At 45.5% G+C, this 71,538-nt stretch overlaps 3 protein-coding genes across 9 annotated transcripts in view; all 3 read left to right on the forward strand.

The window, feature by feature from the left end:
- Positions 1-10,078: 10,078 nt before the first annotated feature.
- On the forward strand, positions 10,079-21,548 carry LOC124006968 (pleckstrin homology-like domain family B member 1). The gene is made up of 6 exons (XM_046317177.1): positions 10,079-10,297; positions 11,975-12,049; positions 12,449-12,572; positions 13,282-13,464; positions 20,109-20,228; positions 21,144-21,548. Exons 1-6 carry the CDS (start codon positions 10,247-10,249, stop codon positions 21,401-21,403), a joined length of 813 nt encoding a protein of 270 aa, XP_046173133.1. The 5' UTR covers positions 10,079-10,246; the 3' UTR covers positions 21,404-21,548.
- LOC124006967 (pleckstrin homology-like domain family B member 2) lies at positions 21,412-43,481 on the forward strand. The gene is made up of 14 exons (XM_046317176.1): positions 21,412-22,191; positions 24,149-24,490; positions 26,199-26,339; positions 26,713-26,850; positions 31,132-31,398; positions 31,481-31,570; positions 33,752-33,892; positions 34,290-34,389; positions 35,842-36,037; positions 38,706-38,796; positions 38,893-39,039; positions 39,231-39,450; positions 39,720-39,805; positions 39,942-43,481. The coding sequence occupies exons 1-14, from the start codon at positions 21,553-21,555 to the stop codon at positions 40,080-40,082; spliced, it is 2,739 nt and encodes a 912-aa protein (XP_046173132.1). The 5' UTR covers positions 21,412-21,552; the 3' UTR covers positions 40,083-43,481.
- A 23,048-nt stretch (positions 43,482-66,529) lies between these two features.
- The window catches only part of LOC124007287 (palmitoyltransferase ZDHHC20-B-like), an 8,166-nt gene continuing 3,157 nt past the window's right edge, over positions 66,530-71,538 (forward strand). For 4 of the 7 annotated variants that reach the window (XM_046317737.1, XM_046317738.1, XM_046317739.1 and 1 more), the window contains exons 1-10: positions 66,530-66,764; positions 67,715-67,741; positions 67,895-67,989; positions 69,319-69,436; positions 69,534-69,603; positions 69,744-69,776; positions 70,130-70,250; positions 70,502-70,537; positions 71,147-71,279; positions 71,389-71,515. In XM_046317737.1, the coding sequence (XP_046173693.1) occupies positions 66,647-66,764; positions 67,715-67,741; positions 67,895-67,989; positions 69,319-69,436; positions 69,534-69,603; positions 69,744-69,776; positions 70,130-70,250; positions 70,502-70,537; positions 71,147-71,279; positions 71,389-71,515 (878 nt within the window). In that variant the 5' untranslated portion in view covers positions 66,530-66,646. Of the gene's footprint in view, positions 66,765-67,714; positions 67,742-67,894; positions 67,990-69,318; positions 69,437-69,533; positions 69,604-69,743; positions 69,777-70,129; positions 70,251-70,501; positions 70,538-71,145; positions 71,280-71,388; positions 71,516-71,538 lie in introns of all 7 variants that reach the window. The other 3 variants (XM_046317735.1, XM_046317741.1, XM_046317742.1) reach the window with 3 other exon arrangements.

Consider the following 71,538-nt stretch of genomic DNA (forward strand, 5'->3'; position numbering starts at 1 on the left):
TATAAAAGGGAGTCTATTATATACATTGTGTGCAAAAGGCATGAGGAGGTAGGCGAATAATAACAATTTTGCAGATTAACACTGGAGTGATAAATGATCAGATGGTCATGTACAGGTAGAGATATTGGTGTGCAAAAGAGCAGAAAAGTAAATAAATAAAAATAGTATGGGGATGAGGTAGGTAAAAATGGGTGGGCTATTTACCGATAGACTATGTACAGCTGCAGCGATCGGTTAGCTGCTCAGATAGCAGATGTTTGAAGTTGGTGAGGGAGATAAAAGTCTCCAACTTCAGTGATTTTTGCAATTCGTTCCAGTCACAGGCAGCAGAGAACTGTAACGAAAGGCGGCCAAATGAGGTGTTGGCTTTAGGGATGATCATTGAGATACACCTGCTGGAGCGCGTGCTACGGATGGGTGTTGCCATCGTGACCAGTGAACTGAGATAAGGTCGGAGCTTTACCTAGCATGGAATTTGCCATTGGCTCAATCATTGGCTCAGCTTAGCCCAAGGCAAACATTTAGATATCATTACCCCACACTGCTACAAGAATGCTCTTTCATGATACGTTTAAGACCTCATTTTGAAGCGTATAGAGACCCCCAACTGATGTATAGAACAATATTCAAATGATCTACTTTGGTTTTAGATTCAAGCATCATGAAACCTCTAACACAACACTCATTTGACCTTTAATTTGACCACTTTTTCCATGTGTTTTTTTATTTCACAGACTCCATGAAATTATGACCTCTCCCTAAATATTTGGTCAAATTATTAATTGTGTGTATGGTTTCCTAGAAACAACCGGTGGCTCAACTAACCCTTTCGCTCAACTTACCCCATTCTCCACTATGTCGTATCTATGAAAGCCATAGTTGTCATACTAAAAATGCAAGCATCACTAGATCAGTAGGACCATTACTGATATACAATGATGTGCCATGATTGGACATGTAAACTCCTTCTAGAGGGCTAGTAAATTAATGTTATCAATCTTTATTCAACACTATCAAGAACAGTGTTTTCTCTTTTGCAGCTCTCATCCAGTCAGTGAGAATAGAGATGACTGGGGAGGTGGTCTCCTGTTCATCTCAGAACATCTATCCTGCACCTCAGGTGGCATGGTCCACAGACCCATTGTCTGGTCCAGAAACACTACAGAACTCCACCATCAAAACCCCAGACTCCAAGGGTCTGTACACAGTGGAGAGCACAGTGAGGATCTTGGGTAATGTCTCTGACCACGCCTACTTCTGCTCTGTCATCTCTGCAGACAAGGCCCAGGTGTGGACAGTCTCTCTGAGGCAGCAAGGTATGAATCAACATCCTTGGATGCAGTGTTATGGTTATAAAACCAGGTCTCTCAGAAATTCACAGTGAACTAGCTGTTGTCTCCTAGATATGATCTAAAATGCATTTTTACAAAGAACTGACTGAGCTTGTATTTGAGATGCTCCTTGGAATAGGATCTAGGAAATATAGCTGTGAGCAGCAATGAACGGGGTTCACAGGATGACAGAAAGGACACAAAATCAGTTCGATAACAAAGCAAGCACTGTACATTAAATGGACACATAAAATCAGATTGGTTTAATTTGTCAATAACTCAGCCATCTTTTAACCAATACCTTAGCTGTTCTCAAAGTAAGTTAAGACGTACCATAGGCCATTTGGTGTCATTTGGTCCATGAGAAGAAGATGTTTTAAGTATTTTTAGCACATTTCTGCATAGCGTATGTGCTAATATGCATAATATGCATCTACTGGTAAAGTGTGGCCATCTTTAAATGCATCAACATTATTTTCTCAAACTATTTAGGGACTATTGTGATGAGTCCAATTACAAAATGTAAAGTCCATGAGATGAAGATTTTTTTATGATTATTTTAGGCATTAACATTACATTGTCAAAAAAGTGAATTAAGTGTCTCTTTTTTAAAGAAATCAATGACAAACTTAACATGGTTCATAATGCGAATGTCTTTAACGACCCTAAAACATTTCAAGTTGATAGGAGTGGATGTAAATGGACATGTATATGGACATGTAAATGGACATGTCAAATCTGATTCACTGATTTATCAATAACTGAGCCATCCTTTAGTTTTTCTCAAACTAAGTTAAAAGATGCACCATGGGCCTACTATATACCAAAGATGGAGGCTATGGGTCCTTGAGGGAAAGACACCTACATACTCTAGGTCAAACGGGGCAATGTATATGAGAGTTTACAACAGTACCCCTCATCAGCCAATGGGTGCTATTTTTTTTTACCAAGTTACACCATGGCCTCTTGTTTCTGTGTGCCAAATTAGAAAGAAAGTTACCAATCTACACTGAGTGTACAAAACAACCCCTTTTGCCCTCAGAACAGCCTGAATTCCTCGGGGCATGTACTCTACAAGGTGTCGAAAGCATTCAACAGGGACACTAGCCTATGTTAACTCCAGTGCTTCCCACAGTTGTGTCAAGTTGGCTGGGTGTTCTTTGGGAGGTGAACCATTCTTGATACACGTGGGAAAATGGTAAACATGAAAAACCCAGCTGTGTTGCGGTTCTTGACACACTCAAACCGGTGTGCCTTGCACATACTACCATACCCCGTTCAAAGGCACTTAAATATTTTGTCTTGCCCATTCACCCTCTGAATGGCACACATGCACAATCCATGTCTCAATTATTTCAAGGCTTAAAAATCCTTCTTTAACTTGTCTCCTCCCCTTCACTGATTGAAGTGGATTGAACATGTGACATCAATAATGGATCATAGGTTCTCACCTGGAATCCCCTGGTCAGTCTATGTCATGGAAAGAGCAGGTGATCCTAATGTTTTGTACACTCTGTGTATGCTTGACCATGACAATGATTTATTTTCAATAATAATTCAGACAATAACTATAGTTTTGATGTGAACCCCTAACTACTGGTCAGTCTGTTCTTCTAGCATCTCTAGAGAAAACCAACCTGGAGATTTAAAGGCATGTAAAATATATACCTCACAAAAGTGGATTACCAGCTTAGAATCGCTTGGTTGAATTTTATAAAGTTGTTGACAAAGAGGACACCAGTTGTGTAGTGGAGGGTAAAATCCCTTAAACACTGTTTACCCACCTTTTGTGCAAAAATGAAGTGAAAGTATAAGGAGTGCTACTTTACTCACCATGAACAACGATCATTGTTTACCCACCTTTTTTTTACCACTACATCATTGATTGACTCATGACTTGTGACATGTTTAATCCTGCAGTGGAATTGATTGGAGAGGCGGGACGAGAGCTGTCCATACCCTGCATCGCTCCACAGAACCTCCAGAACTTCTCCCTCACCTGGACCTTCACCAGAACCAATGATCCCACAGTCATCCTCAGCTACGACAGCAGAACCAGACGGACCTCCAACCTCTGGGAGGGCCGGGCTGGACTGGAGCAGGACCAGGTTCTGATGGGCAACGGATCCCTCCTTCTTCACAACCCAGAGAATCAGGAACACTCAGGAACTTACACCTGTACATTCACAGGCCTCCAGAGCAGACACATGGTACAAACCCAGGTCAACATCACAGTTACTCCAATAGGTAGGTGCACATTCATTAAATTGATATGTATATGTCCTTTATAATATTCATATAGAGTATATTACCACAAAGACACCAAGACAAGCAGATAGTTAACGAGGAATCACAATGTCTGTTTCACAGTAGAGGATGAGCAGAACAGTGAGAGGTCATGGCTGGGCACAGTAGCCTCTGTCGCCTTCTTTGTCTTCACAGTTTCTGTGGCCCTTCCAAGGTATCTAAGGCACAGAGGTAAGTGACTACAGACCTCTAAATATAATTTGTATAATTATACTATCCAAAACACATAGCTGTACACCTGATTGTATTTTCACCTATCTGTCCTGTAGGAAAGCAAACAACATATAATTGGAAAGATGGACGACCATTGCCTATAATGAGACCCTCACATGCAGGTAACCATAGCGCAGGGGCATTCAACTCTTACTGGAGCCTCCTGGTTCTCTGTTCAACCTGGTAATTAATTACCCCCACCTGGTGTCCCTGGTCAAAATCCCTGATTAGAGGGATGAATTTTAAAAAAGCAGTGGAACTGGCTTCGAGGTCCAGAGTTGGACTAGAGCACATGACCACGGAGGTCTGCGGGGTTTTCGCTCCTCCCTTTTACTTGATTGATGAAATAAGGTCACTAATTAGTAAAGAACTCCCCTCACCTGGTTGCCTATGTCTTCATTTTTTGAAAGGAAAAACCAAAAACCCGCAGACACTAGGCCCTCCATGTAATGAGTTTGACATCCCTGGACTAGAGGGTAATAACAGTCAGCTTGTTTTAAACCGTTCTTGAGGAGGATGACTGTATTTGGTATTCTTGTGTTGTAGATACAGCAATAATCATGATTGGTGCAACTTTACATCAACAAAATGGAGCAGGTCTGGATGAGACAGGAACAAAGGAACATAGACCACATAGCCAAGGACTGTACATATCTGGACCACATACACTAGATGGTGACATAACACAGCCATATACTCCAAGACCGGACGAATTGGCAAGCGATGTACCAGAGACAGCAGGACGTTGTTCACCACGATCACAGTCGCATTTGAGTGAGGAGCTAGATGGTGACACAATCGAACCACAAACACCAGGCAATGATGAACCACAGCCACACATACCAGAGAGTGATGAACCAGGAAATGGTGGCCCTGTACTTGGAAGTTATTCACAAGACTTTGATGCAACAATATCATATGCCCAAGATGAGATGCCAGGACCATGTACATCAGGAGATGGTGAAGAAGTAGTACTTCATCATCTACAGACACATGAAGAGGTCCTGTCCGACCAAACACCAGAAGAGTTGGTTCCTCTGGATCAGATGACTCTGAAAGTGGTGCACATATCCAGGACATACCAGGTAGTAACGCACCAGGACCTTACATAACAGGACGTGGCAACATGTCATAATGGACTAGCGATTGAGGGGATACTGTACTTCTCACAGTACTGGAGCAGGCAAAAGTGATCACAGCTGATGATGGACACATGGCTACATCAATATCCTCACAGAGTCAGAGTCACGCAGGCTGATGTGGCCAGACCTATAAACAATATGACTATGGCAAACTTTGGGATGTTTGGATTTCTGGTGGGGAAATTAGTGTAAATTCTGTCAAAAATACTATTTGATTAGTTAATATCGCCCTGTTTGATATTTGTAATGAGTATACTGTTATGGTAACCTATATTTTCAGACCAAGGTTTTAATGTATGTATTAAAGATAACTGGGTCAAGTTGTTGATTGCCCTGCCTCCTTGTTTGTTGCTTGGCCGTGCTCACAGGGAATGAGACTGCAGGTTACCAATTGTTAAATGAGGTCAACGCATGTTTATCCTGGCCTCACACTGTGGAGGAAACACATCCCAATGGTGACAACTGATACATGAAATGAAAGGGAATGTTTGACAAGTCAGATTGCTCTGGTCCTGGTTCCTCTGAAGGACATAATTAAGTTCCCTCATTGCTTAGTAACTGTAATGCAGATTTTTACCAGGAAATACTGTTAACTTCCTTTTACCCTATCATACATGATAATATCGGATCAAAAGTGTATCTAAGGAGAAGACAAGCAGTATGGATGAAGAACTAATGAAAATATGCTTGTGTGACCCCTGGGTCAGCAGAAAGGGGACCTTTGATGACCCTACAGAGAACTTAATTTCCTACTTTTGTTCTGACTGCACTAGCCAGTAAGTAATAAACACTGTGTGCGTGGCTCAGGGGTATAGTGATCACAGAGAAGGCTGGTGGGAGGAGCTATTGGAGGACGGGATAGTTGTAAAGGCTGGAATGGAATTAATGGAACAGAGTCAAACTCGTTGTTTCCATGTGTTTTATGTGTTTGGTACCATTCCATTGATTCCATTCCAGCCCTTCCTCCCTATAGCTCCTCTCACCAGCCTCCTCTTGAGTGATCACATGTCCTCTGTGACCATCACATGAACAGTGACAACACATGAAGTAGTAGGGAGTTTGTAGGGAGTTCTAGGGAGTTTTTCCTAGCCACTGTGCTTCTACACCTACATAGCTTGCTGTTTGGGGTTTTAGGCTGGGTTTCTGTACAGCACTTTGAGATATCAGCTGATGTTAGAAGGGCTATATAAATCAATTTGATTTGAATTTGATTAGTAGTTGGAGCGAATTACTTGAAAGTATAAGGACATTAGTGCTCATATAATCTTGGTTAACCCAGAACTAAAATCTTGCATAATTATGTCTGTCCACAAGAGATTAGTGCTCATAAAATACAGGGACAATGTGATAGAAGTGACATGAGTTGTATCTCACTTATAATTTCACAGCCACAACCACTTTCTCCTCACACTTACAAAGGCACTTAGCCAATTACATGCATCTGCATGAAAAACATGCACAAACTCATCATTGCAAAGCTACACAGTGAGTTACACTCTCTCCAACAGAGCACAGCCCAATGGATCCATTGTAGGGTTTTGCAGCTGTGACCATTTATCTTAAAATCAAGCTTCATCGACTCTGTTGCCCTTTTGACCCTACTGGGCCATGAATCCAAAAGGATGGCCAAGCTAAATTGTTCCAGGACAACAGTTATCCATGGTTGTACACTGGAATTAGGATTCATGTACATGCAAACAGTTGAGGTTACTGGGGTTTCAGGGTAAGCACAACAACAACAGCAGACTAATATTTTATAAAAGTGTTGAATACAAAGTGTTGACACTGCTGAGTAAGAATTTAAACATGAACTCAGTCATAAAAACAGCAGTTCTTTGCTGTATTCATTGACAGTCTCTCTAGTCATGGTTTTAAAAATTTGAAATCTCACAGTATCAATTTTACAGTAGCTTTATTTTATGCCTGCTACAGTGCCTTGCGAAAGTATTCGGCCCCCTTGAACTTTGCGACCTTTTGCCACATTTCAGGCTTCAAACATAAAGATATAAAACTGTATTTTTTTGTGAAGAATCGACAACAAGTGGGACACAATCATAAAGTGGAACGACATTTATTGGATATTTCAAACTTTTTTAACAAATCAAAAACTGAAAAATTGGGCATGCAAAATTATTCAGCCCCTTTACTTTCAGTACAGCAAACTCTCTCCAGAAGTTCAGTGAGGATCTCTGAATGATCCAATGTTGACCTAAATGACTAATGATGATAAATACAATCCACCTGTGTGTAATCAAGTCTCCGTATAAATGCACCTGCACTGTGATAGTCTCAGAGGTCCGTTTAAAAGAGCATCATGAAGAACAAGGAACACACCAGGTAGGTCCGAGATACTGTTGTGAAGAAGTTTAAAGCCGGATTTGGATACAAAAAGATTTCCCAAGCTTTAAACATCCCAAGGAGCACTGTGCAAGCGATAATATTGAAATGGAAGGAGTATCAGACCACTGCAAATCTACCAAGACCTGGCCGTCCCTCTAAACTTTTAGCTCATACAAGGAAAAGACTGATCAGAGATGCAGCCAAGAGGCCCATGATCACTCTGGATGAACTGCAGAGATCTATAGCTGAGGTGGGACACTCTGTCCATAGGACAACAATCAGCTGTATATTGCACAAATCTGGCCTTTATGGAAGAGTGGCAAGAAGAAAGCCATTTCTTAAAGATATCCATAAAAAGTGTCGTTTAAAGTTTGCCACAAGCCACCTGGGAGACACACCAAACATGTGGAAGAAGGTGCTCTGGTCAGATGAAACCAAAATGTAACTTTTTGGCAACAATGCAAAACGTTATGTTTGGCATAAAAGCAACACAGCTCATCACCCTGAACACACCATCCCCACTGTCAAACATGGTGGTGGCAGCATGATGGTTTGGGCCTGCTTTTCTTCAGCAGGGACAGGGAAGATGGTTAAAATTGATGGGAAGATGGATGGAGCCAAATACAGGACCATTCTGGAAGGAAACCTGATGGAGTCTGCAAAAGACCTGAGACTGGGACGGAGATTTGTCTTCCAACAAGACAATGATCCAAAACATAAAGCTAAATCTACAATGGAATGGTTCAAAAATAAACATATCCAGGTGTTAGAATGGCCAAGTCAAAGTCCAGACCTGAATCCAATCGAGAATCTGTGGAAAGAACTGAAAACTGCTGTTCACAAATGCTCTCCATCCAACCTCACTGAGCTCGAGCTGTTTTGCAAGGAGGAATGGGAAAAAATGTCAGTCTCTCGATGTGCAAAACTGATAGAGACATACCCCAAGCGACTTACAGCTGTAATCGCAGCAAAAGGTGGCGCTACAAAGTATTAACTTAAGGGGGCTGAATAATTTTGCACGCCCAATTTTTCAGTTTTTGATTTGTTAAAAAAGTTTGAAATATCCAATAAATGTCGTTCCCCTTCATGATTGTGTCCCACTTGTTGTTGATTCTTCACAAAAAAATACAGTTTTATATCTTTGTTTGAAGCCTGAAATGTGGCAAAAGTTCACAAAGTTCAAGGGGGCCGAATACTTTCACAAGGCACTGTATGTTACTGCAGTCTCGGGCATCTGAGCACTCTGATTGGCCAGCACTGGCATAGCACAGTTGATTTTCTCTCCAGGCCCACCGGAAAGGCAGAGTTTGTACCTTCAGACACATGAAATGGCAACAGTGTGCCTACCCGGCGCGCAGGGCAGCTGAATTGGCTGCACCTACCACCAACAGCCCAAGACTAATAAAAAGAATAGGAACACAAGGCTTATCGTTGGGTTTTTACAGAAATGTTTGGCTATCGACTAGACATGCCTTAACTTAAGATTAACTTGTGGACACCATTTTTATTTCTCTGTGTGCATTATGAAGGAAGTTAGTGGTCGTTTCGCAAGACAATGCTAACTAGGCTTAGCGCAATGACTGGACGTCTACATGTACGGTAACATTTACATTCAAAATATATATTGTGGGAGCAGTTGCGATTTTAATATGTAAATCTTGGTGGGGCAAAATGTTAGATGCATCCCAGCAAAGCCACCACTCAACACAACACTAAACAATACATTCATTGCACAATAAAGGTGAAAAAACGTGCTCACAAACTGTTACACAAGCCTAAATAAAGCTGTTCCAACAGCAATATATAATATGCATATTATTGATACCATTTGAAAGGAAACACTTTGAAGTCTGTGGAAATGTGAAATGAATGTAGGAGAATATAACACATTAGATCTGGATAATACAAAGAAAAAAAACATGCATTTTCAAAAAACATTTTTGTTCCATCATCTTTGAAATGCAAGAGAAAGGCCAATATATGACTTAGGAATCTAGGCACAATTTAGGTTTTGGCCACTAGCTGGCAGCATTTTATGTGCAAAGTTTTAGACTGAGCCAATGAACTATTGCATTTCTATTTAAAATGTTGTATCAAATCTGCCCAATTTTCAAGTTCATAAATGCACTCTCCTCAAACAATAGCATCCTATTATTTCACTGTAATAGCTACTGTAAACTGGACAGTGCAGTTAGATTAACAAGAATTGAAGCTTTCTGCCCATATCAGATATGTCTATGTCCTGGAAAATGTTATTGTACATACAACCTCATGCTAATCCCATTAGCGCATGTTAGCTCAACCGTCCCGCTTTGTCTGCTATGCAGATATAGACGTACAGAAGGAGGGTAATTCCTACATTTTCAATCCAAATATTTTGTATAAAGAAAAACATTATATTGTTAGATTATAGGAGTAACTCTGGTAGGCCTGAAGCAGTCCTCCTCACCTCAAGGCCAACTGTCATAGTCAGTTGCAGCGCTGGGGTGCACTGCCTTTATATCACTGGCCTGCTGTAGCTAAAGCTTAATAATAGCCACACCATACCAAACCTTCACAAACGTTTCTAAACTTTATTAGGGTATTATCAAAGTAAATCAAGCCATTGTTTATAGGGAAAATAGGAGCAGAAGAGCGAATGTAAACCAGGGAAAAAAACTCTCTACCCTCCCCTCAGGGTCTTTAGGGGGGGTTTCCTGTTTACAAAAATATGTATCCTTCCGTCCAGAAGAGATGACAATCCGCAAGTTTCATTCCACCAATAATGCTACAGTCTTCTTTTGGACTTGTGAATATTCTGTCGAGAGTCGAGACCTTAATGGCACCGAAGAACCCCCCCCCCCATCCCCCCAACGAACAGTGTCTCGCACTGTAAAGAGATGTCCTCCTCGTAATTAGATTCATTTGCCATTCATGTCCATTTCGGGAGTTATAACTGAAGCTTGCAGTTCGACTTCAACAATGGTATGTTTTTTTCCTACAATGTTACAAGTGGTCTGACTAGCTTGAAGCTCTAACTGATTTAAAAGAAAATTGCTTCCTACACTGTTAGTTATTTTCTCATTTTGAAACAGTCTCTGATAGTAGGCTTGCAGACGTTGTAATCCTGAACACTGCGGGTAACAATGGCTACATTATTATCCTCTCAATAATGTGACTTGCAGCAGCAGATACAAATGTATCAAAAACCCAAATTCCTTGACATTTTATGATCTGGCCCCAGATGAGAGCTGTTACTACGATTCCATTGGAGGAGAGATGTGAGACACAACACTCTGATGGCGTTTACACTGTAAACACAACTCTATGTCCGTGGTCATTAGGACAGGAATGACTTTGAATACATGTAGAGGATGTAACGTTTTATCAATTGATTAATGCTATATAGATCAGGAGTTCACTCTTGAACTCTTGAAGGGAAATGGTGGTAGATGTAGTGATATATAGTGACCGTTTGCCCGGTTCTGTCACTCCCTTCGTGAGCTCATGATGGACTTTCAGACGATAGCCCACTATTAAGATTCACTCTGGACCATGACCTGGTTCCCAGAGCCTAAACACAGCATGGGTGTTTTGACATGCAATAACACAGCTGAGTGAACACACAATCTGTTTCTGCTTAGATGGGTTTTTAACAGAGTAATGCTGAGACTCACTTTAAAATGAATGCCAAACAAAAACCAATGGTTGCAAAGTAATCAAACCATACAACTCAAAGTAGGATTACACAAGGATTACTTTTAACAATTTCCACAGAACATTAAAAAATAAGTTTGGTAACAGAATGACGTTTGTGCTGTTTGTGCTCCACTGTTCTTCAAGTAAATGTGTTTTTAGTGTTTAAAAAAATATATGAGTCTCGACATCGCTCTGTTACTGTGGAAATGCCCAAGTCCCAACTGCCCCTGAAGTTAGGAAATAATATGATGGTGTTACCAGTGACCTCATACAGGATGTGAGCTTTCAATGAGAGGAAGTGCATGAGTTTTCACAACTCCTGGGACACAAGGACATACCTAGAAACTAGCAGGAGACTGGAGCAGTGGGATTATCACTTCACATTACTTTCAGCTCTAATCAATTTCCACTGAATTGTTGTGATTTGTCAGAGTTTAATAACTTGTCCTCACTCCTCAATTTCCACTGAATTGTTGTGATTTGTCAGAGTTTAATAACTTGAAACTCCTCAATTTCCGAGGTTACTTGTTTTTTCTCTACTTTTACTGACTCTCTGTTTCTCTATTATTATATTTAGATTCAATCTTTTCAGCAATTCTCTCACTTTCTCTTTCTGTAGTTTCTGTCTCATCCCCCTCTCTCAAAATCCCCTGAATCTGTTCCTAATTTTCTCTCCTAAACCACTCCCATTCCTTTTCCCCACCACATTCTCCATCCTCATGTAAGGCCATCTCCCTCTGGAACTTCCTATGACATCCATCTGTTCTCAGAGAGTTGTTGTGTGTGTGTGTGTGTGTGTGTGTGTGTGTGTGTGTGTGTGTGTGTGTGTGTGTGTGTGTGTGTGTGTGTGTGTGTGTGTGTGTGTGTGTGTGTGTGTGTGTGTGTGTGTGTGTGTGTGTGTGTGTGTGTGTGTGTGTGTGTCTGGGTCTACTCTTGGGCTTACATCGTTCTGTTGGTTTATAGGACTCAGACACAAGCAGCTGTACAGAGAGCCAGTCCCAGGCAGAGTCTGATCAGCAAGTTCTAGCTACACCCATGGTGAGTACACACATGCACACACACACACACACACACACACACACACACACACACACACACACACACACACACACACACACACACACACACACACACACACACACACACACACACACACACACACACACACACACACACACACACACCAGTGGAGGCTGTTAAGGGGAGGAAGGCTCATAATAATGGCTGGAACTGAGCAAATGGAATGGCATCAAGCACATGGAAACCATGTGTTTGATGTATTTGATACCCTTCCACCTATTCCACTCCAGCCATTACCACGAGCCCGTCCTCCCCAATAAGGTGCCACCAACCTCTTGTGACACACACACACTCTCTATTTTGTTAAAGCTCACAGCACTACTCCAGGACCCTACCTCACTCTCCCTTTCCCCACAGAGGCCACCAATCAACCTGATAGAGACTGGAGGAAGCCTGAAGGTACAGACGACCACACCTCACCTGGTTGGCCTGGGCAGTGGTCGGCTCAGTGTTGCCATCACACTTATGCCCCTAAATGAAGGTATGCACACTACACTACACTACACACACACACACACACACACACACACACACACACACACACACACACACACACACACACACACACACACACACACACACACACACACACACACACACACACACACACACACACACACACACACACACACACACACACACACACACACACACACACACAGATAAATAACCTAGAAGCATTTATGTAAATCAAGTCCAGTTCATGTCTAGAGAACACACACACAGTTCTGTAGACTTCCTGTACTTCCCAGAAGGGAAGCACTGAACTGCAAGCACTCTGGTGTGAGTGTGTCTCTTGGCTGCTAAAACCCAGGATGATTTGACTTAGCAATGCTGTGTGAATGTCCTAATATCAGTGCATAGTCACATGCCTTTTAAATCAACCAGTGTTAAATGTAGAGGGGTTATGATCAGCACTACTGTATGCATGAAAGAAAGGGGAAAGGCGTTACTTAGTTAGTTGCACAACTGAACGCATTCAACCAAAATGTATCTTCCCGCATTTAACCCAAACCCTCTACAGCAGATTTTTCCACCTTGCCGGCTCTGGGATTCCAACCAGTGACCTTTTGGTTACTGGCCCGACGCTCTTAGCCGCTAGGCTACCTGCCGTGCGTTGATGTTTCATATGGGGTGCTATGTGCTACAGAGACAGTAGCTTTCAATGACGAGACTTTTCTGTGTTTCAGGTGTGACCCGAATTGGCCGAGAGGATGCGTCCGTACCCCAAGACATCACTATTGAGGGCCTGGGTATAGAGGCAGAGCATTGTCGTATTATAAACAGAGGAGGAGTCATCACCCTTCACCCTTCCGGAAACCTGTGCTCACTTGATGGAGTCCATGTCTCAAAGCCAACATTGCTGACACAAGGTAATACCGCAAAGTAATACACATACTCCCATATGCACATGCATACCCACACACACACTTGTCATCAACATATTAAACATATTCAATGGTTCAAATGCAAACATACAGATGGATACAAGTGTCAGATTGAGGTGAAGTAGAAAATATTTTCAACTCCTCTGGTCTTGTCTAAGGATGTAGTCTCCTGTAGTGTTAGGACAACAAACTGTGAGAATTAATGATTTCTTGTCACCGGTCAGTTACCCATCAGGCCATGCTGTTGACATACAGTAGGCCCGCCCTATTGAGATTGGGTGAGGTGCTTAGTGGGGTGAGACTTCACATATGCTGTAACTCTGCGCGGTCGACGTCACCGGTCTTTTAGCCATCGCTAATCCACTTTTCATTTTCCATTTGTTTTGTCTTTGTTTTCTACACACGTGGTTTCTATTCCCAAATTACATGTTCATTATTTAACCCTCTGTTTCCCACATGTTAGTGTGCGTGTTTATTGATTGTTCATGGCGGTACTTGTCGACTAGTTATGTTTGCCGGGTTACGTATTTACGGCCGTTATTTTCGAGTGACCGGTATTTTTCCGCACTTTGAGTATTGTCTGTATACTGGTGCTGTCGTGGAATTAAATACCTTGTACACTCATTTCTTCTCTCCTGCGCCTGATTCACTGCACCAGTTAACCACCACCTGACAGGAATGAAGAAATATAAAAATATTAGGACGAGCAATGTCAGAGTCCAAAGTATACATCCATATATGTAGTGTTTACAGTAGAAGGGGTAGTAGTCATTAGAGTTTCTGTGCTCGAGGTTCGTAGACACACAAACACACAAATGCTTCAAAGATGCAGCAAAGATACTAAACATGGTACAGTACGTGTCTGGTATTCACTCCCCTCCTTCACACGCAGTGTACGAAATAACATTACACATCGACTGGATCACCACTCATCATCTCTGCATCATTGGCGTGTAAGACATAAAATTGTTTGGTGTGTTTAATACTGTGTGTGTGTGTGTGTGTGTGTGTGTGTGTGTGTGTGTGTGTGTGTGTGTGTGTGTGTGTGTGTGTGTGTGTGTGTGTGTGTGTGTGTGTGTGTGTGTGTGTGTGTGTGTGTGTGTGTATGTGTGTGTGTGTGTGCACATATGTGTGTGTGTGTGTGTGTGTGTGTGTGTGTGTGTGTGTGTGTGTGTGTGTGTGTGTGTGTGTGTGTGTGTGTGTGTGTGTGTGTGTGTGTGTGTGTGTGTGTGTGTGTGTGTGTGTGTGTGTGTGTGTGCTCACGCACTAGAGTCTGTGTGAGTCAGAGTGTGTGTTGAGAGAGATTTTCAACAAGGACTAAAGGGCAGCATCTGGAAGTAATCAGCAGCCCCTCCCCATGATGTAACAGCAGTTGTGAGTGTGATGGAGAGCAGAGCCTGAAGGGTTTCAGCAGTGGGCCCCTGCCTTCCACTGCCTAATTTTCACTTGTACAAATACACCCCAAACACACAGACCGTACACACACACACACACACACACACACACACACACACACACACACACACACACACACACACACACACACACACACACACACACACACACACACACACACACACACACACACACACACACACACACACACACACACACACACACACACACACACTATCCCACGGTCCACACTCTGAGAGATGACAGTCGTGAATTTGTTAGTTCATCAGTCACTGTCACTGCTTCTTTGTACCAGTTTAATATGAGTTATATTATAATTATTATTATATTATTATAATGTCAGCCATATGTATTAGTGTTTGTAGTGTTACCAGGACCATTGTAGTAGCTCTACCTGGTTTCTGTTGTTTGTAATGCCCTAAGGGAAAACATACAGTGGTCTACATTATTTAGGTGTGAAAGAAACAAGGAAAAGCACTGATTCGAGACTTGAGTGATGTGCATAATGTGCTGATGATTTTGTTTTAGACATTACTCTTTGGACTACTTTCTCAGCTTGGGTCGATTAGGGACAGTTCTAAATGTACTGTGGGAAAGAGGGGGGGGTGGGGTTGTATCAAAAAATATGTTTTGCTTTGGGGAGGGTTGTGTGTTTTTTTTATTGGGCACAAGAGAGGGTAGTGCAATTTTTCCCTGGTTTACATTCGTGATAGTGAAGGTTGTACTGTATAATTTCTTCCATCCTAGCAAATATCTGCTTGCTGGCACTTCCCCTATATCAAGGTGTTTTGGTATTTCCCTTATGAACTACGCTTTTCCCTGCTAACTTTTACTATACCACAAGTCAGTATAGTCTACCAGTCTGTCTGTCCTGTCCTCTATCCACCATTCATAGTGTCAATGGAGGTAAATAGTAGTGGAGTCTTTTTTTGTAGGCACGAACTCCACTATGGTTCATTGTACAAAGCTTATGGGGGAAATTAATGGCGTTTTGTAGGGTTTTTGTATCGTCTGTAGCAAACGCAGGATTAGGAAATCTTTTACATTGTGTTCTTTGATATAATCTTAATCAGCTAACGTCACTTTTTGCTAATTTTGAAGTATTTGTAATAATAAAAACATACATTACAGAAAGGCTTCACAATTCATAAAGGTCATGTTAATAATTGCATTATTGTTTTCAAGTGAGTAAAAAACTATACTCTGCATTTAGATCATTTGCGGGTCTACTCTCGACAGTTTATAAGGCCTAGAAAGACACCGTCTGGCTGTTTTTTTAAGGATGATCCTGAGATGTGCTGTCTGTTGCAGATCATCCTTCTCCCAAGTCGTCCAATAATATTGTGGCCACGTGGGCACCTGACAGGCCCAGTTATTCAGGAAGGTTTAAAGCGCACTCTGCCTCTCCAAATCCGAGCGGCTATTCCTCACGCACCTACAACCTAACGCTTCAATACAGCCTAAATATTTGTCATTTAACTTTTTAAAGGTATTACATTGTATATATATGGCATAAACACAACCACACACGATGTTTTAATCTGATTAGGCTAATCTCCTGTAGGCGTGAGCACATTCATCCTAAATATAATTCCATCATTCTCAAAATGGCTTTACATTAACCAGGTTTACATCCAACCCTTGTATGCGAGTAAAGTAGTCCTACATGTCGGATAAAACATGTCACGACATCATGGCAAAGCATACCATTTATTAGGCTAGATTAAATCAAGTATGATTAACTTCACATGGGTAGTGAATGTGCACAATGATGAGCTTGATGCTCCTTTCAATAAATAACGAGGGTCTTATTCTGGTGACCTGATGATCTATGCTTTGCTGGCATTTGACAAATAAAAATAATCTCACACTTTTGTCCATAATAAATCCTCATCATGCAGCATATACCCGTACTGTATCTGCGAGCTGTTGGCTAGAGCGCATGCGCCAATAGGTTACCAGACTGTGCACCTATTTAAAATTTAAAAAATTCGGTGCATGGGAATTTAACCGGATTTTTTATGTGCACTAAGTATTTACACACAATGGAAATACGTCCCGGACTTTATTATGCAATCCTGGTCACTTTTACAAATATTTGTACTGAGTATTTAAACTGTATGTCTTTTTTTTTACTGACAAATCAAATCAATCAGTTAATCAATCCAAACTGTGCACCAAAACAACAGAAAGTTCAACAACATTATGAGATTGTCAATCCAAGCCTTTGATACTGTGTAGGCCTACAAGGTAGGAAGATATGTATTTTTTGGGGGCGGGGGCAAAGTCGATATCCACGTTTGTAAATTCGAACTGCCTAGTTAAAAAAGGTTACATTAAAAAAAAATGTAACTGTCCCTTAGGGTTGGGGTTACAGCATCAAACGTCACCCGCCCCCATCACCCCCGTCCCACCAAATCCCCCACCTCTCCCCAATTTGGCGCGTCTGCGACCACCCAAATCAGCCAACCAGACTTGCGCAGTCCCCGGGTCTGGGGCTCCGTCTGAGAATGGGGAGGAGTGTCTGAGGACTCGTCAAGGTAGCAGAGGGAAGCGCCTCTGTCCCTTTGTCATGCTAATCCAAGGCAGAGGAGTTCCGTCCATCACCAACGCTCAACAGTTTGAATGGGACAGCACACAAAGGTTAGTTGTCGTCCTCGAAACAAAAACATCTCAGACGTTTTCAAAAGTTGCTCCAGAGAACATGCGTGTCTGTTTCACCATTCTCCCTCCTCATCCTGCAGGATAATAACTTTTTTTAACCAGTCAGTAATTTTTCGCGAACTCCAGTTTGGATTCATTGTTCAATTGTAGGCTATCTGTGGTTTTATTTGGTTATGTCCAGTTTGTCAAAAAGTTGCGCGCAAAATAGTCAATGTTCTTATTTTATTTTAAAGCCATTGAAATACTCGAAGTGCATTTTGTAGGATATGCCGCACACCTTTTAGGGCACTGTTTAAACTTTAGCGGGTTTAAAGGGTCTCGTGAGTGGCTTAGCGGTCTAAGGCACTGCATCTCAGTGTTAGAGGCGTCACTGGTTTGATTCCAGGCTGTATCATCATCCGGCTGTGATTTGGAGTCCCATAAGGTTGCGCACAATTGGCCCTGCGACGTCAGGGGTAGGCCGTCATTGTAAATCAGATTTTGTTCTTAACTGTCTTGCCTTTATTTAATTAACAAAGGTTAATTAAATAAATCAAAATATAGCTGTATTGACAAGAGTGCGCTTTTCTTAATACTTTTCAAATGGCTGCACCGTTTCGCCGAAGTGGTTTGATACTCCCTGCAAGTTTTCCCCGAAGTGGTTTGGTACTCATTGCACGTTTCCCCGAAGTGGGTTGGTACTCCTTGGGGAAAAATAAACAATAATAGCAATAGTCCTACTTATTTATAAGAATTATGTAAATTGATCACTCTTGTTTTTTTATGTGATTGGGAAGTAGCATAGCGGCAAGAAGAGGTCAAGCGGCCTGCGCATTGGTCCCTAATCAGAAGTCGAGCGGCCTGTGCATTGGTCCCTAATCAGAAGTCGAGCGGCCTGTGCATTGGTCCCGAATCAGAAGTCAAGCGGTACATGCATTGTTGGTCCCTAATCAGAAGTCGAGCGGCCTGCGCATTGGTCCCGAATCAGAAGTCAAGCGGTACATGCATTGTTGGTCCCTAATCAGAAGTCGAGCGGCCTGCGCATTGGTCCCGAATCAGAAGTCAAGCGGTACATGCATTGTTGGTCCCTAATCAGAAGTCGAGCGGCCTGTGCATTGGTCCCGAATCAGAAGTCAAGCGGTACATGCATTGTTGGTCCCTAATCAGAAGTCGAGCGGCCTGCGCATTGGTCCGTAATTTTTACATCTTTGCTCCAAAATAACCATGTCATTAGCGGTCATTATGTGGTTACTTAATTAGACAAAAAGGGATAGGCTACTATTCTCAGAAGGGGCTGTAGTAGACAGATTATTAATAGAGGATTAAGTTGTTGCGAAAATGTTTTATTAGAACAACTTATTACAGGTCTAATCAGTTAGTAATATACAGCCTACTATATAATTTCACAAAGTAACCGTAGTTCCAGTGGAAGGCTAGTCATATAACACACACACACACACACACACACACACACACACACACACACACACACACACACACACACACACACACACACACACACACACACACACACACACACACACACACACACACACACACACACACACACACACACACACACACACACACACATTGAGTGGAACCCAAAACAAATCCTCTGTCTGGTATTTGCTCTGCCTTGCTGCCCTGCTGTCTGTGTGATACTTTAACCCCCCCCCCCCTACACACTTCTCATATGAGGGGGAAAGCTGTTTCAGGTGGCCAGAGCAGGGTGAACTAACTAATGCTGATGGATTGTATGTAGCTGACTGTGTAAAAGGATACCCCACTTCCTGAAGAACCATCAGCCTGGCGGAGCAGGAAACCTTGGATTATCAGACCCAGAAGACTCCGGCCCTGAAGTGTGTGTGTGTGTGTGTGTGTGTGTGTGTGTGTGTGTGTGTGTGTGTGTGTGTGTGTGTGTGTGTGTGTGTGTGTGTGTGTGTGTGTGTGTGTGTGTGTGTGTGTGTGTGTGTGTGTGTGTGTGTGTGTGCGCGTTTGGGGGGAGGGAGTTGTACACCTCTGTCATAGCCCCAGTCACACAGAGAGTAAATATTGCTGAAATCATCTCAGTGTAGAAGACAGCCCGGATCAATGACATAGATAAAAGAGAAATGGAATATTGATTCAGGGACACAGAGCAGCCTTCTCAGTCGTCATTTATTTGTCCACAAAAGTGAGGAGAATTTTGTTTCCATCTCAGATACCATTAATATTGGAGGCTGAATTCTTTTCCTAGGATCTGTTTTCCTACTCTGTACGGTTTCCTCATTTAGCTCCTCGGCTCCAGACAGTATGGTTTAGAGAACAGAGGCTATCTGTAATGTTCTCCATATGCTGCCTGGACTGAGGCATCGTGACAATGTCTTACACTACTGTCCTCTGCATTAAACAATGTGTTTTACTTGGACGTCGATGTAATTGGAGAAAACTCAGTAAAGCCCTTTACTCCAAGGTAGAAACATTCTGTTGTGTGTGTGTGTGTGGCTGTGTTCAAAATACTCTACAAAGTGCTCTGTTGAATGTGTGTGTATTTGTGAGAGAGTCAGTTCTGACTGTTGTTTATCCAGGATTCACACTCTGTCTGGGTAAATCCTACTTCTTCCGCTTTAACCACCCTGAGGAGGCCAGACGTATGAAGAGCATGCTGCCCCAGAAGAGTCCTGTCGCCACTATGGGCTACAGCTCAGGTAGGGACCGATCTCTCTCTCGCACAACCCTGAAGACTACACTCTTACCGCTATTTCTCTACATTTCCCAATCCTACTGCTATTCTCCCCTGTCTATCCCTTTTCCCCTGCATGAGGAACCTCCAGAAGTGCCACGGTGTTACTGTGATGGCTGTGTGGTAAGGAAGTGGTTCTCAGAGTTCAGAATGTATTCGTTCTCTCTCTATCGCTCTATCTGTATCTTTGTCTGCTGGGGGCAAGGGTCATGCTCTGGCTCTGCTTGACTCTACTCTGCTTTACTCAAGTCTGACGGTTATACTCTTCAGCTAAGCGATTATGTACACAGCCAAAGACCTTGGGTCAAACTGCCCATGTAAGGTATAAATTAATGGAAGTCCACCCCATTCTCCCCTGTCCGGTGTGAGTTTATCCACTGAGAGAACAAATGACAGCATGTCAGCACAGATAAACAGAGCCTGAGGTCAGCCAGCCCAGGTGGTCTCTAGGCAGAAACCCTGCACTGCATACTGGGCCGCGGGTGCCGGGTCAGTGGGAGGAAGGGGCGTGCTGACAGAGGTGATTCCTCAGGGTCCAGGCTCTCCCTCAGTGCCAGAAGTACAAAGGCATTCTGGCCCGTCTCACTCCGCCAGCATTCTTCCATTTTTAGAAGAAGCTTTCCTTACCCACAGACTATGTTTGTTTTGGGCCCAGAAGCGTCTGAGGGATGTTCTTCGCTGGTTTCTCCCTCCTTAGTCAGCATACTACAGGGGCTGATCACTGTTTAGTTATTAGATCCCACTCATGCTGGTTGCCTCAGTCTCATTCAGCTTATAGGTGTTAGGCTTGAGTATAGGGTGTGTTTTACTGTGCTCCAAGACAGGATCATATATACACATTAATGAGAGTTTGGTTTCTATGCATCTGATGTTTCCACAGAATGTGTAAAGACTGAGCACAGCAATGGTGGCTCAGTGGGTGGCACCATGATGAGAGGCTCCCGATCGAAGGCGGAGCTGCAGGACCTGATGGAGACTCTGCAGCGCCGGAAGAGTGCTCTAGAGGCTAGCCTGAGGGCCAGTGCAGAATCTACCCGTACCTACCTCAGCCTGCCCCCTCCCAGCCCCCTGTCCCCCACGCCCCCCCAGGAGTGCAGAGCGCCCCCCCTCCTCCAGAGGCCTCCCCTACATAACCAGTAGTAGCATGCCCCCCCTCCCCTCGCCAGGGTGAGCGTCCTCTCAGCCCCAAACCGCCATACACCCGCTCACGCCACCAATCACAGGACAGCCTGCTCCTCTCTAGCTCCTCTGACAGGCATTGCCCAAATGTAGCCAGTTCTCTCCTATCCATGTGGAATGGTTCCTCTTCCTATGGGGAGCCTGCACACAGTCCTCCTCAGGGCCACAGTGGGGCGGCCAGCATGCCCTCCAGCCCTCGCCTAGGTCGCAGGTTCTATGCCCAGGGCCGGAACGGGGACAATGGTATGGACTCTGCGCCACGTCAGAGGAAGTACTCTACAGGGTCACTCAACGGCCTGGGCTCTACCCACAGCCGCTCTCTACCCCGCCTCCACCGGTCGGCAGACTCCACAGCCCTGTCCCTGCCCCCACGCCGCTCCATGGGCTCCCACAGAGGGGAGAAGGGTTCTGTGTCCCTGTCCTCCAAAACGAGGAGCAGCCTGTCTCCTCTGGAGCGGCCGCCAGACGTAACAGTGCTAGCAACAGCCAGCGTACCGGGTACTCCCCGCAGGGCCAGCCTGGCCTCTCTGGCCTCGCTGGGCTGTGAACTGGAGCATGGGGGCCTGCGGGGCTCCTCACCCTGCCTGGACCTGGGCTTGGGGGAGAGGAGGCAGTCCTTTGGGAAGGGTGGGCTGGGGCTGAGATCAAGAAGAGGCAGCATCAGCTCTCTGAATGGGAAGGAGGAGCTTACAGACTACCACAAGCACCAGAGAGACGAGAGGCTCAGAGAACAGGAGGTGCAGAGACTGGTGAGATAAACACAGCCTTAGATCAATCATTTTACTTGTTGTCTAATGCACTCTATTCATTATTATTAAACCTTTTTTATTATGATGTCATTATTATTATTATTATCCTGCCTTTATTCTTCAGTCTAGAGTCTACTACTCAGCCGGCTCTGATTGTGTGACTTCGACACCTGGTTTCATTCTGCTAGTTTGTCTGGGCCCGTCTCTTTACTAGGGACTGTTATGAATACATGAAAGTGCTTATAGTGCTTTGATTTCAGCTTTTATTTCTTGAGAAGGCTAATTGGATGTTCTGGCTAGTTGTCATCATGTTTCATTGACTGAACACACTCTCACACTCCTGCTGTAAAGAGATGGAACACACGGAGCGGTGCGCCATGAACCAGTTGGTCAGACTGTTGGTCAGACTGTTGGTCAGACTGTTGGTCAGACTGTTGGTCAGACTGTTGGTCAGACTGGTTAAGACTCATTTGAACTTTGTGTTCCTCAGAAAATCACTTGATTACATTTGAAATGTGGTTTCTCTGGTTTTATTGTGTTTATAGTAGTTTATAGGTTGTTTGATTGGGCTTTTGGGTGATGACATGATCCCATTGTGTTGACAGAAGACTGTAAATAAATGAAAGTACCCATCTATGAAACAATTGGATCCCAATAACACAGTCTGAGTCTACCGAGTAGTACATTGGCAATAATATGTGACTGTGTTAACCACTGGTCCTCTACCTGTAATGTGTGACTGTGTTAATCACTGGTCCTCTCTCTGTAATGTGTGACTGTGTTAATCACTGGTCCTCTCCCTGTAATGTGTGACTGTGTTAACCACTGGTCCTCTACCTGTAATGTGTGACTGTGTTAATCACTGGTCCTCTCCCTGTAATGTGTGACTGTGTTAACAACTAGTCCTCTCTCTGTAATGTGTGACTGTGTTAATCACTGGTCCTCTCCCTGTAATGTGTGACTGTGTTAATCACTGGTCCTCTCCCTGTAATGTGTGACTGTGTTAATTACTGGTCCTCTCCCTGTAATGTGTGACTGTGTTAACCACTGGTCCTCTACCTGTAATGTGTGACTGTGTTAATCACTGGTCCTCTCCCTGTAATGTCTGACTGTGTTAATCACTGGTCCTCTCCCTGTAATGTGTGACTGTGTTAACAACTAGTCCTCTCTCTGTAATGTGTGACTGTGTTAATCACTGGTCCTCTCCCTGTAATGTGTGACTGTGTTAATCACTGGTCCTCTCCCTGTAATGTGTGACTGTGTTAATCACTGGTCCTCTCCCTGTAATGTGTGACTGTGTTAACAACTAGTCCTCTCCCTGTAATGTGTGACTGTGTTAACCACTGGTCTTCTCCCTGTAATGTGTGACTGTGTTAACAACTGGTCCTCTCCCTGTAATGTGTGACTGTGTTAACCACGGGTCCTCTCCCTGTTATGTGTGACTGTGTTAATCACTGGTCCTCTCCCTGTAATGTGTGACTGTGTTAACAACTGGTCCTCTTCCTGTAATGTGTGACTGTGTTAACAACTGGTCCTCTCCCTGTAATGTGTGACTGTGTTAATCACTGGTCCTCTCCCTGTAATGTGTGACTGTGTTAACCACTGGTCCTCTCCCTGTAATGTGTGACTGTGTTAACTGGTCCTCTCCCTGTAATGTGTGACTGTGTTAACCACAGGCCCTCTCCCTGTAATGTGTGACTGTGTTAATCACTGGTCCTCTCCCTGTAATGTGTGACTGTGTTAACCACTGGTCCTCTCCCTGTAATGTGTGACTGTGTTAATTACTGGTCCTCTCCCTGTAATGTGTGACTGTGTTAATCACTGGTCCTCTTCCTGTAATGTGTGACTGTGTTAACAACTGGTCCTCTCCCTGTAACGTGTGACTGTGTTAATCACTGGTCCTCTCCCTGTAATGTGTGACTGTGTTAACCACAGGCCCTCTCCCTGTAATGTTTAGGAGCACCAGCGGCTGGAGACCATCCTGAGCCTGTGTACTGAGCTGGTCCAGGACCAGGGCGGCTCGGCCATCTCCGACCTGCAGAAGATCAACAAGGAGCTGGAGAAGCTGCAGGAGTCTGATGATGAGTCAGTGTTCTCCAACTCCCCCGGCAGCGTCATTGGCACCGCCTCGGAGAACGGCTTTGGCACCAAAGCCCGGGAGTACCAGCTGGCTGAGGTGCGGCAGGTCCGCCAGCGCCGCCACAGTGGGCACAGAGAAGCCAGGGATGCCAGGGCCCAGTCACCTGCTGTCAGCCTGCGCAGCATTGTCCCCTCACCCTCCCCTCACCTCAGAGCCAGGGTAAGTCCTGGTGACATGTCTAACATTGTCTTGAGACCCGAGGTCTTTCATCTCTAACCCTTTCAACATCAAACAAGCACACCATTTTAGACAGCCAAACATGTGGGTGCACACATACTCACAGTAGAACATGAGGGGAAAAGTATGAAATGAAAGAAGGATTTCCCCTTGCCCAAGGGCTTGTTGTTGATAATTACAGGGTTAGGGGGGGATTTATCAAAGCATCTGCATGACACAGTAACTCATTCCGACATAGCTGTGTGTGTTCACCCGTGACAGATTTGGTGTGAATGTAGAGGAAACTATGCAGCGCAGTGAGGGTTGAGGTATCAGTGTTGTTAAAAATATATGGAATTCTTACACACAGAGTACACCTCCAACAGTGCCCCAGTATGTCACGAGGAGCTCAGTCTCTCTGCACCTAACCCCAGTCTCAGTCCCAGAGCCACTGTTACACTTCTAGAGGGGCTGTAAAACTGTGGCATTTTCCACTCTAGATCAGTAATGACTTAATGGTGTGTTTAGTTTTAATGGAGGAGTTCTCTGGGGAATACAGTTACAGCCACTCAGACTTTCTGAGAGGAAGGGGAACAGGAAATGACTTTATCCTCAGTAGAATAACTGTGCTCACTCGTGTGCTGTGTGTAAGATGTTTTGTTAATAATAAAGTACTTATAATACCCGGTACATACTTTGTAGCTGATATGAATATTTATACCATTACAACAGATACTCATACAAGCTTTGTGTATTTGGAAAATAAAATATGTTGGGGCCTACTTTACTACTTTCATCTGGTACCCGACTACAAGATGAGTATTATATTTCATTCCATGTAGAGAATACATTTCCACTATAATTTGTTACAGCTATGTCAGAGTCCCATTAAGTACATTCGTTATTCAACCTTCCAATCCAATCTCTTCTTCCATTTCATATTCCCAAATCCTGGCAGGGGAACAGTGGAGCAGCCAGTCAGATACTTGCCTCTGAAACAGCCAATTAATCCCAGGACTGCTGCCTGCCTGCCACGTGAGGCTCTGACTGCTCTTCAGCAGGACTCCTGAAGGCTTCTAACTGGAGGTGGAGCAGGCAGCAGATATGATAGAGGTTGTGATGTGTCAGATACAGTGTGTGCCCGGATGTGTGTGTATTAGATCAGGGGCTGATGACAGGAGCCGATGTTGACTCTCTGGTGGCAGCAGGGCTCTCTTACTGATAGGAGATCACTGAGCCTTGTGCAGTAGACGCCTTGTGAGACAGTAGAGTATTAACACAGTCCCTGTTCTCCCGAGGGACCTGAATCTCCGCTGCATTGCAGACACATGGAAGGGGCATTACTCCCACTCATTATCGCTGACAGCAATCTGAGGCAGCTCCATCTAACCAATGTACTATTAGCTACAAATCAGAAGGTTGTTAAGAAAACATAAAAACATGTACCATAGCTTTAAATGAGGGGTGATCCTGTAGTGGACATGACATCATCACAGTGTTGACAGTAACACACATTGTGAGTAGATAGCGGGAGGTTTAGGCTGGTTTTCTGTAAAACACTCTGTAACAACTGCTGATGTAAAAAATAGCTTTATACAATACATTTGATTGGTTGATTGATTGATTGCTTGATAGTCTATATTGGTTGATTGATTGATTGATTGATAGTTTGTAGGCCCATGGACTGATGATGGCTCTGTAATATCACCAGGGGCAGGCTACGGAGGACGTGCACCTGAAACAGGAAGTAACACGTATCGAGGAAGAGAGGATCCAGGTGCTGAACAACATAGAGGAGTTGGAGCAGAAGATCAAAGACCTGGACAACCAGATGGAGGAATCCATCCGAGAGGTATGCAGCACAACACAGTACCACACAACACAACATAGCACTACAGAGCACAGCATGGGAGAGTGAATGGAGGGAGCTTCACCCATGCTGTGTGTTATGTGTGTGTGTCAGTGGGTGTTGACATGTGTGTGTTTATGAGTTGGGATACTTTGTGGAGTTAGGAAATGAGTGTTTACAGTGGCTGGGTAATGACAGTAGTGGGGGAGGGGGGATAGTTTTGGTCCATCTGTGTCTGGCTTTGGGGAGCTAACAATACTGATTTTAAGCTGTGTGTGTGTGTGTGTGTGTGTGTGTGTGTGTGTGTGTGTGTGTGTGTGTGTGTGTGTGTGTGTGTGTGTGTGTGTGTGTGTGTGTGTGTGTGTGTGTGGTGCAGATGGAGGTGGAGCGGGCTCTGCTGGAGGGAGAGCAGGACTCTGAGATGGCCCTGCTACATAGGGAGAAGGAGGTACTGGACCAACTCAATGAGAAGATTGGCAGCATTGACAAGACTGTCCTCACAGACAAGTCCCAGGTAACAGCAGCAGACATGTTGTCCATCTCTGTGAGTTGGATGCCATTGCTTTCAGACACAGGGAATGTGAGGTGGAGAGGGGGAGGGAGAGACACACGGTCAGGGTATGTGTGGGAGTTGGGGTTTCAGTGGTGAGGAATCTTCAGTCCAGCCCACGGGTCTGAATACAGTAGGGCAGGCCTTCTTTTCTGCTGCCTCCTTGGTTCCTCCTTTACCTTCACTAACACTCTCTTTCCTTGCTGTCTTTGCTGTGTTGTGGGTGTCAGTGTGTTCTTATGAGCATGCATGTGTGTGCTCTTGTATACGTGTGTGCTTGTGTGTCCCCACTGCTGTGCAGCACAAAGCCCTGCTCGATGTTGAGGGTTAAGGTAGAGTGGTTGGAGGAGCTTGTCTCTGACCAGAGGACCCAGCTGGACACCTGTCCCGAGGCGCTAACTTCTAACTGGTCCCTCATGCTCATCAGTTAGTATGGCTGCCTTTCTTCCACTAAAGTGCTTCTGCTTCCCTCTCTGGCTGCCCCTCTTCCGCCTCTCTGGCTGCCCCTCTTCCGCCTCTCTGGCTGCCCCTCCTCCTCCTCTCTGGCTGCCCCTCCTCCTCCTCCTCCTCCTCCTCCTCCTCTCTGGCTGCCCCTCCTCCTCCTCCTCTCTGGCTGCCCCTCCTCCTCCTCCTCTCTGGCTGCCCCTCCTCCTCCTCCTCTCTGGCTGCCCCTCCTCCTCCTCCTCTCTGGCTGCCCCTCCTCCTCTCTGGCTGCCCCTCCTCCTCCTCCTCTCTGGCTGCCCCTCCTCCTCCTCCTCCTCCTCCTCCTCTGGCTGCCCCTTCTCCTCCTCCTCCTCCTCCTCCTCTCTGGCTGCCCCTCCTCCTTCTCCTCTCTGGCTGCTCCTCCTCCTCCTCTCTGGCTGCTCCTGCTCCTCCTCCTCCTCTCTGGCTGCTCCTCCTCCTCCTCCTCCTCTCTGGATGCCCCTCCTCCCCCTCCTCCTCTCTGGACGCCCCTCCTCCTCCTCCTCCTCTCTGGACGCCCCTCCTCCCTCCTCCTCCTCTCTGGACGCCCCTCCTCCTCCTCCTCTGGACGCCCCCTCCTCCTCCTCCTCCTCTCTGGACGCCCCTCCTCCTACTCCTCCTCCTCCTCTCTGGCTGCCCCTCCTCCTACTCCTCCTCCTCCTCTCTGGCTGCCCCTCCTCCTACTCCTCCTCTCTCCTCCTCTCTGGCTGCCCCTCCTCCTCCTCCTCCTCCTCTCTGGCTAATCCTCCTCCTCCTCCTCCTCCTCTCTGGCTAATCCTCCTCCTCCTCCTCTCTGGCTAACCCTCCTCCTCCTCCTCTCTGGCTAACCCTCCTCCTCCTCCTCCTCTCTGGCTAACCCTCCTCCTCCTCCTCCTCTCTGGCTAACCCTCCTCCTCCTCCTCCTCTCTGGCTAACCCTCCTCCTCCTCCTCCTCTCTCCTCCTCTCTGGCTAACCCTCCTCCTCCTCCTCCTCTCTGGCTAACCCTCCTCCTCCTCCTCCTCTCTGGCTAACCCTCCTCCTCCTCCTCCTCTCTGGCTAACCCTCCTCCTCCTCCTCCTCTCTGGCTAACCCTCCTCCTCCTCCTCCTCTCTGGCTAACCCTCCTCCTCCTCCTCCTCCTCTCCTCCTCCTCTCTGGCTAACCCTCCTCCTCCTCCTCCTCTCTGGCTAACCCTCCTCCTCCTCCTCCTCTCTGGCTAACCCTCCTCCTCCTCCTCCTCTCTGGCTAACCCTCCTCCTCCTCCTCCTCTCTGGCTAACCCTCCTCCTCCTCCTCCTCTCTGGCTAACCCTCCTCCTCCTCCTCTCTGGCTAACCCTCCTCCTCCTCCTCTCTGGCTAACCCTCCTCCTCCTCCTCTCTGGCTAACCCTCCTCCTCCTCCTCTCTGGCTAACCCTCCTCCTCCTCCTCTCTGGCTAACCCTCCTCCTCCTCCTCTCTGGCTAACCCTCCTCCTCCTCCTCTCTGGCTAACCCTCCTCCTCCTCTCCTCTCTGGCTAACCCTCCTCCTCCTCCTCTCTGGCTAACCCTCCTCCTCCTCTCTGGCTAACCCTCCTCCTCCTCTCTGGCTGCCCCTCCTCCTGCCCCTCCTCCTCCTCCTCTCTGGATGCCCCTCCTCCTCCTCCTCCTCTCTGGCTAACCCTCCTCCTCTCTGGCTAACCCTCCTCCTCCTCCTCTCTGGCTAACCCTCTCCTCCTCCTCTCTGGCTAACCCTCTCCTCCTCCTCTCTGGCTAACCCTCCTCCTGCCCCTCCTCCTCCTCCTCCTCTCTGGCTGCCCCTCCTCCTAACTTCCCCCCTACTCCTTGTAATCACCATGGGTTTTCCTTTCTGTTCTGTTTCTGTGGTGCACATAGAGTCCTCCTCTTTGGCCCTTCTCTTCCTTTTATAGATGTCCTCATATTCTCCCTGTCTCACTCAGACAGCTCCCTTCTTGTCCCTGGTTTCACTTGATGGCCTTTCTGTTATGGTTCAGACAGATAGTCAAATCAAATCAAATGTTATTGGTCACATACACATTTTTTGCAGATATTATTGTGAGTGTAGCAAAATGCTTGTGTTCCTAGCTCCAACAGTGCAGTGGTATCTAAAAATGCACAATAATACACACAAATTTAAAAGTAAATTAATCAAATTAAGAAATATATTTGGATGAGCAATGTCGGAGTGGCATTGACTAAAATACAGTACAAAAGCTAGTGACTAGTGTTCCATTATTAAAGTGGCCAGTGATTCCATGGTTATGTATATAGGGCAGCAGCCTCTATGGTGCAGGGCTGAGTAACCAGGTGGTAACCTGGCTAGTGATGGCTATTTTACAGTCTGATGGCATTGAGATAGAAGCTGTATTTCAGTCTCTCAGTCCCAGCTTTGATACACCTGTACTGACCTACGGATGATAGCGAAGTGAACAGGCCGTGGCTCAGGTGGTTGATGTGCTTGATGATCTTTTTGGCCTTCCTGTGGCATCGTGTCCTGGAGGGCAGGCAGTGTGCCCCTGGTGATGCGTTGGGCAGACCGCACCACCCCCGTCAGGAAGTCCAGGACCCACTTGCACAGGGTGGGGTTCAGACCCTATTAGGGTGGTAAGCAAATTGAAGTGGGTTTAGTGTGTCAGGTAAGGTAGAGGTGATATGATCCTTACCTAGCCTCTCAAAACACTTCATGATGACAGAAGTGAGTGATAGTCATTTAGTTAAGTTACCTTTGCTTTCTTGGGTACAGGAAGAATCGTGGACATCTTGAAGCAAGTGGGTACAGCAGACTGGGATAGGGAGAGATTGAATATGTCCGTAAACACTCCAGCCATCTGGTCTGCGCATGCTCTGAGGACGTGGCTAGGGATGCCGTCTGGCCCGGCAGTCTTCCGAGGGTTAATGTTGGCCAGGGAGAAGGAGAGCCCACAGTCCTCGGTAGCGGGCCGTGTCAGTGGCACTGTGTTCTCCTCAAAGCGAGCAAAGAAGCTGTTTAGCTTGTCCGGGAGCAAGACGTTGGTGTCTGCGATGTGGCTGGTTTTCCCTTTGTAATCCGTGATTCTCTGTCGACCCTGCCACGTCCGTCTTGTGTCTGAGCCGTTGAATTGGGACACTTTTTCTCTGGACTGACGTTTTGAATGTTTGATTGCCTTACAGGGGGAATAACTACACTGTTTGTATTCTAACATATTCCCAGTCACCTTGCCATGGTTAAATGCGGTTGTTCACACTTCCAGTTTAGCGTGAATGCTGCCATCTATCCACGGTTTCTGGTTTGGGTAGGTTTTAATAGTCACAGTGGGAATAACATCCTCTATACACTTTCTGATTAACTCAGTCACCATGTCCATGTAATCGCCAATGTTATTCTCAGAGGCTACCTGGAACATATTCCAGTCCGTGTGATCAAACCAATCTTGAAGCATGGATTCCAATTGGTCAGACCAGCAGCAAATATAACTTAGCGCGGGTGCTTCCTGTTTGAGTTTCTGCCTACAGGAAGGGAAGAGCAAAATGGAGTTGTGATCTGATCACTGAAGGGAGGGTGGGGGAAGGCCTTGTAGGCATTTCGAAAGGGGGAGTAGCAGTGGTCCCATCCAAGAATGGAAAGAGCAGTGGCATGAAGTATGTGCAAAGGAGATTGTAGGTTGTTGTTAGCTAGCTAAGGAATTTTATTGGCATTACAGGATAATGGGAGCTCATTATTATGGTCTATTTGTCTGTCTGCTAGTTTGAATCCTCCACACAAGGACCCGCCCAAAGCCAGTGCATTCTGAACCTTAAATGGTGTGTGTGTGTGTCTGCTGTTCGTCAGGATGTTGAGGTGCTGGTGGTGGAGAGGAAGCGTAATGAGGACCTGGAGTTCCAGCAGCTGGAAAGAGCGAGTGGTCAGGACGAGGGGAAGGAGGGTCAGACCCAGCAACTACTCAGAGAGATAGCAGATTACCAGCGTAGTACTGTCACACGCAAGGAGAGACTCCTGACCCTGAAGAAGCAGTCTACACAGATTACTCAGCAGTCTCAGCGAGAGAAGGACAGCTTCCTAAAAGAGAAGAACAACCTGCTCCTGATGCTTCAGAGGGTAAGAAGGTTTTTGTGTACTGGTTATGTTTTGTATCTGTATATCTTGACCGTTGTTTGACTGACAGTCTGTGTGTCTCTAGGAGAGGGAGAACCTGGCTTCTCTGGAGAGGAAGTATGCTGAACTGACTGGAGGGCAGGCCTTCCCAAACAACCCTGTTGCCATGAAGGAGGTATGATGTACTATACACTACTAACAGTGCATATGTCTGGCCAGCAGATGGCAGCGGTCTCTTCTAAGAGCCTCACAGTGCATGACTGAAATGCTTGACGGGTTCCTTTCTGAAAAACCTCCCATTTTCTATGAATAGAAGTCCTGTATCGTTTCCATGTTTCTTTTTATTTTGCATTCAAAAAATGTTTTATGCATTCTATTCCAACATACAGGTACTGCAGGGATTGTTATTGAAAGATAAGACACATAAACAAAGGCAACAAATACATACAAGAAAAAACAACAACAAAACATTTAAAATAAACAAAAAATGCCACTAGCAAGACACACCACACCCCGAGTGGGTTGGGTTGTGTACATACTTTGAAGGAATCAGTTAATATATACATGTAGAGTCCATAAAGAGTAAGGGATAATTGATCAGACACAATCTCTAGTCCCACTGAATCTCCATGTTCACAGTTAGTAATGACCACATGTCCACAAATGTATCTTGCTTTAATCTTAATCTAAATGTTATTTTTTTTGTATATTGTTCTTATAATTGCCACTCTTGCCATTATTCAATTGCCATTCTTCCTGGGACCATCTTAATGCAGAGCTTTTTTTTTTAGCTGCAATGAAAAGTATTTGTAACAAATATCATTTGGATCCAAGAATGGCTAACCTGGGATCTGTGGGTTCTGAAAGAAACAACTTTTTCCCACTGAATTCCCCTCCATGAATTTGCATTGGTAACTTTATGAGCTTCAGAGAATATATCTAACCAAGGCTCTTCACTTATCTCGATGAAGTTCACCTTACCAATTTTGTCTAAGAATCAATGTGTTATCTTGTTTCATGGAGGATAAAGCACTGTATAAGTTAGTTGTCTGGCTAAGTTTTGTTCTATGGCCGTGGGGGTGCATTGTAACCTTATCCAGATTTGGTGTTTGGATAGAAAGCTTCGTACTTGTAGATACCTGAAGAAGTCTGACCTTGGTATATTAAACTCAAAGCTCAGCCTTTCAAATGATTTTTGAGTATCCTTTTCGTGTCATTGATGGACGTATTGAAGTTTCAAATGTGCCAAGTTTCTAAAACCTGTGTCTGATCGTCGTGGCTTAAAACCCTTCATATGTACAATGGGTGAAAACACTGAGATTCCTGTAGTAAGGTTGAAAACTCGCTTGGTCTCTTTCCGTTCTTTTTATGTGGTTCCTGCCCATTTCCCACAACTCACTCAATATATTTTCCTCTGTGAATGGGAGTACGGGCAGAGGGACCAAAGTAAAGACTGACTTTTCTATTTCCAGACATCTGTACCTGCAGCTTCAGACATACTGTCATGGCCCTAAATTGGGTTGCAAGCCAGTAGTGTTTCAGATTGGGGAGTTTACATCCTCCCTGTTTTTTTGTGTGTGGTTTTTTTTTTGTACTTTATATCTGACCCTGGGATGTCGTCCCTACCAGATACATCTGGAGATGAGTTTGTCTAATAGCACAAACAGATTTTGGTTGTCAAATTGGAAGTGTTTGAAAAGGGAACAATAATCTAGGTAATACGTTCATTCTTATTGATTCTACCCTTCCCAATAGGGTGAGGGGCAACACAGACCAGCAGTCCAGATCTCCTTTGATTCTATCTATCAGCTTGGTGTAGTTGGCTTTGTATAAGTTATCCAGATCAGCAGCTATAGTTTTTCCTAGATATGTGGTAGCTTCATTTGACAACTTAAAAGAGAACAATGTTTTTATATAGCAGGTGATATGTGTATTAAAGGCCAGTGCTCCGTTTTATTAACATTCATATTGTGGAGTAACCGCCACATTGATTCTGGAGTAACCGCCACATTGATTCTGGAGTAACCGCCACATTGATTCTGGAGTAACCGCCACATTGATTCTGGAGTAACCGCCACATTGATTCTGGAGTAACCGCCACATTGATTCTGGAGTAACCGCCACATTGATTCTGGAGTAACCGCCACATTGATTCTGGAGTAACCGCCACATTGATTCTGGAGTAACCGCCACATTGATTGATTTAAGACGTTCTATTAGCTTTGGGACAGACTTCACAGGGTCAGACATAGCAGACCTATACTACAACATCGTCAGCGTACAATGATATTTCATGTGTTTCATCCACAACCTTTATTCCTTTAACATGTTGATGTATCTGTTCTGGTCTGTGCAGCACTTCCGCTTTCTAGAGGAGAGGAGGCGGGGCAGTAAGGAGAACACCTCCCACCTCAATGACACTCTGCCACGTAAGAAGAGCCAGCAGGCCCTCAGTCACTACAGCAGCTCCACCCTGGGCCGCAGCCTGTCCCCTAAGGTGAGCATGGAGGACCAACCTCCCCTCCCTGGTCCGCAGCCTGTCCCCTAAGGTGAGCATGCAGGACCAACCTCCCCTCCCTGGTCCGCAGCCTGTCCCCTATGGTGAGCATAAGCGACCAACCTCTTCCTGGGGGCAGCCTGTCCCCTAAGGTGAGCATTTGGGGAACCAGATAAACCTCTCCTCCTTGGGGCGTACTGTGCAGAGGACAACCACAGGGGTTAGATCAGCAGTGCACAACTCTAGTCCGTCAGGACCTTCATTTCTCTAATTTAATCATTAATTGATAATGCCATTGAATCCCAGAGTCCCCGCATCTGATTACTGGAGCATTGGGTTAGAGAGACACTTACCAGGTCATCTCACTCTCTGTTATGTCTGTCTGTCTACTCTGCAGTCCCACCTGCCTCTTTCCCAGAGCTCCAGCTGTGGTAGTATCATCCCCCGGGGCCTCTCTATCTCTCCCAGAGTTCTGGAAACTCGACGCCTGCTCAAGGGTGAGCAAAACCAGTTTTTTGTTTTGTGAACTTGTGTGCATGTCTGGGCATACTTCAATTTGTATTTTGTTTTTATGATGCCTCTAATGACCTATTGTCTAGAAGTTCAATATTGTGTTGTCCGTAGCTTATGGCTGCCTACACCATAACCCCACCACCACCATGGGGCACTCTGTTCACAACGTTGACATCAGCAAACTACTCACCCACACGACGCCATACATTCTGTCTGCCAATTGCCCACTACAGTTGAAACCGGGATTAATCCGGGAAGAGCACACTTCTCCAGTGTGCCAGTGGCCATCATAGGTGAGCATTTTCCCACTGAAGTTAGTTACGACGCCGAACTGCAGTCAGGTCAAGACCCTGGTGAGGATGACGAGCACGCAGATGAGCTTCCCTGAGACGGTTTCTGACAGTTTGTGCAGAAATTCTTCGCTTGTGCAAACCTACAGTTTCATCAGCTGTCCTGGTGGCTGGTTTAAGATGATCCCGCAAGTGAAGAAACCAAATGTGAGGGTCCTGGGCTGACATGGTTGCACATGGTCTGTAGTTATCGGGCCAAATTCTCTAAAATGACATCGGAGGTGGCTCATGGTAGAGACATGAACGTTACATTCCTTCAGTCAGCATGCCAATTGCACTCTCCCTCAAATCTTGAGACATCTGTGGCATTGTGTTGTGTGACAACTGCACATTTTAGAGTGGCCAGCACAAGATGCACCTGTGTAATGATCATGCTGTTTCATGATATGCCACACCTGTCAGGTGGATGGATTATCTTGGCAATGGAGAAATACTAACAGGGATGTAAACACATTTGTGCACAACATTTTAGAGAAATAAGCTTTTTGTACATATGGAACATTTCTGGGATCTTTTATTTCAACTCATGAAACATGGGACCAACACTTAACATGTTGCGTTTAAATTTTTGTTCAGGTTTGTAACACCATCTCATTATCTCTCTGTCTCTCTCTCTAGCTTTTCTCTAATCATTCATGGATTCCCTGCCTCTCTCCGTACCTGCTGCCTGTTTCTCACGGCATGTTAGCTACATTCTGCAGAGATAGACATTCATAGCTTTTCATTTCTTGAGTGGTCACTATTGCATGTCAATCTGTTAGTTAACATGAACTGCCACAGGGCATCTTTCCCCCGGTGTCCATTAGCATCGGCCTGAGCAGGAAAGACATGTTCAGCTATACTCTGATAGTATCTCAAGCAGAAGTAACTAGAGCCTTTGGGAACAGGTGTGAGGGGGTTGAATGACCATGCCCATTTCAGTGTTGGAGGGGAATATACTATTTGTGCATCTGCAATGCCCTCTGACCAACTGCAAATAAGTTGGGACAGTTAACCAGCAACAAACATTTTAAAATGTTTAATCTAATCTGATAAAATGCTTAATAAAGAGTATGTCTGTATGTGTGTTCATCTGTCTCTCAGCAGGCAATAGCCACCTGTACATGAGTGAGAACAGACAGAGACTGGTTGACCTGTGTAGCAGGACCGTGTCTGAGTCCAATGTCTTCCTGGACCCCTTCCACTACGCAGACAATGGCCATGGCTTTGACACACGCAGTATGGACAGCTCGGACAGCATGGAGACCAGCATCTCTGCCTGCTCCCCAGACAACATCTCCAGGTGATAGAGAGAACTGTAGGACCATTGTTCAAGTAGCACAATGATTCAAGAAGGCCCACTGTGAAGCTGAGTGAAGCGTTCAGGCGTGAAGCTGAGTGAAGCGTTCAGGCGTGAAGCTGAGTGAAGCGTTCAGGCGTGAAGCTGAGTGAAGCGTTCAGGCGTGAAGCTGAGTGAAGCGTTCAGGCGTGAAGCGATCAGGTGTGAAGGGATCAGGCGTGAAGCTGTGTGAAGCGATCAGGTGTGAAGCTGAGTGAAGCGTTCAGGCGTGAAGCGATCAGGTGTGAAGGGATCAGGCGTGAAGCTGAGTGAAGCGATCAGGCGTGAAGGTATCAGGCGTGAAGCTGAGTGAAGCGTTCAGGCGTAAAGTGATCAGGCGTGAAGCTGAGTGAAGCGTTCAGGCATGAAGCGATCAGGCGTGAAGCTGAGTGAAGCGTTCAGGCATGAAGCGATCAGGCGTGAAGCTGAGTGAAGCGTTCAGGCGTGAAGCTGAGTGAAGCGTTCAGGCGTGAAGCTGAGTGAAGCGTTCAGGCGTGAAGCTGAGTGAAGCGATCAGGCGTGAAGCTGAGTGAAGCGATCAGGCGTGAAGCTGAGTGAAGCGATCAGGCGTGAAGCTGAGTGAAGCGTTCAGGCGTGAAGCTGAGTGAAGCGTTCAGGCGTGAAGCTGAGTGAAGCGTTCTGGCGTGAAGCTGAGTGAAGCGTTCTGGCGTGAAGCTGAGTGAAGCGATCAGGCGTGAAGCTGAGTGAAGCGATCAGGCGTGAAGCTGAGTGAAGCGATCAGGCGTGAAGCTGAGTGAAGCGATCAGGCGTGAAGCTGAGTGAAGCGATCAGGCGTGAAGCTGAGTGAAGCGATCAGGCGTGAAGCTGAGTGAAGCGTTCAGGCATGAAGCGATCAGGCGTGAAGCTGAGTAAAGCGTTCAGGCGTGAAGCGATCAGGTGTGAAGCGTTCAGGCGTGAAGCTGAGTGAAGCGTTCAGGCGTGAAGCTGAGTGAAGCGATCAGGCGTGAAGCTGAGTGAAGCGTTCAGGCATGAAGCGATCAGGTGTGAAGCGTTCAGGCGTGAAGCTGAGTGAAGCGTTCAGGCATGAGCGATCAGGTGTGAAGCGTTCAGGCGTGAAGCTGAGTGAAGCGATCAGGCGTGAAGCTGAGTGAAGCGATCAGGCGTGAAGCTGAGTGGGCGATCAGGCGTGAGCTGAGGGAGGCATGGGATCAGGCGTGAAGCTGAGTGCGTTCAGGCGTGAAGTGATCAGGTGTACGTTCAGGCGTGAAGCTGAGTGGTTTCAGGCGTGAAGCTGAGTGAAGCCAGGCGTGAAGCTGAGTGAAGCGTTCAGGCATGAAGCGATCAGGTGTGACTGTTACTGAGTGAAGCGTTCAGGCATGAGCGATCAGGTGTGAAGCGTTCAGGCGTGAAGCTGAGTGAAGTAAAGTTCAGGCATGAAGTTGTTCAGGCATGAAGCGATCAGGTGTGAAGCGTTCAGGCGTGAAGCTGAGTGAAGCGTTCAGGCATGAAGCGATCAGGTGTGAAGCGTTCAGGCGTGAAGCTGAGTGAAACATGCAGGAGTGAGGCAGGGTGAGAGCCCCAGTTGGTGGGCTGACCAGCAGGGACTGGGATGGCTGAGGCTGGTGCAGAAGTGTCAGGTTACACACAGCTGTGGTTTCAGTGAAGGGGCCCAGCCACAGCGGAGATCCAGCCCATCAGTACTGTTACTGTGTCGCTGGGATAGTGCCAAGAGGCTGAATCTGATGTGAGTAAAGAGCTTGGTTGTTGGTGCTTGGTTGTCTGTTGTAGAGAAGAGGCTGTGTTTGTTTAAACCAAACGTATCCTTTTTGGATCCTTTGTTGTTACAACGTGTGTGTTATTGTTTTTAATAAAGTACTAGTACTTTGTCAACCATGTTCTTGTCAGAAATAATCAGTTAGATGAAATCAGTTGGACCCTCAGACGAAGTTGACTATGCTCGTTGGTTATGCTTAACAGACACATGGTTCTGCAGACTCTTTTCCATTAGATCTCATGCTCTTCCAAGTGAAACTGTTAGATTCATTCTAAATCTTCAGGATATCCTGTTACAATGGGAAAACCAATGTTTATTTATATATCTCTGCATGTGTCGGCAGGTAGCCTATAAAGAAACACATTTATCAAATCCTCACTCTGAATTGACCAAGATGGACCAGAACATTTACTTGTGGGATCAGAACATTTTATTTTGTTAGTGAGGATGCTGAACGTGTCTTGGGCATATGTTGTCCAGCTGTCTCACACCCAGTTTTATAACCAGAAGAAGTGTTTTTTAATAAGCAGAAGAGATGTGTTTTCTACTTGACTGATTCTGTACACCTCGGATCACCCAGAAAGTTAAAATTGGTTAACTGTGTGAGAGTTAAATAAAGGTTACATTTAAAAAACAAACAAAAAATGTGTGAGTGTGATCTTGGTCAGTCCATGCAGTATATACAGGATGGAAAAATATGAGAGCAAATGTATGGTCTATACATTGTACAGAATGTGATGGTATGACTGGTGCAGAGGTGCAGTGTTTGTTAACTTTATAGTAAGGGCCCTGGTCTGGAATTGAACTCACACTAAATAGGTTCCAGGATGGACAGTCCTATCTCTGGTGGGCGTGTGTACTCTCCTTGCTTTGTTTATGAAACCTTTCTTTCCACAGTGCCAGCACATCCAACGTAGGAAAGATTAAGGAGATGGAACGCTTGTTACGAGAAGCCCAGGCTGACAAGCATCGACTCCTTGAGCACAAGGTAATGAAGCCTTCATAACTAAAACCATCTCTTACCGTTCTTTGTGTGTGTGTGTGTGTTGACCATGCTGTAACTTTCTGTGTGTGGCGTGCATAGGAGCGTGAGATGGAGGTGCGTAAGCAGGCCCTGGAGGAGGAGCGGAGGAGGAGGGAGGACCTGGAGAAGAGACTGCAGGAGGAGACCAGCAGGAGGCAGAAAATGATCGAGAGGGAGGTGAAGTTACGCGAGAAACAGAGGGCACAGGTGAGAGATCCAGAAAGGGATGGGCCAAGATTCATAGTACTAATCATTTCAGATGCATGGTAATTGAATTAGGCCATATCTTTAAAATACTTCAAAGCAACTATGACATTTGAAAGAAAAATGTCTATCAGATCTTTAGCTTTCAGACATGGGCTCAACACAGACCAGACACCTCTGACCCCTGTCCCCAGGCCCGGCCGCTGACACGCTACCTCCCTCAGAGGAAGGATGACTTTGACCTCCATGGTCACATCGAGGCAGCTGGACACAACCCAGACAACTGCTACCACCTGGCCATCACAAATAAAACCTGCAGAGGGTTCCTGGTCAAGATGGGTGGTAAGATCAAGACCTGGAAAAAACGCTGGTTTGTCTTCGACCGGAACCGCAAGACCCTGGCCTACTACGCAGGTACCTTCTACTATCTCCCCCTCTCTTTCTCTCTCCTTCTTCGACTTCTGACATTCTCTCTCTCTTCCCTCTCTCTCTCTCCTCTCTCTCTCTCTCTCTGTCTGTTGCAGCTGTAAATGGTAGCTTAAACAGAGCCTGCAAGAAAAGCAGCGATGACATCATCATCAAGCTATGCTGTTTTACTCTGGAAGAGCTTTGATTCAAGTGGTTTTTGTTTCACCTCCCATAAACATGGTCAGTCCAGTGCTACAGTGTGTGCTCTCTTACAGACAAACATGAGGTCAAGATGAAAGGGGTCATATACTTCCAAGCTATAGAAGAGGTTTACTATGACCATTTAAAGAATGCACACAAGGTATGTGACAAATGGTATACACATTTAAAGTATTGAAGTATCTGTATTTTATGCTAAGAAACACATTTTTTGAAACTATAGTGACATTGCTTTTGTTTTTGCTCTGTCTTTTTCCCCCACCCTCCCTCCCTTCCAGAGCCCCAACCCATGTCTGACGTTTAGTGTGAAGACCCATGACAGGGTGTACTACATGGTGTCTCCCTCCCCTGAGGCTATGCGCATCTGGATGGACGTCATCGTTACAGGGGCGGAGGGATACATGCAATTCATGGTCTAAACCAGTGGCGGCTGGTGATTGGCTGAATGCCCGGGACGCGAGGTGGTTGGAGTTGTCAACAAAGCAGCATGACATATGATGCCAAGTTTTCGAGCTACTGGTAGTTTATTTGAGAAGATTATATAAAGCGATCTGTGCATTTGAACAACCGCATAAATGACCACTGCTGCACATGCTGCCACTGTTTTGAACAGATTAGATTATACTATTTAGAATGAGAAGCAGGTCACGAACGAACAAGAACGTAACAAGCATGCAGATGCAGTAAGTGAAAACACATTATCTAACTGGGGTAATATAGCTAATATACTGTCACAAAGCATGATGCGCTAGCCAGTTCATTCTGAATATTTTCCATATTTCCCGAGTTGGATATTTAGAAGATCCCAGATCCCCAATGAGAAAGTTCTAGCTAGTATATCCCTCTGTCTTTCAACACTTGTTGGATGTAGATGTCAGGTCCCAGGCTCCAATGACTGCTATGTTTATTTATTTACAAGTTAATTACAATTAGATTGTTGCTTTGGCGCCATCTGTACCTGATAGAGCACACATCTGTACCTGATCTGGCGCAAGAGAGCATGCATTTGAGTGCCCCAGGACAGTCCATTAACTTTGTACTGTTATAATTTATGCTAAGAAATCCTGCGATTTCATTGGGGCAGTTCTCCCTCATAGCAAATAGCTGGCAAAACAATATAAGCAATGTTTGCATGGCATATGCACCCGCGAGGGACAGAGTAGTAAGTAACTGAACAGCTGGCTTTTTTTATTTTTAAATAGGAACATGTACACATTTACTGCACTTTTATGAGCATTTAAAACATAATTCATGAATTATATAATATATACTGTATATTTTTTTTATACAAATATTTTTGTTGACCAATCATAATTGGGGCACTGCTACTGGTCTAAACAACCCCCCCATCCTGACCACAGACTCTCAGATGACTAACAAACAGGGAATATACTCTCCTCCAGTCCCATCGGTGCCTCAAAGACAAAACAAGTTGACTGGTCAGGTTAGAGAACCTCTGTGACCCTTCTGGTTATTCGCTTTGTAACCACTTTTATGTCCGTCTTACTTCAGTGAGCCCAGCTCTCTCCTCCTCTTCCAGATTCTGCTGATGTAATGGTCATCTGATACTTCTCAGTCTAGCAGGGAAGGACTTCCTCTGGAGGAGTGTGTGCCCAGTGCCGCTTGTTCATTCGGAAAGGACTTACTCAGACGATTCTGATACTTATCGCTTTATGTTTGGAGAGGAGCCTTTTGGCACCTTAACATGATATTTCAGGACTGTTAATGACCCAGAGTCTATGTCTGAGGTGTATTATGTAGTCGGGCTCACAGTGTACTAGAGATTACTGCCCATTCAGGACAAGATACTACTCTTCCATTGTGGCGTAGTGAGATTACACATCGAATCCTTTAAAGTAGTATATATTATTCAGTAGAATCATAGGATTGAGGCTGCCATTGGATATATTATTATAATACATGCCATTTCACAGACGCTTTTATCCAAAGTGATTTACTGTCATGCATGCATGTATTTTACGTACGGGTAGTCTGGGAATCAACCCCATTACCCTGGCGTTGCAAGGCCCATGCACTACCAATTGAGCTAACGCCTCTACTTCTCTGGGTTGAGAAGAGGACCAGGGCCTGGTTTCCCAAAAGCATCTTAAGGCTCAATGGTTCTAAAGATGAATTTAGCCTTAAGATGCATTTGGGAAACCGGGACCAGATTGATTTAAGGAACACAAGCTGTCCCATCCTTTTCATCATCCAAATTGAGCTGGCTGTTGATTGGTCAACCAAAGCTCTCCCTCTGTTTTCCTTCCAGCTGGACAGTCTCTTTTTTCCCTCAAACACTCCCTCTTTCTCCGGGGCCAAACCCTCCTGAGACTGTCTAGCATCTGCACAGACTGAGAGGACAATATGTCCCTCCAGTGGAAAACCCAAGGTGATGCACACCACCGATGTGTGTCCTTTGTATCCTGCTGTTGCTTAGGAACGTGGAGATAACAGGGGAAACCCTGAAACATCAGGGACTTGAAGGATTTGAAAGTACCTCTCTCAGCATTATGTACCAAAGACGTACCATGTCTGTATTTAATATAGAAATCATGGAAATGGAACCTTGAGGCTCCACAAAGGGCTACTTACCAGGTGTGGAAGGCATTGACTGTGTGTGTGTGTGCCATACAGCTAAAATAAGTTAGCAAAAACATTCCAGGGCACTTCCAGTACTAGTTCAAATTAAATGTTTTAATGGAGCGTGGCATTGAGTTGTGTTTTATGACATGTAGAGTAGTATCATGCTGCCAGTGGATGGGTGCAGCTCCCTACCCGATCAATGGGCTCATTCATTTCTGAAAGATTGAGAAGCGTTGCGTCGTGCCTAAGAACAGCCCTTAGCCGTAGTATATTGGCCATATTTCACAAACCCAGAGGAGCTTATTGCTATTATACACTGGTTACAAACGTAATTAGAGCAGAAAAATTTAACGTTTTGTCATACCCGTGGTATACGGTCTGATGTACCATGGCTTTCGGCCAATCAGAATTCAGGGCTCAAACCACCCAGTTTATAATTTGAGTTATTACACAGTCGCTATAAAACCTGTGCAGTACTTGGATATACTTATTACTTTTTGGGTCACAAATAATGGCACATTAATTTATATTAGTTTAATTTTCTTTGTTTTTTAACAAATATATTCATATTTGTCAGTGGTATGTGCATGTTGAACATACAAATCAGCTATTTGTGTGAAACCAAAGAGCAATGCAATCTGCAGTATTCTAGGGAGATTATATGAAGTCATGGAAAAAAGAAAATGCGATTCTACTTATTTGACCCAGGTATTTTAGCTGATATATTTGTAATTATGACAATGTTCTGATAATTGTAAGATGTAATGATACTGAATTGGCTCCCTCATTCACCATGAAGTCACAGGTAGAACGTAGTAGCAAGGTCCCTGACTGTCAACGAGGTGACTGCGGGAGTGTTATGAAGTGGTGCGTGATGAAGAGGTGACTGCGGGAGTGCACACGAGACCAATTAACTTCTCTGACAGTGTTGAGGAGGTGACCGCAGGTTAGCTCACAGGGAATCTTTCACCGCGTTATGAAGAGGTGACTGACAAGCTGTCTGTGACCAGTTGTCCTTTAAAGGAGGAGCCCCTATGTGCTCAGTCTGTGTGACTACACAATACAGACACACTTTTCAGGTATTTTCCATGTATAAGTTACCAAGGAGACAACTCAACATAACTGCAACACTTTTTTGATGCATTTTAAATATATATTTTGCATTTTTATATGAACAGTGTTATTGTTAATCCTGCATGTTTTTTAAACAAATGTAAGAATAAATCATATATGTTTACTAATTTGTTTCATGTTACTGTTGTTATTCCATTATATTTATACTTTGTCAAGTATTGTATTGAGCGTGTTGCTCTAACAAGGAGCGGAAGTAACACTGAGATCCAACTGCTACAAAGGGAGGCTTACTGGTTATCCTATCAAAAAACACTGACCCCTAGTGGTCTGAATGTTGACTTCGAACACTTCTCTCTTATATGAACAAGTCTTATACGTTGATATATTCTTTCTACAGCTTATTAGCGTACACTTAATATGTTCCCCATGTTGATGCTTATTATGCATTAAGGTTGAACCAACAAATATGAAATGAACTAGGAAACAATTAAATATGTGAAATTGAATTTAACAATAATGTATGTTGATGCTAATATTATGTACAATATTCAATTATGTTTTCATATGATAACAATAGCCAAATATATGTAATATGACATGAACTATTATTTTTAACATTTTCACTCAATCGATTCTAATTAACGTAATAATTATTGGTTGCACTAATTGCACTGTTTGTCTACATAACCTGGTTCAAGCATTCTTGACGGCACTCTGAAGGAGGCGGAGTGATTCCGAGACACTGGTGATTTACCCAATAAACGACTGGGAGTTGATAGATGGAGTGTGCAACTCTCCTTATTTTTAGAGTTTATAGTTTATTCACCGGTAGTCAGCACCTCCACATAAAATCATTTTTCTGAGTGTTGTGCCAGCTCATGTTTTTTTATTCAAATATTGTAACAAGGAAAATCTTCAACATGTATGGACCATAATCATGTTTTGTTGTATTTCATAGATTGTAGTGTAGCCAGTGAGTTATTAAGGTGTTTTATGAAATGCAAAGTGTTCTGCTGCCTTCACACTAGCTAACTGTCTTCACTTGTGAACTAGTGACCTAATTTGCAAACTCCTACATGGCTCAGAGTTTCCATCTGGTGCACACTAATTATTTCTGCTTATCCACATACAGATGATACATTAGAGAATTGGTTGCTTTTTTCACACTTGTGTGTGTGTTTTGGTGGAGATGAACGCTGTGTTTTGGTGGAGATGAACGCTGTGTTTTGGTGGAGACTAACTCTGTGTTTTGGTGGAGATGAACGCTGTGTTTTGGTGGAGACTAACTCTGTGTTTCTTCACAGCACAAACTGGATTAAGAGGCAATATCCATGTTTTACATTTCATATCAACATAATAACCACAATAAAATGGATTATTTCAAATTTGCAGGTACACTTATGATAGCATTATGCAAATCATGAGTGAATGAGGAAATATTTAGAATTATACATCCAAGCATGGTATGATACATATTATTACAGACATCATCCTATTTGTGTGTTCACATGTTGGGGCCCTTATACATACAGTACCTGTCAAAAGTTTGGACACACCTACTCATTCAAGGGTTTTTCTTTACTTTGACTATTTTCTACATTGTATAATAATAATGAAGACATCAAAACTATGAAATAACCCATATGGAATCCTGTAATAACCAAAAAAGTTTTAATCAAATCAAATGTATTTTATTTAGAATTCAAGGCACGCTTAACCAGCATGGCTAACCACAGCATCCTGCAGCGATACGCCATCCCATCTGGTTTGCGCTTAGTGGGACTATCATTTGTTTTTCAACAGGACAATGACCCAACATCCTCCAGGCTGTGTAAGGGCTATTTGACCAAGAAGGAGAATGATGGAGTGCTGCATCAAATGACCTGAACCCAATTGAGATGGTTTGGGATGAGTCGGACCGCAGAGTGAAGGAAAAGCAGCCAACGAGCGTTCAGCATATGTGGGAACTCCTTCAAGACTGTTGGAAAAGCATTCCAGGTGAAGCTCTTATCTCAAAAATTAAGCTCTTATCTCAAAATATAGACACTTCTTTTTGGTTACACATGATTCCATATGTGTTATTTCATAGTGTTGATGTTATCACTATTATTCTACAATGTAGAAAATAGTAAAAAATCAAGAGAAACCCTGGAATGAGTACGTGTGCCCAAACTTTTGACTGGTACTGTCCATCTAGACCACTCCTCCTTACTCTCACAACCCTTTCATTGGTTGACCTAGTGGGGTTGGCATGGAGATACTGTAAATTGAGCATGCTAAATTAGCTTCAAAAGGAGTACATCCTTTCTCTCGGGGCAGACGCAGACGAGCACACACATACACAAACTGTTCTTTGAATTGCTCAAGTGCATTGTGGGGATGGTAAATTGTGTAACATCTGGGGCAGGAGGGTGGTTTAGTTGGTAGAACTACATTGACTAGCTGGTTGAGAATGTAATGAGTCAGCTTTATGTTCCTGTACAGCCGGACAGAATCAGCATGTCTTATACCATACTAAAATACATAGTTTATCATCTAAGTATTCAACATTTAAGCAACATGACAGTAAAACTATGGTAAATAGCAGGCAACAAAGGTTATTGTTCAGTGCATTGTTTACATGTATGTGCTCGGATAGAGACGTATGCACCGTATTGTATAAGCACAACAAGGAATACATCCATCTGCTTCCTGTGTAATTCTCATGGAAAATGTCATCTCCAATTTCAGGAAGCCTTATAATACATGCATAATGAGCGTATCACTGACATTGTAAACCCTCTCTCACCTTTGGTAATGGCTTCCATCTGTCCCAGTGTCATGTATACATACAGTGACTGAAGAGAGAGAGAAACACTACTACAGAGACTCAAGTTAAAGAGACTCAAACTACAGAGACTCAAACCACAGAGACTCAAACTACAGAGACTCAAATTGATCTGTGCTCATTATAATCCCAGATTTTTCTTTGCCCCCATCATAATTTCCAGTGAAAATCCATAATTATCTGTCATGAATGCCTCTATTGTCTCTGTTGCTGATCTCTGACCTCCCTGCTCGACCTAGCTAACACTCTACAGGCTACTCCTTTCTGCCTTACACCATCTCGCTACCAAGCAACCTGCAAGTGTAGACATTCCATGTTCCTATCTATCACATACTCCACTTCATATTATCCTGAACAACTCCACTCGACCCTTTGAAACAACTGTTACTTACACCTAATTCTGTCCCACCCAGCCTCTCTCGTGTCCTGCTTGCCTCATAGATAGATAGAGCCTGGGGAGGATATTGTTCTATTTTCGCAGGGAGAGATGTTTTCACAGTCCTGATGTCTAATTCAGTATCTCATGCTTTTCCTGTGAAACGGCAACTGATCTCTTCTCTGCTCAGGTTCTCTGGCTTTACATAGTGAACAGAGCTGTGTTTGTGCAGCCTGCCTTGTGCTTCATCTATAATTATAAACTGGGTGGTTCGAGCCGTGAATGCTGATTGGCTGACAGCCGCGGGTATGACAAAACATTTATTTTTACTGCTCTAATTACGTTGGTAATCAGTTTATAATAGCAACAAGGCAAATTTGGCCAATATACCACGGCTAAGGGCTGCGTCATGCCTAAGAACAGCCCTTAGCCGTGGTATATTGGTCAAATAAAACACCCTCTCCGGCCTTATTGCTTAAATACCCATCCTTTATTTCTCTCTCATTTTCCTAAAAGACTAGCCGCTGATCACCAGGTCAGTGGGTTTGGAGCATGGCAGAACGCTGCTCTGCCGAGATTGGACCATCCCAGTGCACAGTCATCATTATAATGCCTACATGATATGGTAGCGGGCCAGGAGGTTAATTAAAGGACTGGAAGACTGCCTCTTTCCCATGTTGTCCTCTCTTCGTCCCTCCCCTCCTCTGTTCTAATGGTGTCAGGCCTAACATAATGCCACTGCAGTAGAGACAGTTTTGGGGTGGAATGGTTTGTCACCAGACCATTGATCCCTACCCTCACTGCTGATACTGTCTCTTACTCATGCATACTGTATGAACATACACATACTATTGATTCTCAGGACCCACATTGACATATCCCTCCATGCTGCCTCTACATCCTCAGGACCCACATAGACTTATCCCTCCATGCTGCCTCTACATCCTCAGGACCCACATTGACTTATCCCTCCATGCTGCCTCTACATCCTCAGGACCCACATAGACGTATCCCTCCATGCTGCCTCTACATCCTCAGGACCCACATAGACTTATCCCTCCATGCTGCCTCTACATCCTCAGGACCCACATAGACGTATCCCTCCATGCTGCCTCTACATCCTCAGGACCCACATAGACTTATCCCTCCATGCTGCCTCTACATCCTCAGGACCCACATAGACATATCCCTCCATGCTGCCTCTACATCCTCAGGACCCACATAGACTTATCCCTCCATACTGCCTCTACATCCTCAGGACCCACATTGACTTATCCCTCCATGCTGTCTCTACATCCTCAGGACCCACATAGACTTATCCCTCCATGCTGCCTCTACATCCTCAGGACCCACATAGACTTATCCCTCCATGCTGCCTCTACATCCTCAGGACCCATATAGACTTATCCCTCCATGATGCTTCTACATCCTCAGGACCCACATAGACTTATCCGTCCATGATGCTTCTACATCCTAAGATGCATCCACACATGAAATGAAGTTACACAATGTGTCATTTATCTCAGCTTAAGATAGGAATAGCAATTCCTTAGGTATGTAATGTGAGAGATAGACACCGAGGGTTGAAGAGTGTGTATGCAAATCCTTATGCCATCTGTTAAAATAAAGCTGACACATTTATCTCCATCAGCTAACTGCATCGTTTGTGCACATATCCCTACGCTATCTATTCAGATGAAGAAGCTTCAGACGCTGTGCTGTTGTTATACAAATACTGCATCAAAGTCACACGTTACTGAAAACAGTAGTTGTGAAATGGATCCTTGACATCACACTCAGAGATATCTAGGGTCATTTTAGGATGATTACGTACAGTGTACTCACATTGTTTTATTGATTAAATAGGAAACATAGATCATGTATAAACACAAATATTGTCCTCATCTGAGCATGACTACCGCTATTTTTATTTATACTTATTTTACCAGGTAATTTGACTGAGAACACATGATCATTTACAGCAACGACCTGGGGAATAGGTATAGATTGGTGGGATTGGTAAAGGGATGCACCCTTCCAACATCTGAAGCGTTCAGCATCTACTCAGTGTAACTCAAACTCCACAGGGTCCGTTATACAGGCTTACCCCCTGTCCAAACCTTCCATAGGGGCCGTCCCATCCATAATGAACTCCATCCAGAGCAACAGTCTTTCCCAAAGTACACAGTGTGATTGATTGTTATTTTTGAGCAGGCAGCAGCTCGGCAGGGTCTGTACAGTTCCACACATTGTAAATAAAAAAACATGGAGAAAAGTAGGAAGAGTCATCTGGCTCATATTGCTGTACATCCAGAGATGTTACAGGATACTGGTTTGTTTGTTGCGTTTCTTCAGAGGTGTGGACCCTCTTGGCACGAAGGCTACAGTATCACTTATCAAAAGAAAAAGCAAACAGGATTTTTAGACAGTAAATCTAAAAAAAGAGGGAGTAACAAAAGATAAAAAGTATTGTAGAAAAAGTAGATTTTTCACTCTGATAGTCAGTAGGAAAAAAGCACCCTTAAGAATATCTCTCTCTTCCATGTGTTGTTGCTTCTGACCTTGGTATGCTACCGTACCGTGTCCCCTTTAATGATACATCCCAAACAAACGTTGTTGTGACCGTCCTCCTCAACCACCCTTTTACCCCAGGTTGAGATTAGCCCTGAACCTTGGCCGAATGCATCTGTCAAGTTGGCACAATACAAGGGAGCCATGGTCATTACTCCGGTTCCCAGGGGAGATGTGTTGTTGTTCTTCAGCCTCAGCCTCCGTGTTAGTGTTGCTCTGAAGCTGTTGTTGGTGTGGATAAGTAAAGAGACTTCAGCGATGTGGGATTTGGGATTTGGGATTTGAGAAAGTCATGAGAAAGTCATGAAGATGAACCAGAGCAAAACAATTATTGGACTGTCTTTGTAAATATACAGGGCAAAGGGTGCCCATGTGATAATGTTAAAATAATGATTATGAGTGAAAGCAACCATTTGGATGTTTAAGTTTGAAGCAGTCTCTTAGCATTATTTTCTGATTTGAGTGCTGGCAGCTGTGGTGGCTGTGAGCTTATTGCCGATCCTGCGGACAGGAACCTTGGACAAAGGTATCTTGGAGCGCGGGAGCTCCTTAGCTCCTTGGGGGACAGGGATATTGCACTGGACTCCCAGCTTGACAGGTATCTTGGAGTCACGTGGTATACCCCTGTAGACTGTGGGTTGCCGGAGCTGGCGACTCTCCTCCGGGCTATGTTTTACAGGGGACAGGCTGGCCTCGACTTCAGCTTCAGCAGAGGAGTTACTAATTGTGTCCTTGCTGACTTCGTGCTGTAAGCTGGGGCGTTGACTCCCCTCTTCCAGCCCTGTAATAGGTGGGTCCCAGCACCCCTTGTGGTCAGTGGGCTGACTCTCACGGAGTGGCAACTTGCCCATCCTGCCTCCACCACAGACAGGGATCTTACTGAGCCCTGCTGCCCTCACTGGGCGCGTCTTCTTCTCTGTGGGGGGGCCCTGGGGGACCATGTGTATTTCATTCTGTGTAACATGACTTTTCTCTTCTCTCTTGGGTGAATTTTTCCAGGCACCCCGCACATCCATGCCGTTTGGACTCGTCATGTCCTCTCCTCTATTCAGAGAGGCCTTGCGCTCACAACCCTTCACCTGAGCAGAGGCAAGGGGTGTATCCTGCAGAGGGAGAGGGGTGAGAACAGGAGAGGGCATAGAGGAAGGGACTGGGGCAGGGGAAGAGACAGGGGTTGTCTTAGACATAGGGACTGGAGTTGTGTTAGGGGCAGGGGTAGGGAAAGGAGGAGTCTTAGACATAGGGACTGGAGTTGTGTTAGGGGCAGGGGGAGCCTTTGAGTCAGCTAGAATTGAAGAGGGGGTTTGTACAGGAGCAGAGCTAGTGACTGAGGCTGGCACTGGAACTGGGATAAAGGGAATTTTAAATGCTGAGCTCAGGACAGCAATAGGATAAAAGGATGTTAGGGAAGGAGGTGTGGTAATGGAATCCAGACATGGGGCAGAACTAATTTTAGGTGGTGGGGTAAAGGTAAAAGTGGCTGGGGTGGTTACAGGAGCTGGCTTGGATGAGGTTACTACTGGAGCTGGCTTGGATGAGGTTACTACTGGAGCAGGAGGGGATGAGATTAATACTGGAGCAGGAGGGGATGAGGTTACTACTGGAGCAGGTGGGAATGAGGTTACTACAGGAGCAGGTGGGAATGAGGTTACTACAGGAGCAGGTGGGGATGAGGTTACTACTGGAGCAGGTGGGAATGAGGTTACTACAGGAGCAGGAGGTGGGGATGAGGTTACCACTGGAGCAGGAGGTGGGGATGAGATTACTACAGGGGGTGGAAGTGGAGATGATGTTACTACAGGTGCTGGAGGTGGGGATGAGGTTACCATTGGAGCAGGAGGTGGGGATGAGGTTACTACAGGTGCTGGAGGTGGGGATGATGTTACTACTGGAGCAGAAGGTGGGGATGATGTTACTACAGGTGCTGGAGGTGGGGATGAGGTTACCATTGGAGCAGGAGGTGGGGATGACGTTACTACTGGAGCAGGTTTGAAAGTAGAGGTAGCAGTGATGCCAATAGGGGTAGGGCTTGGGGTGGATTTTGTTGATGGTGGAGGGGAGGTTTTTGTTTTGGGGCTTGATTTGGTGGTAGGGCTAGTGATAGTTGTGGGCATAGTTGAGGGTTTGGTTGTCACAATAGGGTTAGGTTCAGGTTTTATCGACCAGCTGGTAGGTTCAGGTTTGGTAGTAGGGGCAGAGGAAGGGGTAAGCATTGGGATAGGGGTTGTACTAGCTGAATTAGCAGCAGTAGGAGCAGGGGTTGGTATAGGGGAAGGGGCAGAGGAAGGGGTAAGCATTGGGATAGGGGTTGTACTAGCTGAATTAGCAGCAGTAGGAGCAGGGGTTGGTATAGGGGAAGGGGCAGATTTGGCTGAAAGAGTAGTTGAGGTACTCTCTCCAGCCACAGCTCCCTTGGTCCCAGGTCCGGTTCCGACAGTGGTGCTGGCTTTGCCCCACTCTGCCTCCACTTCAGCAGTGATGTCTCCACATCCGGACAGCGAGTCGAAGCTTATCAGAGAGGAGATGTCTGCAAGCAGCGACCTCAGACGATCCACAGCAGGATCCAACGGTGGTGGGTCAATGGTGGGCAGAGGCGATGCTACATCCTCATTAGATCCAGTGACACTGCATGTAGCCGCTGAGAGAGCCGTTGTCTCTGGTGGGATAGAGGCTGAGCTCTCCTGCACTGTGGGGCTCTTGGAAGAAACAGGGGACCCTTGTCCAGACTCAGGTTCTGGGACATCCAGGCTGTGAGGTGCAGGTCTGGGTGTCAAAGTCATGTCCTCCTTGATGATCTCCATGCTGTTTGTACAGGACGACATGAGGAGAGGGCTCGGAGGGGTATCGGCCTCGTCGCTGGCCTCCTCTCGCTGATTCCATCCCATACTGCCGAAGAGACCTTTCAAGCCGCGACGCTGACGTATGGTTGGCTGAGACTCTGTACGGAACCTGCGGTCTACTCCTCCTTGTCGGCTGCGCTGCAGCTTCATCAGGAAGCTGAGTGATTTGGCGGAGGTGATGGAGGAGATGGAGGGAAGCTCGGCAGAAGGGATGGGGGGATTTCCATCATCACCCAGGGGCTCCGCCTCTGGTTCCTGCTCCTCTCTCTGACTCACCTCTGGTTCTTGCTCCTTCTCCGGCTCCTTGTCCTTCTCCAGCTCCGACTCTGCTGCCACAGAGCCCTTTAATCCGTCCACTGTCTTGCTCCTGGCGATAGGTGACTTGTTGTTCCCCTCGCCTTTGCCACGTATGGAAAAGATGCTGCCTGGCTTGCGCTTCCCAAACAGCTTGAAGGCTTTTCTGATTTTTCCAGGAGGCTGGGGATCGCATGGCGAGGGTTCGCTACTCTCCGACTGTACATCCATTTTGAATCTCTATATTCCTGTCTGCTGTTATCTTCCTACTTCGTGCTCTATTTCTATCACCCACCTATTGCTAACTGAACATTTACCATTATTTTCTCGTACCTTACGCTTTTTCCCGTCGCTGCAGACTGGCTGTGCTTCAATTGCTTGCAGTATGTTTCTCTCTCCTCTCTCTATCCCTCCCTTTGCCTATCTCTCCCCTCCAGCTCTTTCTCCACTATTTCACCCTCACATGCCCCTCCCATCTCCCTATCCCCTCTTTTTCTCTGGCTGCTCCTGCAGGTCTCCATGGCAACTGAGGGGCTGAGCAGCTTTCGTCAGTGATGGAGCAGAGCCAGAGGCTTTCATCATCCCACCCCAGACACCACTCTCATCTTTCTTACTCTTTCTATATTGCTGATAACCCCCCCCTCTCTCTCTATCTCTCTGTCTATTTTTGTTTACAACTCTGTCTGAGTTTCATGTCCCCGGTGTTGTTACGTATGCATTTGACCTGTTTTATGTTGATGTGTGTATGTCTCTGTCTTTGCCTGTAAATGCAGCGTGTCATTCCTGACTTGTTAGGGCTATATTTATTCATTGATTTTAAGAGTGCATGTGGCATGAGTTTGCCTGTAAATGCTCCCTCCCAACACAAATCCTCATTGCCTTGACCTCTCCAACAACTTCAACAAAAATCAAGATCAGGGAGGATGACAAACAAGCCTTTCGTATTAATTACATAAATCCAATTGAATAAAACATGGTTCCATTCCTGACAGATTCATGTCCCACTTATAGGATTTGTGTAAATCTGGAAAGTTAGGATTTGAAGGGAATGTGGAATTTGAGAGCTATTAATGTCATGTTTGTCATTTATTATCATGTCTTGTCCCTGTGCTCCCCATTCTATTCGTTTCCCTCTGCTGGTCTTATTTGGTTCTTTCCCTCCTTCTATCCCTCTCTCTCCCCCTCCCTCTCTCACTCTCTCGCTCTCTCTTCTCTCTATCGTTCCGTTCCTGCTCCCAGCTGTTCCTATTCCCCTAATCATCATTTAGTCTTCCCACACCTGTTCCCGATCCTTTCCCCTGATTAGAGTCCCTATTTATTCCTTTGTGTTCCGTTCCTGTCCCGTCGGTTCTGTTTAGTATTCACCATGCTGTGATTGCGTTTCGCCCTGTCCTGTCGTGTTTTTGCTGTGATTGTGTATCGCCCTGTCCTGTCGTGTTTTTTGCCTTCATCAGATGCTGCGTGTGAGCAGGTGTCTCTGTCAACTACGGCCTGCGCCTACCCGGCGACCTGCAGTCTGTGGCCGCTTCTCCAGTTATTCCCCTCTACAGACTAGAGGATTTCTGTTATTCCCTGTTTGGACTTAAATAAACTCTGTTTCTGTTAAGTCGCTTTTGGGTCCTCTTTCACCTGCATGACAGAAGGAACCGACCAAGGAATGGACCCAGCGACTTCAGACGCTCGTTACACTGCCGTCGAGATCCAAGGAGCCATGCTCGGCAGACACGAGCAGGAATTGTCTGCTGCTCGCCATGCCGTGGAGAACCTGGCCGCTCAGGTTTCCGACCTCTCTGGACAGTTCCAGAGTCTACGTCTCGTGCCACCTGTTACTTCCTGGCCTGCCGAGCCTCCAGAACCTAGGGTTAATAACCCACCTTGCTACTCCGGGCAGCCCACTGAGTGCCGCTCCTTTCTCACGCAGTGTGAGATTGTGTTCTCTCTCCAACCCAACACATACTCTAGAGAGAGAGCTCGGGTTGCTTACGTCATTTCACTTCTTACTGGCCGGGCTCGAGAATGGGGCACAGCTATCTGGGAGGCAAGGGCTGATTGCTCTAACAAGTTCCAGAACTTTAAAGAGGAGATGATTCGGGTTTTTGACCGTTCAGTTTTTGGTAGGGAGGCTTCTAGGGCCCTGGCTTCCTTATGCCAAGGTGAACGGTCCATAACGGATTATTCTATTGAGTTTCGCACTCTTGCTGCCTCTAGTGAGTGGAACGAGCCGAGCGCTGCTCGCTCGTTTTCTGGAGGGACTCCACGCAGTGGTTAAGGATGAGATTCTCTCCCGGGAGGTTCCTTCAGATGTGGACTCTTTGATTGCTCTCGCCATCCGCATAGAACGACGGGTAGATCTTCGTCACCGGGCTCGTGGAAGAGAGCTCGCATCAACGGTGTTTCCCTGCTCCGCATCGCAACCATCTCCCTCCTCTGGCTCAGAGTCTGAGCCCATGCAGCTGGGAGGGATTCGCATCTCGACTAAGGAGAGGGAACGGAGGATCACCAACCGCCTGTGCCTCTATTGCGGAGTTGCTGGACATTTTGTTAATTCATGTCCAGTAAAAGCCAGAGCTCATCTGTAAGCGGAGGGCTACAGGTGAGCGCAACTACTCAAGTCTCTCCATCAAAATCCTGTACTACTTTGTCGGTCCATCTACGCTGGACCGGTTCGGGTGCTACATGTAGTGCCTTGATAGACTCTGGGGCTGAGGGTTGTTTCATGGACGAAGCATGGGTTCGGAAACATGACATTCCTTTCAGAGAGTTAGATAAGCCTACGCCCATGTTCGCCTTAGATGGTAGTCATCTTCCCAGTATCAGATTTGAGACACTACCTTTAACCCTCACAGTATCTGGTAACCACAGTGAGACTATTTCTTTTTTGATTTTTCGTTCACCGTTTACACCTGTTGTTTTGGGTCATCCCTGGCTAGTATGTCATAATCCTTCTATTAATTGGTCTAGTAATTCTATCCTATCCTGGAACGTTTCTTGTCATGTGAAGTGTTTAATGTCTGCCATCCCTCCCGTTTCTTCTGTCCCTACTTCTCAGGAGGAACCTGGCGATTTGACAGGAGTGCCGGAGGAATATCATGATCTGCGCACGGTCTTCAGTCGGTCCCGAGCCAACTCCCTTCCTCCTCACCGGTCGTATGATTGTAGTATTGATCTCCTTCCGGGGACCACTCCTCCTCGAGGTAGACTATACTCTCTGTCGGCTCCCGAACGTAAGGCTCTCGAGGATTATTTGTCTGTGTCTCTTGACGCCGGTACCATAGTGCCTTCTTCTTCTCCGGCCGGGGCGGGGTTCTTTTTTGTTAAGAAGAAGGACGGTTCTCTGCGCCCCTGCGTGGATTATCGAGGGCTGAATGACATAACGGTTAAGAATCGTTATCCGCTTCCCCTTATGTCATCAGCCTTCGAGATTCTGCAGGGAGCCAGGTGCTTTACTAAGTTGGACCTTCGTAACGCTTACCATCTCGTGCGCATCAGAGAGGGGGACGAGTGGAAAACGGCGTTTAACACTCCGTTAGGGCATTTTGAGTACCGGGTTCTGCCGTTCGGTCTCGCCAATGCGCCAGCTGTTTTTCAGGCATTAGTTAATGATGTTCTGAGAGACATGCTGAACATTTTTGTTTTTGTCTATCTTGACGATATCCTGATTTTTTCTCCGTCACTCGAGATTCATGTTCAGCACGTTCGACATTCTACAGCGCCTTTTAGAGAATTGTCTCTACGTAAAGGCTGAGAAGTGCTCTTTTCATGTCTCCTCCGTTACTTTTCTCGGTTCCGTTATTTCCGCTGAAGGCATTCAGATGGATTCCGCTAAGGTCCAAGCTGTCAGTGATTGGCCCGTTCCAAGGTCACGTGTCGAGTTGCAGCGCTTTTTAGGTTTCGCTAATTTCTATCGGCGTTTCATTCGTAATTTCGGTCAAGTTGCTGCCCCTCTCACAGCTCTTACTTCTGTCAAGACGTGTTTTAAGTGGTCCGGTTCCGCCCAGGGAGCTTTTGATCTTCTAAAAGAACGTTTTACGTCCGCTCCTATCCTCGTTACTCCTGACGTCACTAGACAATTCATTGTCGAGGTTGACGCTTCAGAGGTAGGCGTGGGAGCCATTCTATCCCAGCGCTTCCAGTCTGACGATAAGGTTCATCCTTGCGCTTATTTTTCTCATCGCCTGTCGCCATCTGAGCGCAACTATGATGTGGGTAACCGTGAACTGCTCGCCATCCGCTAGCCCTAGGCGAATGGCGACAGTGGTTGGAGGGGGCGACCGTTCCTTTTGTCGTTTGGACAGACCATAAGAACCTTGAGTACATCCGTTCTGCCAAACGACTTAATGCCCGTCAAGCTCGTTGGGCGTTGTTTTTCGCTCGTTTCGAGTTTGTGATTTCTTACCGTCCGGGTAGCAAGAACACCAAGCCTGATGCCTTATCCCGTCTGTTTAGTTCTTCTGTGGCTTCTACTGATCCCGAGGGATTCTTCCTTATGGGCGTGTTGTCGGGTTAACAGTCTGGGGAATTGAAAGACAGGTTAAGCAAGCACTCACGCACACTGCGTCGCCGCGCGCTTGTCCTAGTAACCTCCTTTTCGTTCCTGTTTCCACTCGTCTGGCTGTTCTTCAGTGGGCTCACTCTGCCAAGTTAGCTGGTCATCCCGGTGTTCGAGGCACTCTGCGTCTATTCGCCAGCGCTTTTGGTGGCCGACTCAGGAGCGTGACACGCGCCGTTTCGTGGCTGCTTGTTCGGACTGCGCGCAGACTAAGTCGGGTAACTCTCCTCCTGCCGGTCGTCTCAGACCGCTCCCCATTCCTTCTCGACCATGGTCTCACATTGCCTTAGACTTCATTACCGGTCTGCCTTTGTCTGCGGGGAAGACTGTGATTCTGACGGTTGTCGATAGGTTCTCTAAGGCGGCACATTTCATTCCCCTCGCTAAGCTTCCTTCCGCTAAGGAGACGGCACAAATCATTATTGAGAATGTATTCAGAATTCATGGCCTCCCGTTAGACGCCGTTTCAGACAGAGGCCCGCAATTCACGTCACAGTTTTGGAGGGAGTTCTGTCGTTTGATTGGTGCGTCCGTCAGTCTCTCTTCCGGGTTTCATCCCCAGTCTAACGGTCAAGCAGAGAGGGCCAATCAGACGATTGGTCGCATACTGCAGCCTTTCTTTCAGAAACCCTGCGTCTTGGGCAGAACAGCTCCCTGGGCAGAATACGCTCATTTTCGTCTGCTACCGGGTTATCTCCGTTTCAGAGTAGTCTGGGTTACCAGCCTCCTCTGTTCTCATCCCAGCTTGCCGAGTCCAGCGTTCCCTCCGCTCAAGCGTTTGTCCAACGTTGTGAGCGCACCTGGAGGAGGGTGAGGTCTGCACTTTGCCGTTACAGGGCACAGACGGTGAGAGCCGCCAATAGACGCAGGATTAAGAGTCCAAGGTATTGTTGCGGCCAGAGTGTGGCTTTCCACTCGCAACCTTCCTCTTACGACAGCTTCTCGTAAGTTGACTCCGCGGTTCATTGGTCCGTTCCGTGTCTCCCAGGTCGTCAATCCTGTGCTGTGCGATGTGCGACATCTTCGTCGCGTCCATCCTGTCTTCCATGTCTCCTGTGTTAAGCCCTTTCTTCGCACCCCGTTCGTCTTCCCTCCCCCTCCCGTCCTTGTCGAGACGCACCTATTTACAAGGTACATAAGATCATGGACATGCGTTCTCGGGGACGGGGTCACCAATACTTAGTGGATTGGGAGGGTTACGGTCCTGAGGAGAGGAGTTGGGTTCCGTCTCGGGACGTGCTGGACCGTTCACTCATCGATGATTTCCTCCGTTGCCGCCAGGATTCCTCCTCGAGTGCGCCAGGAGGCGCTGAGTGGGGGGTACTGTCATGTTTGTCATTTATTATCATGTCTTGTCCCTGTGCTCCCCATTCTATTCGTTTCCCTCTGCTGGTCTTATTTGGTTCTTTCCTCCTTCTATCCCTCTCTCTCCCCCTCCCTCTCTCACTCTCTCGCTCTCTCTTCTCTCTATCGTTCCGTTCCTGCTCCCAGCTGTTCCTATTCCCCTAATCATCATTTAGTCTTCCCACACCTGTTCCCGATCCTTTCCCCTGATTAGAGTCCCTATTTATTCCTTTGTGTTCCGTTCCTGTCCCGTCGGTTCCTTGTTTAGTATTCACCATGCTGTGATTGCGTTTCGCCCTGTCCTGTCGTGTTTTTGCTGTGATTGTGTATCGCCCTGTCCTGTCGTGTTTTTTGCCTTCATCAGATGCTGCGTGTGAGCAGGTGTCTCTGTCAACTACGGCCTGCGCCTACCCGAAGCGACCTGCAGTCTGTGGCCGCTTCTCCAGTTATTCCCCTCTACAGACTAGAGGATTTCTGTTATTCCCTGTTTGGACTTAAATAAACTCTGTTTCTGTTAAGTCGCTTTTGGGTCCTCTTTCACCTGCATGACAATTAAAGCTCTAATGTACTTATGTTGCACATTATTGCTGAATAACATAGAGCTCTGTCTGGGCTGAGCATGTAGTCTCTGAGAGGATCTTTCCTTCTATATCGCCTGGAAGCAGAGAACTAATTTTCTCTCACTCTCTCACACAAATGAACATACACACACACACACACACACACACGCGCGCACATACATCTTCTAATGGAATTCATTATGCACTCCACTCAGAGAGCTTGTTGCCATCCTATCCAACACAGTTTCTTGAGTGTGATTCCACCCTCTTCCATCTTCATTATCTCGCCTAATTTTTGCGTCATTCCTCAATTTCTGTTTTTACATGCCTCTCTTCTCCACTCCTTCCCATTTGAGTAATTCAGCAGACACTCTTATCCACAGCGACTTACAGTTAGTGCATTCATCTTATTAAGATAGCTAATTGAGACAACCACATATCAGTCATAGTAAGTACACTTTTCCTCATTAAAGAAGTTATCAGTATAGTTATAGCTAGTAACAAAAGACGAGTGCAAAGATTTTACTCCATCACTCTTCCCTGTCTCCATCTTCCACATCCACCTCTCTACCCCGGTCTCCATCTTTCACATCCACTTCTCTAGCCTGGTCTCCATCTTTCACATCCAACTCTCTATCCTGGTCTCCATCTTTCACATCCACCTCTCTATCCTGGTCTCCATCTTTCACATCCACCTCTCTATCCTGGTCTCCATCTTTCACATCCACCTATCTAGCCTGGTCTCCATCTTTCACATCCACCTCTCTATCCTGGTCTCCATCTTTCACATCCAACTCTCCAACCTGGTCTCCATCTTTCACATCCACCTCTCTAACCTGGTCTCCATCTTTCACATCCACATCTCTAACCCGGTCTCCATCTTTCACATCCACCTCTCTATCCTGGTCTCCATCCTTCACATCCACCCCTCTATCCTGGTCTCCATCTTTCACATCCACCTCTCTATCCTGGTCTCCATCTTTCACATCCACCTCTCTATCCTGGTCTCCATCTTTCACATCCACCTCTCTAACCTGGTCTCCATCTTTCACATCCACCTCTCTAACCTGTCTCCATCTTTCACATCCACCTCTCTAACCTGGTCTCCATCTTTCACACCTTTCTCTCTTCTCTTTTCTGCTTCATTCATTCAGACTTCAAGTACTACTTTCACCAGAACACTTTAGTATCAGGATAAGATAAGACCCAGATGCAGACAGTCTCGAAGTAACAATGTTTATTACAGCAACAGGAGCAAAGGTAAAAGACGGCAGGCAGGCTCAGGGTAAGGTCAGACAGAGGTCGATAATCAAGATACATGGTGCAAATGTACAGGACGGCAGGCAGGGGCAAGCAGAGTGGTCAGGCGGGTGGGCTCAGGGTCAGGACAGGCAAGGGTCAAAAACCAGGAGGACGAGAAAAGAGAGACTGGGGGAAAGCAGGAGCTGATACAAAAATACTGGTTGACTTGACAAACAAGACGAACTGGCAACAGACAAACAGAGAACACAGGTATAAATACACAGGGTGTATTTGGTGCTGCCATGGTGCTGTATCCCCGGATGAAGCGAGGATAGAAGTTGGCGAACCCCAGGAAACGTTCCAGCTGCAACCTGGACGAAGGCTGGGGTCAATCCACCACAGGCCTCACCTTCCCAGGATCCATCTGGAAACTACCAGCTGAGAAGATGTACCCCCAGAAAGAGGATGGTGGAGCGATGGAACTCGCACTTCTCTGCCTTAACAAACAGCTGGTTCTCCAGGAGGCGTTGAAGAACCTGTCGAACATGGAGCACATCTTCTTGGGGGGAGTGGGAGAAGACGAGGATGTCATGAATGTAGATGAAGATGAACCGGAGAGAGGCTGAGTGGGGATGTTCAGCTCAGAAGCCAGAGTAGCATCCAAAAAACTCTCCGTCCCAGAGTCAATGCCGAAAAGATTTAGACTGGTTTCCCCACAGCAGAATGGCATGGACAGGGGTGCGAGCAAGAGAAGAAGGAGTACTCACTCCTACTAATGAGCCTGATCTCTCTAAAGGACAAGAGGACACAGAATTACCAAGAGTCCTTTGACTCTTTGTGTCAATCCTGTATTGCCGTTCCGCTGGAAATAGCCCAGCTCTACCTAGTTGCATAGGCTTGGGAAGCGTTGACACAGCCGTCTTCGGCGACTCTCGGGCAAGGTCAGGAAGCCTCGGGTTCTCTTGGAAATGGGATCGTCGGGGACTTCCGGGATGACTCGGATGCAAGGTGGAATCCCTGGACGTGTGAGCGAATTCACCCATCGATTCTGATGGTCAAAGCGATGAGGGAATCGAGATACGTAGGTAACTCCCGAACAACAAGCTTGTCCTTGACCTCCCCCGAGACGCCTTGCAGGAACATATCTAACAGTGCTTCCTGGTTCCAAGCACTCTCCGCTGCCAACGTGCGGAAATCCACACATAGTCGGCCACACTGCAGGAGTCCTGCCGAAGCTGAATTAGCTTCCGAGCAGTTTCTCTTCCGGAGAACGGGGTGTAAAAAACCTTCAACTATCCCACAAATCCCTCCAGACTAACGCATATGGCCGGCTGCTTCCCATACAGCAGTAGCTCACGTGAGAGCCCTCCCGGACATCCACGTGATGAGATGGATCACTCCAAGATAGCCTGAGGGGAAAGAGGAGGGCTGAAGCTCGAAAATGAGGGCACACTGAGCTAGAAGAAACACCCGACAGATGCTCTACTCTCCATTGAAGAGTTCCGGGGGGGGTAAACGGTGCTTCCGAGAAGGTGGAGTGGTCGATGAGACGGCTCTGCTAACAGCTGGGTTTCTGAGCGGCTATGGGATTATCACCGTGGTAGGCTGCCTCCCAGACAAACTGCGGAATTGCTTCAGCTAACTGTCCAATGCCCGGTCATGGCGTTCAGCCAACTCATTAAATAGTACCCGCAAAACACCAGTCTCAACATCAACAGTGAGGAGGCGACTCCGGGATGCTGGCCTTCTAGGCAGAGTTCCTCTGGCCAGTGTCTGTGTTCTTTGCCCATCTTAATCTTTTATTTTATTGGTCAGTCTGAGATATGTCTTTTTCTTTGCAACTCTGCCTAGAAGGACAGCTTCCCAGAGTCACCTCTTCACTGTTGATGTTGAGACTGGTGTTTTGCAGGTACTATTTAATGAAGCTGCCAGTTGAGGCCTTGTGAGGTGTTTGTTTCTCAAACTAGATACTCTAATGTACTTGTCCTCTTGCTCAGTTGTGCACCAGGGCCTCTCACTCCTCTTTCTATTCTGGTTAGAGCCAGTTTGCGCAGTACTTTGACGGGAGTGGTACACAGCGTTGTATGAGATCTTCAGTTTCTTGGCAATTTCTCACATGTAATAGCCTTAATTTCTCAGAACAAAAACAGACTGACGAGTTTCAGAAGAAAGTTCATGGTTCGGGCCATTTTGAGCCTGTAATCGAACACACAAATGCTGACGCTCCAGATACTCAACAAGTCTAAAGCAGGACAGTGTTATTTCTTCTTTAATAAGCACAGCAGTTTTCAGCTGTGCTAACATAATTGCAAAAGTGTTGTCTAATGATCAATTAGCCTTTTAAAATTATAAACTTGGATTAGCTAACACAACATGCCATTGGAACACAGGAGTGATGGTTGCTGATAATGGGCCTCTGTACGCCTATGTAGATATTCCATAAAAAGAATCTGCCGTTTCAAGCTACATTGGCAATTTACAACATTAACAATGTCTACACTGTATTTCTGATCAATTTGATGTTATTTTAATGGACAAAAAATGTGCTTTCCTTTCAAAGACAAGGACATTTCTAGGCGACCACATACCTTTGAACAGTAGTGTACATACCCCAACCAGAAGCCATGGATTACAGGCAACATTCGCACTGAGCTAAAGGGTAAAGCTGCCGCTTTCAAGGAGCGGGACTCTAACCCGGAAGCTTATAAGAAATCCTGCTAAGCCCTTCGACGAACTATCAAACAGGCAACGCGTCAATACAGGACTAAGATTAAGTCATACTACACTGGCTCTGATGCTCGTCAGATGTGGCAGGGCTTGCAGCTATTACAGACTACAAAGGGAAGCACAGCCGAGAGCTACCCAGTGACACAAGCCTACCAGACGAGCTAAATAACTTCGATGCTCGCTTCGAGGCAAGTAACACTGAAATATGCATGAGAGCACCAGCTGTTCCAGACGACTGTGTGATTACACTCTCCGCAGCCTTTAAACAGGTCAACATTCACAAGGCACCTGGGCCAGACGGATTACCAGGATGTGTACTCCGAGCATGTGCTGACCAACTGGCAAGTGTCTTCACTGACATTTTCAACCTCTCCCTGTCTGAGTCTTTAATACCAACATGTTTCAAGCACACCACCATAGTCCCTGTACCCAAGAACACTAAGGTAACCTACCTAAATTACTACAGACCCGTAGCACTCACGTCTTTAGCCATGAAATGCTTCGAAAGGCTGGTCATGACTCACATCAACACCATTATCCCAGAAACACTAGACCCACTCCAATTTGCATACCAGATCCACAGAACCACAGATAATGCAATCTCTATTGCACTCCACACTGCCCTTTCCCACCTGGACAAAAGGAACACCTATGCGAGAATGCTATTCATTGACTACAGCTCAGTGTTCAACACCATAGTGCCCTCAAAGCTCATCACTAAGCTAAGGACCCTGGGAGTAAACACCTCCCTCTGCAACTGGATCCTGGACTTCCTGACAGGCTGCCCCCTGGTGGTAAGGGTAGGTAACAACACTTCCGACACGCTTTACTTCAACAAGGGGGCCCCTCAGGGGTGTGTGCTCAGTCCCCTCCTGTACTCCCTGTTCACTCATGACAGCACTGCCAGGCACGACACCATCATTACGTTTGCTGATGACACAACAGTGGTAGGCCTGATCACTGACAATGATAAGACAGCATATAGGGAGGAGGTCAGAGACCTGATCATGTGGTGCAAGGACAACAACCTCTCCCTCAATGTGATCAAGACAAAGAAGTTGATTGTAGACTACAGGAAAAGAAGGACCGAGCACGCCCCTATTCTCATAGACGGAGCAGGTTGAGAGCTTCAAGTTCCTTGGTGTCCCATCACCAACAAACTAACATGGTCCAAGCACATCAAGACAGTTGTGAAGAGGGCACGACAAAACCTATCACCCTCAGGAGACTGAAAAGATTTGGCATTGGTCCTCAGATCCTCAAAAGGCTTTACAGCTGCACCACCGAGAGCATCCTGACGGGTTGCATCACTGCCTGGTATAGCAACTGCTCAGCCCCCGACCGCAAGGCACTACAGAGCGTGGTGAGTACGGACCCAGTACATCACCGGGGCCAAGCTTCCTGCCATCCACGACCTCTATACCAAGACTCCAGCCACCCTAGTCATAGACTGTTCTCTCTGCTACTGCACGGCAAGCGGTACTGGAGTGCCAAGTCTAGGTCCAAGAGGCTTCTAAACAGCTTCTACCCCCAAACCATAAGACTCCTGAACAGCTAATCCAATGGCTACCCAGACTATTTGCATTGCCCCCCACCTTCTATGCTGCTGCTACTCTGTTATTATCTATGCATAGTCACTTTAATAACTGTACCTACATGTACATATTACCTCAATTACCTCGACACTGGTGCCCCCGCACATTGACTCTGTACCGGTACCCCCTGTATACAGCCCTGCTATTGTTATTTTCTGCTGCTCTTTAATTATTTGTTATTATTATCTCTTCATTTTTCGGGGGGTATTTTCTTAAAACTGCATTGTTGGTTAAGGGCTTGTAAGTAAACATTTCCTTGTAAGGCACACCTAATTTCACTACACCTGTTGTATTCGGCGCATGTGACAAATAAAATGTGATTTGAATTGTGTATTTGTATCTGCACTCATTTTGGACCGTTAGCCTGTTGATCAATTCTGTTCAGTTGACTTTGTTTATCTGCTATATTCTCATGGTTACAGGCAGACTTAAATAAGCTTTAAGTTGGATCATGTAGGCTACGAACTAGTCTGCGGGTGTCTTTTTCAATAGCACTGCTGCCCTCTGTTTCTAGGTAGGTGCACTGTACTTTGGCCAATAAAATAATATATATAATAGCTAATCTCTGCTTGAGTAAGGCTGTAGGGTTTGGCCATGTGAAGCTGGGGCTAACATGTGACAAATTATAATCATACACAAATTGACCTCAGAAGTAAACAACATTTGCATATTAAAATTAAAATAAACAGTAGGTACCCGGCACAGCCTATCTCTTATCTCCAAAAAATATGGCAAGTTTGGCAACCAGGTCATAAACTTTGACACATGAGGTGAAGCATATAAAACATCCATTCTCATGTGGCCAGGGCTTTTCAACTGGGGGTCCATGAAGGTACTGTAGTGGGTCCTATATAATAATAGAAATAATATTTTATTTTCAGTGTTATTTTTTATTTTTTTATATCGCTAGCGACATATCTACAGTAGAAAAGAGGAGAATATATTCTAATGATGTCAACTTTATTTATCAACTAATATTGAGCAAATTACACTCATTGGAGCCAATTACACTCACTGGAATATCTGACATAGACCTTGAAAAAGCATCAGAGAATAGGCTACCAGTGCGGGAAGTGCCACTGGCTGCTGGTAAGCTTTCTTGACTTGGACATTGGCCTACATTGGCCTAAACAACTGCTCTTAGCGAACATGGGTTTGGAGTTACCTTTCTAGATAATAGGCTATGTTAGAGTTTTACACCTCCTCTTCCAATTAGAATGTGGGAGGTCAAAATAATGAAAAACTATCTTCCAAATCTATTAATTTTAAAATGTTTCAAACTTTTTCTTGCTATTATCATTCAACTGATGATAAGATAAGACATTAAAAAATGAATTGATAAAGTATGATGGGGTCTCTGGGTCACCGTATGCCAGGGAGGGGCTCCCTGGGCATGAAAGGGTTGAAGACCCCTGTATTAGGCTTACAGACATAAGATCTTCATTTGAGCCAGTTTGCTACAGCAGGGAAATAATTTTGCAACAACAGGAAATGTGAATTATTAAGTGGATTATAATTCATGGACATTTTTTGTAGAGGTTGATAAATGTTTCCTTATGGAAATCAAGTCTGACGTTTTAAAGTGGAAATTACAAATTTAAGAAGCCTATTCAAACAATGAACACAAGCAGACATTGCAATAGTAACTTATTAGAATCACCCACCCCCACACAATTCGGTAATTTAATAAGATTGTCAATTCACGTCCAGTCTCCATGGCCTACCAGTTCACAGCTGTACAGATGTGTGGTGAATTAATCTGATGGAGAAGAGGCGTTCATTGGTTCAGTGAGAAAGGAAGTGGTGGTGAAGCGAAAGGGTTGATGCCGCGTTCAAATCAACTGGGAACTCGAAATAATACGAGGTCAAATCATGACGTCAGTGATCTTCAGGTTGGAAAGTCTAAAAAGCTGTAAAAAAGATATCCGAGTTCCCGAGTGGAAATTCCGATTTGGATAACTATTCGAATCGGTTTTTTCCAGTCGGACCTCGTATTTTTCTTGTATGGAGGTCAATGAGACCGTGTCGAATTTGGTCGAGCATAAAATGTTACTGCTAATTTTCCACGTGAGGCTTATTTGATCGAATACACATTTCGTAATTGTGAGGTTGTTACGAATGCACTATATAAGTGGCCGCACGTGGCGTTTCGGCAATTTGTGAAAAAAACGAGCTGTGCGTGTTGTTCACTCGCGTATCTTCCCTTTCTGATTGGCTAGAATGGTCCCACCTGATATTGACTCCTCCCGTTTGCCTTCCATCTTTGAGGACATGTATTTCCATTGTTCAGTCATTTGTTAGAGCAGCTACTCGACTATCTTGTCAATATAATAGATCATCTTCGGTTCAGTCAAAAAACTGGAGCTTTGACGTCACACCACTTTTTTCCGCAGGATTAAAGATGGCGCCGCATCATGTACTAAAGTGCTGTCAACGGAGTTTAGCTTGGATACCTGTTATTTTCATCAACCTGGTCGTTGGCTGGTCTTATTATGCATACGTCGTGGAACTCTGTATCTGTAAGTATACAATTATCGTTTTTGGTTGATTAACGGGGTTTGTTTCGTCATTGAAACTAAGTTGCTTGACTGCCCAGCTGGAGGATGAGGATGAGTAGGATTCGGGAAACAGTACAGAAATGTGGTGGGACGAATACAGGTGAAACAGTGAAAGACTACTTTGTTGCGGATAGCCAATCATGCTCATAGACATTTACATTTAAGTCATTTAGCAGACGCTCTTATCCAGAGCGACTTACAAATTGGTGCATTCACCTTATGACATCCAGTGGAACAGTCACTTTACAATAGTGCATCTAAATCTTAAAGGGGGGGGGGATACTTATCCTATCCTAGGTATTCCTTAAAGAGGTGGGGTTTCAGGTGTCTCCGGAAGGTGGTGATTGACTCCATAGTTAGAATGTGTGTGATACAGCCTGCATTCGAACCAGGGACTCTAGTGACGCCTCTTGCACTGAAAAGCAGTGTCTTGCACCACTCGGGAGCACCTTTGACCTAAATGATTTCTTATTTTGACATTCTTTAGCCTAGGTCTCATCTGGGCTGTGATTCTGTATTAGATTGTGCCAAGTATCTTAAGAGCCATTTGATATGAGGCTACTCTGCCCTCAAATACTCTTATTCCCATATAGCTGACTCGTCATGTGAACCTGTGACTAAACCTGTTTTAGCCTGTTTCTGCTGTAGATGGTACAATGACATGCATGTCTGTCAGTCAGTCAGTCAGTGAGTGGCTGTAATCAGGGGCATCCCTTCAGCAGGGCAAACAAAGCATTCTGTGATGGGTGGGTCCCCCACTGGTAGTGCCAGGCTACCACTGGGGGGGGTGAGAGGAGGGGGTCTGTAGATGTGAGCATACTACTGTAGTACTGTAACTCTGCAGACGCATCAATCAGACGCCCTCTCTAAACTCCTATTTTCTGTCTTTGTGTGTGCTTTGTCTGTTTCAGTTACAATCCCAAATAATGCAGAAAAAAGTAAGTAACATTCAGAAACATTTGTTGCTTTCACAACTGTCTTTGATCACACAAACTCTATTGTATCATACCTGGTTGTTTTTTGTTCTTGCTCTCTCTCTCCAACAGTATCATACCTGGTTGTTTTTTGTTCTTGCTCCCTCTCTCCAACAGTATCATACCTGGTTGTCTTCCACCTATTCTTCATCATGTTTATCTGGTCCTACTGGAAGACTATCTGCAGTAGGCCTGCCAGCCCCTCTAAAGAGGTATACAGAGTAGGGCTGACCCAATTTAGTCTACTGGTCGATAGGCTGTGGGGTGGTGGCAAGTATATATATATATATATATATATATATATATATATATATATATATATATATATATATATATATATTAAATGTATAGCACACGAGACGCCTGTCTGAGTGGGCTAATCCATTGCGGATGCCGCTGGGATGGCACACCAGTATCACCCGTAGTACATTTACAGTTAATTACCATCATTTCTCATCTACAATGTTTGTTTGGTTATGGCAATTTCTGTTTCCTGTGGAAATGTCGTAAAATAGGCCTACCCAATTACTTCTTATCCCATGCACAAATATCCTACAGCTGTGTCAGTCTGTCCGCATCCCACTAGCTCAGGATATGGCCCAGAATATTTTATACAATGTTGCAAGTTTGCTAGCTCAGACCAAATTAATAGTTGATACAATGTTTCAAGTTCCTTACAGACAGGCCACGTGTAGCCAATGTGATTTATAGGATATTTATTTTTATCAGGATATTTTCTTCCTGCGGGCTGCAATGTTTTTGTTTGTTGGCTTTTTACATATTGCCAATGGCGATAAAGCTACTTTTAGATTTGTATCATTTTCATTTAGATAGAATATTGATTTACCACATGACATTGATTCTGAGCTATATAGACTTTATTACAACTTAAAATGTGCATATGTAAATTGTAACTGGCATGCAGATCAGTTAAATGGTAGGATAACTTGGCACTCCAAATGGAAAAGGTTACTGACCACTGGTGTAGCTTATTACTGTCTTCTGCTTCTGGTTAGGCTATCTTGATCTCTGGCTCCCGCTTAAGTCATTTGTTTCTTAATTTTTTATCACAGTGCTTAAAGCATCAGACAAGCTCAGTAGCCAACATATAGTTGATTTCATTCAAACATATGTTGTGTTTATATATGGAAAAATGCATGTTTTAAAATTCCGACTGGTCATAAGAACAGACTACTTTCGGTCAGTCAAGATTTTAGTCGGAGACAGCCCTAATACACAGTGTATCTGTCGTCACCAGTAGTACTAATTCTGCCTCCCATGAGATGCTACACCACAATGCCACGGGGCCAGGGGAATGGGCACTGGGCTGGGTGGTTCCCTAGGCGCTCTGTAATTACACTGTACAGCAGATGTTCACATAGGAGTGTGTGAGAGCATATGGTTGTGAAGTGGGATTACTCTGTCTCAATCTCAAGTTACTTGTTTCACATTTCAACTGGGCCCTAATTTCTAGATGCATGACTACTGATACTAACTATGTTATAACATACTTGGTGAAACTCTCTCTGTTCTCCCATCAGTTTTGTCTGGCCAAAGTGGAGAAGGAGCAGTATGAGAAGGAGCAGCCAGACGCTCAGCAGGACATCCTGAAGAAAGAGGCCGTAGGATTGCCTGTCTACACACGCACTGGGACCGGAGGTGAGAATACAATACAGTCGACACATGGTTGGGACACACACACCTTGGATTTAAAGCTGATGATGATTGAGCAGGTGTATTGGTATGTTCTCCACAGCCGTCCGGTACTGTGACCACTGTCAGGTGATCAAACCCGACCGCTGCCACCACTGCTCCACCTGTGACATGTGAGTTCAGTTAGTTCTGTCTCTATGGGGTTCAGATGAGATGCACCATTGGATTTTATGTGGGGCCTTTTTAGATGCTTTAACTCCAAAGTAATATACTATTTTCTTCTTTCCCTTGTTTTTTTTGTTCTCTCTCTCAGGTGTGTACTGAAGATGGATCATCACTGTCCATGGTATGTAACACCTCAGTCCGTTCTTGTAATTTAGATGCTTAGCAACAGTACACTCCTTTTGTGTGTGAAGTTCTTTGTTCATACTGACTTGATAGTGATTGGATCAGTGGAGAGTTTAATCCTCTCCATTCTACTGCATCAGCATATTTGATCTGTCTGACCTTTTTACTTGAAGTCACTGTTTTGTCTAGTACAGCATTGGAAAAGGGATTACCCAGCTCTCAAACAGATAATTCTGTAGACTTTGTGTCATCACTATTTGATACAGATTAGAGAATAGAGGCAACTAGTGGAGAAGGCAGCAGGAGCCACGTTGACTGATTAATTTACCCCTCTCTCTGTTTCTTGCTCAGGGTGAATAACTGTGTTGGATTTTCGAACTACAAGTTCTTTGTCTTGTTTCTGGCCTACTCCATGCTGTATTGTGTGTTTGTCGCTGCTACTGTCCTGCAGTATTTCATAAAATTCTGGACAGTAAGTACTACTAAGTAATACTCTAGCTGCCTTTCATTTCTTCCCTAGCCAGAGTTTAGTGGTTGAGTGTAAACACTGACAGCAGTAAGATCCCTGATCGCATGTTCCAATTAGCCAATACCCAAATCCTCTACATAATCCACCTCAAATTTGAGCAGTCTGCATGTCAGATTTATTTTTATATCTAATCGCTGTAAAATAGTTGCACACATTTCTCCACTAACAATCTGTCTCTAATACTTTGCCTAAAGCATTGCCGAAGGAGATCTGTTGGGGATTGTCCTCAGGTAAAATGCAAGATTGTCACCATCTGATCGTCATGGTTAGTTTAAAAAGTAAGGGTGCACTTCTTTGAATAGCCTATTGCCACTAATGGCAAGTCACAGTAAGGTAAGCTAGAGAAGCTCCACCCATTATGGCATTCACAGGCCTTTTGTCTCTGATGTACAAGTCGCTGTTGAGGGATTCTCTTCAGTATGTGTCAAACACTCTTGTCTTGCAGCATAAGCCGTTGTCTGTTCCTCCTTGAGTGTTAAGACTGGGCTTCTGTCCTTGTCTGTGTTGTATGCTGCCTTGCTTGTGACAATGAATGCCCACTGTCATCTTGGCCAACTGAGGCCCAGTGTGGAGTTGGACAGGATTGGTTGTTTAGCATGTCTTATTTTGCATATTGACTTCACAGACAACCAAAGGTCTGTACTGCATGTAGTACCTGCTGGGGCCATTCACTGAACAGTCATGTAGGCTCAGATTCTGCTTCTCCAGAATGAGGTCACCCATTGTCATTTACAACTGACTGATCCTGTGTGTCTGTGCAGAAGGTTAACATTACTACTGTGTGGTTCTGTTGAAAAGTATGACGTCACTAACTGCTTTCCTCTCTCTTCCCTCTCAAGAATCAGCTGCCCGACACTCACGCCAAATTCCACGTGTTGTTTCTGTTTTTTGTGGCGGCAATGTTCTTCATCAGCATCCTGTCGCTTTTCAGCTACCATCTCTGGCTTGTGGGAAAGAACAGGACCACCATAGGTAGCTGCCATGCCTCACCATGCTGGAACACAGAACATCTCATCCACTATTGTCTTGATTGATTGTTGACAACATTTTTATCATTGTTTGTCATTGGTTTTTATTTCAGAAGCTTTCAGGGCTCCTGTCTTCAGAAATGGCCCAGACAAAAATGGCTTCTCTCTGGGCTTCAGTAGGAACGTGGTGGAGGTGTTTGGAGACCAGAAGAAGTACTGGATGTTTCCCATCTACACCAGGTGAAAACACCAAGTCTACTATC

This window comes from Oncorhynchus gorbuscha, linkage group LG20 (genome assembly GCF_021184085.1).
Source record: "Oncorhynchus gorbuscha isolate QuinsamMale2020 ecotype Even-year linkage group LG20, OgorEven_v1.0, whole genome shotgun sequence".
In the NCBI taxonomy this organism is placed as follows: Eukaryota; Metazoa; Chordata; class Actinopteri; order Salmoniformes; family Salmonidae; genus Oncorhynchus; species Oncorhynchus gorbuscha.

Coding starts and splice junctions, on each gene's coding strand:
- LOC124006968 (XM_046317177.1), top strand. CDS start 10,247: ATGTCCATTTCGGGAGTTATAACTGAAGCTTGCAGTTCGACTTCAACA. Junction 12,050..12,448: donor AAGTTCTAGCTACACCCATG/GTGAGTACACAC, acceptor CTTTCCCCACAG/AGGCCACCAATCAACCTGAT. Junction 13,465..20,108: donor GCCAACATTGCTGACACAAG/GTAATACCGCAA, acceptor TTGTTTATCCAG/GATTCACACTCTGTCTGGGT.
- LOC124006967 (XM_046317176.1), top strand. CDS start 21,553: ATGTGGAATGGTTCCTCTTCCTATGGGGAGCCTGCACACAGTCCTCCT. Junction 22,192..24,148: donor AACAGGAGGTGCAGAGACTG/GTGAGATAAACA, acceptor TGTAATGTTTAG/GAGCACCAGCGGCTGGAGAC. Junction 31,399..31,480: donor TGCTCCTGATGCTTCAGAGG/GTAAGAAGGTTT, acceptor GTGTGTCTCTAG/GAGAGGGAGAACCTGGCTTC.